The sequence below is a fragment of the Panulirus ornatus genome, chromosome 18 (assembly GCF_036320965.1).
Source record: "Panulirus ornatus isolate Po-2019 chromosome 18, ASM3632096v1, whole genome shotgun sequence".
In the NCBI taxonomy this organism is placed as follows: domain Eukaryota; kingdom Metazoa; phylum Arthropoda; class Malacostraca; order Decapoda; family Palinuridae; genus Panulirus; species Panulirus ornatus.
The window spans coordinates 29,367,874-29,439,962 of NC_092241.1; positions in this window are offsets into that span (position 1 = coordinate 29,367,874).

Sequence of the window (72,089 nt, forward strand, 5' to 3'; positions counted from 1 at the left end):
TTTGGTGCATTGCATATGACAGCTAGAGAATGAGAGTGTGAACAAATGTGGCCTTTATTCAACTGGTCCTGGTGCTACCTCACTAACGCGGGAAATGGCGATATATATATATATATATATATATATATATATATATATATATATATATATATATATATATATATATATATATATATGTGTGTGTGTGTGTGTGTGTGTGTGTGTGTGTGTGTGTATTGCATCGCCCATGTTCGAATCCGAGCGCACCCGTGTGTGAATTTATAGTCAGAATGCCAACCACAAAACTAAGGGAGCATGTATTTGTATTGCGGTAGTATGGAATTATACTGTCAACACGTCTTCAAAGTAATTTATGATTAAGCACATCTGGAAAGACTATAGATCAAAAACAATGACAGTACAGATGAATTTGAAAATGAATGATTCAGTATCATTTCATCAGAATTGATCAGATTGCATAAGTCGCTCTGCACGATTACTCAAGCTTTCACTTAAATCCTGACACTGATAACTGGCTTATCTGGGGATAACTAAACAACTTATGACGTTGGCAAATAAACAGTTGTTCAATAAGCACAAAATGGGCCGGTTTATCAGTCAGTCTACCACTTCTCTCTGTCTTTGTTACAATACCTCGGGTCGTTCCATCACTGCGTTCAGTAGGAGGGTCTGACCTGAGCCTTGCTGCTCCTTCGAGATGAGAACAGCACTATGAATGGTAAAGACATGGTGATGGCAGATGAGAGATAAGACAGATTGGTTATGACGAACATATATCAACTGGAGAGTAGTACTAAGTGCAATGGGAAAGACAAACACTCTTTCCCAATCGAGCATTCCCTGGGTTATTTGTATCATCACTTGTATAACAGGAGAGTAAAGAATGTGTTTCTCTAGTTCTTAAGTCGGTCAATCGATCAGTATACAGTCCAACAACAATCCGGGGATTCAGCGGCGAGTTGTTCAACACGCATTTCAAGAATTCGCTTATCTCCCAGTCTGTCTGTGAGCCAAATATTGATTCCACATATCTTGCTGTGAGTATACCGCGTTGAATCATGGATTTGCTAGTGTCATAACTTCCCTCCACTGCTGAAGATGAGTTATGACGTGCTCAGCGTGATTACACTCCGATCCTTACGTGGCAAGACCTCGACGCGTATGTACAAAGCAGTTAGCCTCAGCGATTTCCAACCAAGGAAGCAAAATGTTACGTATCGCATGTTGGAAAGGATCACAATTTTGCGCGTGATCAAGATATTCCTAGTCCTAGCTTCGTCTCTTCGATGTATATCAACTGACTTATATTTCTCTCTTGTGTCTCCCCTGATGATGTGATTATTACACGAAAGTGCACTTGGGAACTTTTCGTGTTTCATTTTCCCCGTGGATTCATAGGAATATATATATATATATATATATATATATATATATATATATATATATATATATATATATATATATATATATATATATATATATGAACTTACAGCTATATTAACATAAGGTCAGCCTTGAACCACACGATCATTAATACACAGCTTGGATTTCGGCCGCACAGATCATGCCTTATAGACTTCCTTGAACTTTATCATCGACTACCTCACCGCCGGCAGGCCGCCCTAGAGCAAAGGGCCCGCACCTCCTGAGTGGTAGGGAGGCTTAATCTCAACCAACAGACATCTATCTACCACCCATGACAAAACCAGAACAGTAGATGTATTTCTTGACATATAAAAACATTCGACTCATTACTTCACGATAAGTTGATGCTTAACGTCAGGGCATTAGGGATTACTGGTAGCATAAGGAACTGGTTGGGTAACAGGAAGCAAAGAGTCGTAATGAACGATGAATCATGACCATGGTCACCCTTGACTTGTGGGGTTCCCCAGGAGTTCCCCCTGAGACCTACTACACTTTCCATTATCTGTATTATTGACACTGATGTAAGGCTGGATATCCTAGTACCTAGATTTGCAGATGACATAAAGACAGGCAGTAACATAACTGAATAAGATAGGCTAAAATCACGAAGAGGATATAGATAGAATAGCTAAATGGCCTTGAAAATGGCAAATGCCTTTTAATGTTAACATGTGTCATCTGTTAAAAGTAGGAAACCTCAATAACCACAAATATTTTTGAAGACATCGGCTACATAATAGAAGACACCCCTTGAGTGAGGGATCTATGTGTTATTGTTTCTATCGACTTTAAATTCTCCCAGCAGTGTAAGGAATTAGCCAAAATATCAAATATGATGTTAGGATTTATTAACAGATTTTTTACATACAAAAGCATGTAGTATTGCCACTACACTTAGCCTTGTTAAACCCATGCTTGACCCCTACTAAGTAAGGATATTCTTGTAACAAAAGCAGTGCAGCAATGAACAGCTGGTTCCATCCATACGTAACAAACCATATGAGGACAAAGTGGGAGATTTAGATTTGTCCTTTCTAACCAAGAGGCGGCTTCGAGGCATGTTACTAGAATGTTTTGAAATACTTAGAGGATTCAGTATTGTCGATATAGTAAACATCTTCACGTTCGCACCAATGTTACCAAAGAAAGATTGGATTAAAACTTAAAAGAGGTCGCTGATTAAATCCGGATTGCACGAACTACTTCTTTACCAGTGACATTATCGACGCATGGAGTAAGTTCCCAGAATATTATATTGAGAGTAACACAATGAATGTATTCAGAATCAGGCTTAATCATCACCTGCCATCCTCCGGTATTGAATGATTTTTTTCAGCTAATCTTTTTAATGTAATGGTATATCATTCTATCTTCCCAACCATTAATCTCGCCTTGACCATGCTGCGGTAACACATCAAGATTGATTAATCCCTGTGGGTGCGGCCTTCTGTAAGAGAACAAGAAGAAAATCTGCATAATCCTTCCTCACCAGAAATGATATAGATTGAAGTCGCGAGGCTGGAACTCACAAAGTTTAGCTTTGTAATTGCCTTTATCTGAAAATAATTGAGGGGGTGCATGTCTTCGATGAGGAGATGCTTGGCATTCCCATTCAGTCTAGTTTCTGACTCTCCAAAAAAAATTTCCCTTTAAAATATTAGATCTGCGAGGTATTCTTTATACCTGTATTCTATATGGCATGATGACGGAGGGAGCGCAGGGTGAGGAAAGAGCCATTGCTATGCTATCCTTTTCTTTAACTGATGTTAAGGGGATCATAACTTTTCCAGCAGTGTTCAAGCCGAACCATGAGTTCTTTGTGGTCTGCGTATCTTTGTAACTATATGTAACTTTTACCATGGGATAACTACTAATAAGAAAAGTAATACTGGCACCTATGCAACACCACAGTGCTTAGGAAATAGATTTTTACAAAAGAATACAAAGAATTTCAAACTGGAACAGACCACTGAGTCCCACACAGGCTCTTTGTGGTAGTGGAAGCTATCAGATATTCACAAGTTTGTGTGGTAGAAGTAAAAATGTATTCACATAATTGGGAGAGAAAAACCTGCAAATTCTCATCATGAGAGAGGAGGCGCAACTAAAGTTAGTTGTGTATTCTAGATAAATATTGATCAAGTCTGTTCTTCATCGTATCTATAATACTGCTTTGAGCCACTCTGAATGATAAATCATTGCATGTGTTGATGATTCTGTTAAAGAAAAATACTTCACCCATTCTAGGTAGTGTTTTAAAACGAGTCTGTTGCATTCATTACTACAATTGGAATCAGACGAACAGTTGTAGACATGAAGCAATAGTTTGCTCAGGTAGGAATATAGGAGGAGATATTGAATTAATAAAAGTTGTTGACGTTTTTGGTTCTGAACCAAAAAAAAGATTTGCCATTAGAAGAAAAAGATCATTTCAGCAAGCATTCTGCTTACGAAGGTGCTGTAGACTGAAGAAAAAAAACATGGCTTTGCACTTGTACGAAGCAGAAATGAAAGCGGATTAGGTCGCATGTAGAGGGTAGGGACTCATGGCTCGATACTCACGAGGCATTACCACTAGAGATACAACAATCATCTTAAGGACAGTCAATCGTGAAGCAGCGCAGGGATGACCGTTAATATCTGCATTATTAAAATCCGGCATTTTTTTCGCGACTGTCATGACTACAAACATTACAGGAAAAAATGGCAACCTCAAAAGTAATTTGTTGATGTTCAGTTGAACCAAACTTTTCTCCAACTTCAACATTACTAACGAGATCCTCGTGTGTTGCTAGAACTAAATGTGCCATGTTCTCGTCGCGGGTAGGTTTCTCAATTAATTTGATTAGGGCGTTATCAAGTAGATTTAGGTAGAATTCAAACCCAGATGTACGGGAAAAGGATTCTACCCATTCAGATGCTGTAATGTTAGCATCTCCTACTGTGATAGAATCCTTTTCATTATATATTTCTGCTAACTGATCTTATAATGTTTCGTTTACCTCTAATGTCCTTGCGGGGAGCCGAGAAACTAGTCTTACTGTTAATTTCTTGCGAAGTTCATCTTTGATCTCCACGAAAGTCGACTTTCTCAGCAGCTACAACAGTTTTCACCAAGGGATATAGATGGGTTCTAACAAAGAGCAAGACACCGCCGCCTACTTTGCCCTATCTCTATTAAACTAAGTGTATCCTGGAGCTGAGTATTCGGCGAGGATATCTCTATAATAGATATCTAACCAAGATTCGGAAATGGTAATCATATAATGATTCCTTCTAATCCTGTTGTCTCTGACTCTGGGTTTTATTGCGTGTACTCCGAGTGTTTACAATAACAAATATTCGAAATCAATATGAGGCGCACTTTGAAGGGAACTTATCAAGGGGATTGGATCTCCTTCACAGAGGCTGTTTTGTGATCAAAACGTACGTGTAGATTCATTAAGGAGCCCATGAAATTGCGCAGCTCCCATTTCATTCAAATGTAGTCCTTCATAGACTTATTAGACTGCAAGAAGAAATGCTGCCATCAGTTCATGAACTCAAGTCCTTCCTGCAAACAGACGTTCACTATATTTTTAAGGCTGAACGCCTTACTGAGGAAGGCGTTCTCAAGGGTGATCCTAGGAAGAACTCCTGAAATCATAATGTTACTACTCTTATTTCGGAAATGTCGAAATAGCCAGCAATATTTCTCCAACAGCTTCCTCCGATCTCTCCCTCAGTACATCTTCAGTACCTACATGACAAATAACAAGTGCATTACCGTTAGTGACACCACAAAACTCATCTACTTTTCCGTGGAAAGGAGAAGACTGATTATTTTAAGGTGTTCAGTGTCCACATTGCTGCTTCCTGACGTTGATGGCTCACTCCCTGGTCCTCTCAGCGAGCTGGATTCGACGATGAACCTGAAGGACATCTACCCTGTGTGTTAGAACAATTATTTTATCAGTAGCTGCAGCCAGCTTTTCCTTCTCTTCAAGGGTCCGTCTGTCCATGCAAAACTTGCGAATTAAAGGCATCTCAAGATTATTGCAAAACCGAACGCCAAACTTCCAACTGCTCATAGAACGCTGTTGACCTACTGGCAAGCTGAAATAGTAAAGAAGATAAATTATGTTACCGACTATAATGCTTAATTTTTTCTTTTACTTAAAACTAGATACTGACAGTTTTTCCAGAAATAACATTTCCTCCTTAGTACAAGAATCAAATACTTTATATCATCATTAATTCCAAATTTTTCTAACCACTTTGTATCTTCCAGTTCTTCATATGAGTTTTTTTTAACACTTTCATCAACTGCCTCGTTCTTGACAAAGTAATTACATTGCTAACTGATAGCCACTCAGTCACACATAATCAGGGGATATCAGCTGGTCAGTGTTCAAAAAACAAGTTCTTCAATAACTTTTTTTGAACTGATGAATCATTTTTTTTTTCCTTCTGGGCGAATGAAATGCGCTGGTGTTCATCCTCGTCTTCATCATATTTTCTAATCGATGAGATTACCTGTTAGCTGACCGTGATGAGTAACAATGTACAGTGATAAGATGTGGAATTTTGTGATCACTTCAGAGTATCAACACGTCTAACGATATCCACACACTGTTGCCAGAGCTTCGTTTTTGAGTTAGTTCTGCGGATGTACAGCAACGCCTCCCCAGTCTTACTGTAGTAAATTTTATACATCAGAAACATGAAATATTTCTTCTTGGAGAACCTTAAAATCCGACAGTCTTGATTCCATGTTCCCCTGTATGAGATTTATGATGCCAGTGTTCCTGGCTGTAGCTTATCGTGGTTGAATATCTGCAGAGTGATCCAGTGCTAAAAGTCACGGTTGGTATCATCACTTTTCTATGAGATTCGTCTCTCAAGTATAAGCAATGAAGATGGAACATCAGTAAATACGTAGTTGTTGACGTTTCTAATTCTAGTCGTCAATATACGGAGATTCTTCCATTTCATGTTTTTAACACTTGGTTTCTACTTTGACTAAGGTCTTCCAGCATGTTGACGTTTCTAGTTACCAGCATCCAGAAATACTCGCATATTATTTTTCTAGTATTTTACTTGCTTTATCTCCACTGATGAAGGAGGTCTTCTCTCGTGAGCAATATTCATTCACCATTACAAATCTGCTTTCGTCTTCGCATCATTATCTTTAGTACTCGCTGACAGCACTTTCTTGGCCTCACATATTAGTTTTTCATCCTTTCGTCTTCAAGGTACAAAACCAGCCAATGCACTTTATATCCCACTTCTGTTCTCAAGTTTTCTTCAGCTGTCGACTTTCTCTACTTGGTTGACTTGTTTGTTAATGGGATTTAAGATTGTTTCAATGGAGGTAGGAACGGTAAACTTAGACTGCGAAGTTAAAGTGATATTCATTTTGTAATCAGTTCTGTAACTGTTGAGGGTGAGTGAGAAGTGAACGTCATTTGCTAAATACTAACTTGGGTTTCTGAGAGAAAGATAGCGTCCATCAACACAGGTCAAAAACTGTTTTAATTACGATATGGTACAGCAAACACGAGTCGCTCCTTTGCAGACCTAGCTAAGACCTCGTCCTTAGGTGGATGAGTGTGTGTGTGTGTGTGTGTGTGTCGGAGGATGTGGGGAGGGGGGTATAATCTAGGAGAAGATTAAGGCATCATAAAAAGAACCAAGTCAGTTATTGAGGGTCAGTCACCGAACAACATACTCCTGTCATATTTGAGCTTTACTGACCTTTTTTTTTTTTTTAATCGTGTCATATCTAGAAACCACATTCTTAAGACTGGTTAGGTTAATGGATGAACAGGATGTAGACAGAAGAAGTAAAAACAGCGCACCGAAAAGGTTAGGACGGAGGATAAAATACACACACACACACACACAAACACACACACACACACACATATATATATATATATATATATATATATATATATATATATATATATATATATATATGTATGTATATATGCACATAAGATTGAATACGACAGCATACTTACAGTTATTATTCTTTTTTCTTATCTCTGATTTTCTCATTGTTATTCTACCATTAGGTGGGTGCTCAAATACCAGTTATCCAAAGCTTTCCATTTCGTTTTAATCAAGCTTTTGCCTTCACAGAGGCATCATTAGGAATCTACAAAAAAGAGAAAGAATTGCGTTACAAGACTTGGATATGAGATGCAAAACGCAATCAAAATATAAGAAACACTCGGAAAAAACACGATACTTTGCACATAAAAGTAAGGGAAAACACTAAAAGCGAAACAAATTAACAATATCATTAACAGTAGTATGAGTTACAATCTAAATACAAAATATGGAAATAGAAATATAGAAAAACTTATATTTGAGAAAACACACAAGAACAATATTTAACCTGGTAATAGTATAGAAAGTCCATCACTAAAAACACAAAGATGGGCCATGCGTGACCGTTATTGTCCAGATGTGGAGTTGAAGTCAGGTTAGACTCGTTTGATTCTCTCTAACCTTCGTAACCCAGGACAGGGTTGGGCAGCGCCGTGTTCCTCCTGTCCAGAAATGGCGGACTTGGTAGCTTGTGGTGGGCCAATGACGTGTCCCATCTGTACTAAAACAGCATTAGGTCTACGTCCTATCGGCGGGCCATCAACTACCTGTATGGCGGTGGTCATGTTTATCTGGATGTTGATGACAGGTGTTTTCTCTCTATTGTGAATGGCTTCTAATATATGTAGTCTCCTCTGATCACTGCAAATAGTAATGATTTTGGTGTTATTCACTGTACAATCTCCCTCGTTAGTCTCGTTCCATGCTTTTGTTCATGATGTTTGATTCCACCTTTTTGTAAGTGGAGCTAAAGGCGTCAGCTCAGGGGGCTGACAGTCCCTAATATTGCATCGGTACTCATCACATTGGTTCGAATCAAATTTCCAGAGCGACCTACCATAATGTATTTCATTACGAGCGAGCAACAATCCAAAAACATGTTCGCTCGTAATGAATATCAAGATGGTACTTCTAATAGTGTCTGAGGGCCACAGATCTAGAGTAGCAATGGCTGAGTTTGAGAAATCCTAACTAGAACACTCAACACTCAATCAGTATTTTCGGTCTAAGTAACACACTCTACCTAACTAGTACACTCAACCTAGCCAGCTCACTTAATCTAACTTGCACACTCAACTTAATTAGTACACTCAGCCTAACCAGAACACTCATCCTAATCAGCACACTTAACCTAACAAGTAACAAGTACTTCAACCTAATGAGCACACTGAACCTAACCAGTGTACTCAGCCTAAGTAGTCCATTCATCCTAGCCAGTACACTAAATCTAACCAACACGCAATAACCTGATCAGTATACTAAACCTAGCCGGCACACTCAATCTCACCAGCACGCTCCACGTAATCAGTACACTCAACCTAACTCGCCCGCTCAGCCCAACCTGTCTCCCTTGATGTATAATGACAAGTCTCTCAGGAATTAAACCTCCACTCTCTAGCCCACTCGCCTGAGGACCTCACTGCCTAAATGCCTGCATCATCATGATACCTGACTACTTTCCCTGTATCCCATTATCGTTTTGCTGTAAAAGTCTCTTTTTTTTCATGTTGGAGGCTCCAGTCACGGACAAGAGTCCACATCAAGGCAGGGCCGCCTTAATTGAAATATAGAGAGAATTCAAAATGGGAAAAGAGAAGAGAAGGAAAAGAAATTACGAGAATTTGGAAGTGAAAAATATGTCTTTCAAAAATGTGCCAGGTCATTGTTACTGGGAAAGACCTAAGAAGGTAGAGAATCCGAAAGCTTCAAGGTGTAGGGCAAGAAGCAGTTATGAAGACGGTCCACGCTTGAGTTGCCGATGGCCACACAGTAATCATGTGACGCAGCAGCTTGTCGGGCATTGCGTGGTCTAGCCAAATCCTCTTTTACCTAACTTCAGTCGCCTCGTCATCTCCAGCTGAAGCAGTTCACCACCTCCTCGAACGGAAGCGAACGGTGTGTCCTGAAACCCTTCATTCTGAAACAACTCACTATCATTCCCACCCCAGCATTAAACACCTCCAAGCTTTGCAGTGACAGTGGATTCCGTCTTGATGTTCAGATATAACACTTTTTCGTCCGCGGTCGAGTTCTTTCAAGATGAAATTCAATATGTGTTTTCCCACCACGCACAAATCCTTATACCTGTGTCATCAAAGTGATATTAAGTTATAAGTGCTTCATTCAGCCCAGTAAATGAATTTGTACTAAAGATAACAGCGCATTAGATAAAAGTTTTATCAAAGTTTAAAAAAAAAAACATTACGTCAAATGAGAGTACGGGTGGAGAACGAGAACATAGAAATGGTCAGAAAGTGTTTAGTGTTCTAACGTAGCGACCCACAAGGTGGATTGATTGTTACGTCAGCAATGGAAGTGGAGCCATGCCTGGAAAGCAGCCAACCAGGAGGAAGAGTTTGGAGACAGCCAGAAAAATGAGCTACCTGTGGTGTGTATAAGGTCAAGTCCAGGTCAATGAAGCCAATTTGGTCTGCAACGTTAAAGCATTTAAGCAGTTCCTGCCCATCTCTGGGTTTTCATCCACCACCTATACTCTTCTTTGTCATAGAGAACTCAAAAGCTTGAGAGGTAGCGGAGGACAGGGGATGATCTGGCATGAACGCTGCGGGAAACGTAGGATTGCGAGCTGCATACTCCGCAGGAGGCTCCTACTGGGTTGCCTGGAGAAACAAGTTCTCCCTAGGTCCCGCCCGTGGCAGCTAAGTGACAAGAGTTCCCTCATCGACGGTGCCAGGATATACCTGTAGAAGGCGTGTGAGGATGTATAGAATATAGTGAAGAATTTATGTGGTGAAATGAGTGATGTAGTATGACCTTGATAATCAATAACGAGATCTGATAATTATGAGGTGGTGCAAAGTGACAGATTAAAACGGAAACTGATATATCTGTGCGAAAATAGTGAATGCACCTCACAGACCATCACCCTTGGTTCCATTAGCGGTGTTCATTTATTGTTCTGATCTTACTGACAGATTGAAAAGCTTGGAGTCGACTGGCAAGAAACTAGCCAGCTTTGATGTGATGGCATCATTCACTCATGTTTCTGTAGACGGTGTGATGGAGGCTGTTGGAGGGGATATAGAAAACGTTAATGATGTTGACCTACCAGTACATTTCATAAGACATTTTATAAGAGTGATTTCTCCTCATGTGATTTTCGGAGTATTTATCTTTAATGGCAAAGAATATAGGCAACATAGGGGGGGCTAGCTATGAGCAGTTCCTTGAGCGCCGTGATGGCCCGTCTCTCCATCGAAATAGTGGAAACAGATAGATATATGAGGAGAACTGGTCAGGAACAGATGTAAGGAAGCTAATAACCAGCTCAGTGTGGTGTATCGTATACACTGTAATGGCTGTCCATCTTACTTTGGCGAGTTGAGTCGTGCGGCAGAAAAACGTTTAGCAGAACACAGGAATGATTCAAGAACTCACAGAACATCAAACTCCTTGCTGCTGTATGTGGGTAAATATGAACATTCACCAAATTGGTAAGGATTGGAGGTGTTACACAGAGGATGGAATAAGATCTACGTGGAGAACCATGGAGGCTTCTTACATAAGCATAAGTAAGGTTACTAAGCGTAGAGAAAGACTTGTATGTTTGGCAGATGTAGCTAGCGGATTGGTGGCTTCGGCAGCAAAGGAAGCAAAGCCAAGACTGGAAAACAGCCATCCAGGAGGAAGAGTTTGGAGACAGCCAGAAAGATGACCTGCCTATGGTGTATATAACATTGAATCGAGGTCACCTGAAATCTGCTCTCGAAGACCCTGTGGGTTGCGACGGTAGAGCATCAAACCTATGTTTGTATGTATGTATATATATATATATATATATATATATATATATATATATATATATATATATAGATAGATAGATAGATACATACATACATGCATACATACATATAGCAGGAACTGTGAACTGTCATCGTTTCACTGGTTCTCTTTTCTTTTCGTGGCATGATCATCGCATCTGTTAGCTTTTCTTGCACTGCAGATCCAGCAGGGTGCGCAACAGATATGATAGTAAGAAAGTAATGGCATCCACGCAAGTCAGCCCCTACCACCTCAGACCCAGTCATGTGATCTTCATGCATTCAAATTCTTCTGAAGTGATGGAAGGAAGAGAAGAGAGGAGTATTCTTCTAAAGTGATGGAGGGAAGAGAAGAGAGGAGAGGATCGATCGCAGACAACAAAATCAAGTTGAGGCAAACGGTAGCACGCCAGCGGCAGATGGTGAGGCCTGTGGCAGAGCAGAACTAATCGGTAGCAGAAAATGACAGGTTAACAACAAACAGAAGAGGGGGTCGCTGATAGCCATTGGGCTGGTTCAGAACACCTGAATGCCACGAGCGTCATGTTGACTACTTTTTTATGGACCCATAACCTTAATTCCCAATTCTCCACGCAGTCCTCTGTTATCAGCAGCTTCCTCCCGCATACAGAAGATAATTTTTCTCACTTTCCCCTCCTCTCGCATCCACTTCTCCGACTCGTATCACGCTTCCCCCATCCCTAGCAACCTTAAAGGTAAACTTTATCCTTCCCAAAATAGTTGCACTTTATATATATATATATATATATATATATATATATATATATATATATATATATATATATTATCCCTGAGGATAGGGGAGAAAGAATACTTCCCACGTATTCCCTGCGTGTCGTAGAAGGCGACTAAAAGGGGAGGGAGCGGGTGACTGGAAATCCTCCCCTTTCTTGTTTTTTTTTTTTTATTTTCTAAAAGAAGGAACAGAGAAGGGCGTCAGGTGAGGATATTCCCTCTAAGGCCCAGTTCTCTGTTCTTAACGCTACCTCGCTAACGCGGGAAATGGCAAATAGTATGAAAAAAAAAAAAAAAAATATATATATATATATATATATATATATATATATATATATATATATATATATGCTTCGCTTGTAGTAATATATCACATCCATTAGACGAGGCATGAAGTAGGGTGAGGGAGGAGGAGGAGGAGGTTGACTGGCTATTACTGTTAAAGGGACGTAAACGTGATGTCTGCATAGCTGTCTGAGCCAAGTACACATGGGAGGAGCTAGAGAGGAAGGACGGAGTGAAGAAGGGTGAGACGGAGTGTTTAAAAGGAGGAAGGACTGAGGAGTGTACGCAGGGAAGATATACTGGAAAGTGTTTGAGGAAGGAGTAGCAAGCGATGAGGCAGGTAGGAATTGGACTCACTCACTCTTGGAGGATGGAACAGTATTTGAAAACTGAATGAAGATATCAGAGTTGAGGAGGTAAAAATGAATGAAGAAGATATCAGAGTTAAGGAGGTAAAAATGAATGAAGAGGATATCAGAGTTGAGGAGGTAAAGATGAATGAAGAAGATGGCACAGTTGAGGAGGTAAAAATGAATGAAGAAGATATCAGAGTTGAGGAGGTAAAGATGAAGAAAATGGCACAGTTGAGGAGGTAAAAATGAATGAAGAAGATATCAGAATTGAGGAGGTAAAGATGAATGTAGAAGAAAGCACATTGAGGAGGTAAAGATGAATGAAGAAGATAACAGAGTTGAGGAGGTAAAGATGAATGAAGAAGGTAGCACAGTTGAGGAGGTAAAGATAAATGTTCCAGAGGGAAGTGATAACCCAAGTATTGGTTGAGCGGTTGGTTCGAAGTTTGACTTAAGAGAGAGGCAGGTGTCTGCTGCTGACGAGAATATCCAAATATTTTTAAAGAAAGATTGGGCTAGAACGTTGGTGAAAAGAATGACCAGAAATATGAAGTTACTGCGCAGGATACTGAAGAAGAGTGGAGGTGGAGTGTATTTGGTGAAGAGGTTATTCACGGTATTGTTGGTGGTAAATATGTTGGCGGAGGAAGAGTCCAGAATGGATCATATATATTTTTTCTTGCTTTAAATGATGATGTAGGAGGCAGCGACCACCATGGTAATGCGATTGGTTTGAGAAAATGGGTGTTGGTAGAGATAGTGTCAGGGGCAATAGTGGAACAAAGTGACTACGGCGTTGAGGAGCGAATGGCCGAAAATGTGAGAGAGAGAGAGAGAGAGAGAGAGAGAGAGAGAGAGAGAGAGAGAGAGAGAGAGAGAGAACAGTAACGATAAGGTGAGTGTTGGAGGAGGCAGTACTTGGAGTGTATGTGACCAACGCATAAGGTGAAGATGAGGCTGAGGTTGTGGCGCCGACAGTAGTTAATGTAGAGGATGTCAGTGGTGGTGAGGAATGGTAGAGTGGGAGGACACGGGCATACAGTATGATAATCGTGAGTTGCACTTGTTACCATCACCAGCACGCTCCTCACCATACTACTCCTCCTCCAACTGTTACCATCATCAGCACACTCTTCCCTACACTGCCCCTCCTATTACTGTTACCTCCGGTGTCCACTCTCAATCTCTGCTGACCTGCTAGTTCCCACCACTACCATCCACAAGCACCCGGTCATCTTGTCACACTTACGTACAGTCTACTAGTAAAATAACTTAAGTATTACATAGTATATCGTTTTCTCATGATTTTACGACTGAAATGACATCATATGCATCATATTACTCCTCTAGAATATACACTATGCAAATACTACCACAAATATCACAAACAGACTTCATCAAATACGCTTTGCCATTAGTATCACCATCAGTCACGTAGCATTCATAAGGTATACATTCATCTTCCCTGTAGAAATGCCGTCTACGAAAGCATAAGTGCACAGATACACGTATACTAATCATACGCATCACCCATACGCACGTTTAAGATTTTAAACGATTGTATGGTTCATGGTGAGATGCTTGAGGATTGGCGGAATGTATTAATAGTATTACTGTATTAAGGCAAGGTGATAAAGATATAAGTATATAAACTACAGAGGTATGAATTCAAGTATACCTGGTGATTTGTATGGGGGAGTAGAAATTGAGAGCGTGAAGGCATGTGCTTAACATCAGATTGGAGAGGAACTTTGCGGTTTCAGAAATGGTAGAGGATGTGTAGATCAGGTTTTAGCTTTGAATAATGTGTGTAAAAAGGATTAGAGAAAAAGAGGGATTTGTCTGTGGCATTTATGGATGTGTAAAAAGTATATGACTGGTTTCATAGAGATTCTTGTAGAGTGTCATCAAGATGTATGGTGCGGTTAGAAAGTTTTTAGAAGCGATCAGAAGTTTTTATCAAGGATGTAATGCATGTGTGCGAGTGAGACGCGAGGAGAGTGACTGGTTGCGAGTGAATTTCTTCTGCGGCACGGGTGTGTGATATCTTCGTGGCTATTTTATTTGTATATGATTAGGTTGACGAGGGAGGTAAATGGGAGTCTTGGACAGATGGGCGAGTATGCTGTCTTTAGGGGAAGAAGGGGCTTGAGAAGTGAGTCAGTTGTTGGAAATGACACAACATTGGTAGCAGATTTGCGTGAGAAACAGCAAAAGTTGATGACTAAGTTTGGAAGTGTGTGAAAAAGGAAGTTGAGAGTAAACTTGAAGAGGTTTGATAGGGTTGAGCGTCAGGTTAGTTGGGGTGTAAGTTTGATTGAAGAGACATTGGAAGAAGCGATGTGTTTTGCATTCCTAGTAATGGACATGGCGGCGAATGGAACCATGGAAGTTGAAGTGAGTCATAAGGTGGGCGAGGGGGCGAAGGTTATGGGAGCACTGAATAATGTGAGGAAAGAGCGGTCGTTGTCTGGGTGGGGGAAAATGAGACTGTTTGAAGTAAGTAGATCCTAGCGCTACCTTGTTAACGGGGAAACGGCATTTTCATAGAGTTTGATCAGCCTCTTATGGCCGTGCAAAGTGCTAATATATCATCACTTTACCATTATTTCATAATATGTATGAAAATGTATAGACATCCTAGTAGTACATTCAGATACGCGTACACAGCTTATGTTGTAGAATAGTCATGTACGTAGATCATACATATAGGTATCGAACTATCTGCAAAAATGTTGAATTTTTTGCAAGAATACCCTTTTTGAAAATTGTATATCTCCTTTACTTGGGCACAATCCTTGTGAATATGTGACATACCTGCTTATAAAAGGATTTTCAGTACACATACTTGGATATATATTACCTATGCAGGTTCACTTGTATATGTATGCATTAGATATGCATTTAACGAGTAATCGACTGGATCCATTACAAAGTTTTATAAACATCTGTGCATTTTGTAAAATCACACAAAATATACCTAAGGCACGGATGTGCTCTTGTATATTCAGTCACCCGTATCATATGAGTTCCCATCCTCCTTTCTGACTTTTGAAAGCATTCATGATTGGAGGTGATGGCCATAGTTCAGAAAAAAATATTACCCAGGGAAGGTGCAGTTGATCCCTCCCATGTGAATGGGAATGGAGTCAAGATGATATAGAACTTTTCTTTTATGTTAGATATTATACAAAATTATACACATCAGTTCACAAGTACAAGCTCTTATCCCTTTGACAAAAACTTACTCTATAAAGCTGGGCTGACAACACTGACGAGGCTCTCATCTGTGTCCGTACCCGCTTATTGTTGAAGGTTGTGGCGCTCATCGCATGACTGCCCGTGCCTCCGACCTCACTCCCTCCTGCGGCCGCTCCCTCTTTAAATGATCTGGCAAATCTACCGATACTCCGGCTACTCACTTCGCCAGCAACGTGACCACTTCCAGAACCAACCATGTAGTCCCTCCTCAACCTCACACTCTGGCAACATCCTTCCCAAGAATTTATTCACTCTACATTCGCAAAAAGTTCTGCCTTCTCTCTTCACCTATAACGTACGACCCTCGTTACACTAAAGAGTCTGTCATACCTTCCGTCAGTCCTCTAGCCACTCCTTCCTCCAGCAATCTGCTGTGTTACTCACACTGTAGATACTGCTTCCCTCAACACAGGCCGTGATGTACAATAAAAGTCTGAATGCCTCTTCACGAACAGTACGAATACTCCCTCTTCCAACAGTGGTGTTCAATCCTTTGACCAACGTAGTACACAAATGTCCTCTAACCCACTTTGCTCTTTCAGCAGTCTGACCACTTTCTTCACTATCACCCTGGCTGTATCCTTCACCACCACACAACCCACATACAGCACTCCGCCCAATTCCCCTAATAATCTGGCCACTTTTTTTCATTAGCAATATAGTTACTGTCTCCGCCTGATCCGAACTACTCCGTCATCTTCAGCAATGTGGTCACTTTTTCCTCTGACGCTCCGGCCACTCCCTTCGCTAATTATCTCGATAATTTCTTTACCCATTTATCTCTCTACTTCCTCCCCCGGCACCATGGTTTACTCTCTTCTCCATAACTCTGATAACTCTATCCGCCGGTAGTTTGGAAATTTTCTTCTCCGCCAGCAATGTGACCCTTGCCTTCTCTACCACCCCAACATTCTGCCAAAAGTTCCGCTTGTTAGCTTCTCTATCACCCTGATCACTCCCTCCTTAGGCACCGGACATTATAACATTTCACCATCTCCTTCCACCAGTATTCAGTTAAACTCTGCCCTCTTTGAGAGCGTGTATTTCCTCCTAAATGACCACTTCCTTTTATTATAACACTTTCCAACATTTTTTTCCGTAGAAAAGTTTTCAGTACCTCTTCTCTTTCGTCTCTGTTTGCTAACGTTTCCTCATTTTGCCTCTCTCCTCCCTCTACTGTGTACTTAACCAGGAAACATAACCTCAGGTTTAGATTCTCTTGAATGATAATGCAGATGTGTAGTCCTTCTGAGTGTCATTTCTTGGCCAAAGAATACTTGAATTCATCCAGATGGAGAAAAACAGGTTTGCTTGAAAGAGGTGTTACGAAAGGAAGGGGCGAGATGCAGTGATAGAGGATTGAGCAGATGTGGGGAGGGAGGAAATTTGTCCTTTAACATATATGAAAAGCTTCTGATAATGAAGGACGACATGGAGAATCGGCAATTGTTATTATGACAAGTACACTGAGAAGTAGTTAACATGGCTCTTGTGGAAACGCGCGGTCTGAATCTTCTGTTATACGTTTCTGATCCTTTTCTTGTTTGATCTGTTGTCTGCTGATGATCTCTTTTTTGCTGTGCGACCGACGCTACTGTCCGTCTGCTTATGTTGTCTTTGAATTTGTATCTTTCGTTTTTTTTATATCAGGTCAGCAATATCCTGCGTGAGGAAGAGAAGGCTGACTCGAAAAAGTATTAAAGGATGGCCTGTGTGTTTACCGTTTTTCTGCTTCATTATGATAAGCCCTGTGTACAGTCCTGGACATTTTGTGTTGGAGAGGGCCACAGGTATAGTGATATGAAGGAAGAGGAAAAATGGCCAAAGCTGTGACAGTCCTTGTGACCTCTGTTTTATATGCAGTTATTTTCTTAATGCATCATATGTTACTTGTGATTGTTGGTAATCATCATTACAAGTGAAACTGTTATGACGTTCGACATATGAAGTAGTTTAAAACGTTGGTGTTACTTAGTGTTACAAAATGTTATTATAGAAAGTTAAGTTCAAGACAGTTACAGAATGGTAATAACTGAAATGTTTTCTGGTTTTTAACATTCATGACATCGCGTGTGCTGGTTAGGTTAAGTGTGTTGGGTAGGTTAAGTATGCTGGTTAGGGTAAGTGTGTTAGGTAGGTTAAGTGTTCTGGTTAGGTTGAGTGTGTTGGGTAGGTTAAGTATGCTGGTTAGGTAAAGTGTGTTGGGCAGGTTAATTTTGCTGGTTAGGTTAAGTGTGTTGGGTAGGTTAAGTATGCTTGTTAGGTTGAGTGTGTTGGGCAGGTTAAGTGTGCTAGTTAGGTTGAGTGTGTTGGGTAGGTTAAGTATGCTTGTTAGGTTGAGTGTGTTGGGCAGGTTAAGTGTGCTAGTTAGGTTGAGTGTGTTGGGTAGGTTAAGTGTGCTGGTTAGTTTGAGTGTGATGGGTAGGTTAAGTGAGCTGGGTAGGTTGAGTGTGTTGGGTAGGTAAAGTGTGCTGGTTAGGTAAAGTGTGTTGGGCAGGTTAATTGTGCTAGTTAGGGCGAGTCTACTGATTAGGCTCAGTGTGCTGGTCTAATTAAGCGAGTTGGTTTAAGTTGACGGTGCTGTTAAGTGTATTGGATGGATTGAGTGTGCTAGTTAGGATGAGCGTGCTGATTACGTTGAGTGCGCTGGCTAGGTTGAGCGAGTTGATCATAGATGACGGCGCGGTTATGTCTGCTGGATGGGTTGAGTGTGCTGGTTATGTTGAGCCAGTTGGACAAGGTTTTGAGTGCTGGATATGTCAAGTGTGCTGGTTAGGTTGAGTGAGCTGAACGTATGTTGCTTAGGATGAGAAAGCTGGTTACGTTCTCTAAATCAGGTATTGAATACAGTGATTCATATGTCAATTTTGTGAACTTGTAGATAAAGAAAAGAGAATGATATTTGTATTTCTCTTTTGACACAAAGTCTTCAAGAGTGGATACAAAAACGTTGCTTCAAAAACGTTCAACATCGCTGCATTTATAGGTAAGATTTCTCGTTGTCAAGTGTGTGTGAGTATCTCTTGGTTACTTATAAGTACCGCCCGATCGATCGGAGAATCGGGAGGACACGGTTATGAGGTACATGACCATGAGGAAGCGTGTGGACGTGTACGTACAGGCCAGGAGGTGGAGAGGTTCCACCATGCACATCCATCACGTGGATGGTCATTTAGCTCCACCCAGGCCAGCCCAGCCCGCCCGCCCGCTCGCCCGCCCTGATAAGCTCGACTCAGGTGCTCTCAGGTGATGAGCGAAGCGTATCTGACAACAGCGGCGGCGGAGGCGCTGTGAAGAGCGAGGGAAGGAGCGACGGGAGGCGATGTGTTAGAGGGAACGATGCGTCGTGTTGATAAAATGTTGACGGGAGGAAACGAGAATGGTCGTAATGGTGCTGAATACAGATGTGCCAGGGATGATAATAGGCTATTAATGGATGCCTATATAGGTTAATATTTGCTTAGAATCTTTATGAATGAATGATCATTAATGAAGATGATGATACTCATGACCTTAGTAATCATGAAAGATCATTTGCGATCGTGCGTTAAGAATCACTTGTTGATCCTGGTGAGTGATGCGATGGTTAAAGATAGGGTAATTGAGGAGGGTTGACTGTTCATGGTAATTAAGATGGTGATGAGGGGATCAAGTGATGATGATGAAAACTTTCAAGGTCATGATGATTATAGTGAGGCAGTTATGATACTGGTGAGGAGAGCATCAATTAGTGTTGAGTAATGATGGTAATCGGATTAATGGTGATAATGATTCTAATTAAGATCAAAACTGAAGGATGGGAATGATAACGGACTGCAGCGATAATTCTTGATTCAGATGGGAATGATTTTAAAGATGGCATCATCATCATCATCATCATCGTTATTCATGAAAGTGATTTTGATGGCAGTACCGTTAAGTATAATGAGATGCAGCCGATAATGATGACGCCCGATGAAGCACATCCGGAGAGCGAAAGTCAAAATAGGTTTTTCCTTTCTGACGAAGGCGTCACTCACACGTCGACGAGGAACGGGATTACAGCTCATGAGAAAGGGGAAAGTTTACCTTTAAAAGTAGAAAGAAAAAAAGGACTTGTCATAATTGCCTCGAAAGGCGCGAGAAATGCGGAGATTTCTAAAGCTTAGCGACAGAGGGAAAAAGACAAATGTCAAAACGTCCTACCCTAGAGTTGCCGACGGCTCTGCAACAGTCATGCGACCCTGTGACTCACGAAGTACTTCAACACTTGCCCTGCCGAATGGCAGATGCACTCGATCAATCACCTCTTCGTAGCTGACACTGAAATCACATTTACAGAAAAAAAAGCAAGAGAGCCAATATCCTAGCTTGAGAAAAGTAGTGAAACCAAAGTTACAGTAGGAGAGTTCATGAATCATACTGCTTTAGATTCACATGGATGTGAAATTACCCCTAAATCTGAGGGCAGTAATACATGCAAAGTCGAACGAGTCCCTTGGATAATCGGAGGAAGAAAAGAATCATCAGAATCTAAACAAGATCCCCAGTATCTCGAGGGACGATTCAACTGTTTGCACGATATGGATTCCTAAGAGATCAGACGTTGTGAAGATATCGAGTAAGCTTTGTGCACTTGCGTAATGGTGGAACCGAATTGTCGACAAAGGAAACTGAAAATTGGCGAGGAGTTTTAGGCGAAATATTATGTTTTAAAGGAGTTTATCTCGACTATGTTATATGTATCTCGTAATCCAAATCTACAACTGAGGAGGTAACTGATACGATGAGAGAAAACAATAGACAAAGAAAATGAGAAAAATTGAGAGAGGTTGATGTGTGTAGTATCGGTTTTTCAACGTATGTAAGAATGAGACTTTGTGATGAAGATAAAAGGTCGTTTATAAGCAGGCGGAACGGATAAGGGACAAGACACAATGAGGAAGAATACGTTCGTTGATAAAGAAAGGAAGAGGTATTCATTCATCAGTCATTACGGAAATGAACCAACCAGAGAGGAAACGAAATAAGAAAATAGAGTGAGGGACCTTCGAAACCAGAGCCTTTATGACGAATGATGTGAAAAACTTTCTGGATATCAAGAAACACGACATAAGATTTCTCTATACCTCTGAATCTCTAAATTACTAACCAAAAGTTAGTAATACAGAAAAAAGTTGATGCTGATGGAACCCGAGATTCGAAAATCAGACTGGCAAATAGAGAGAGGACTGTAATGTTCAGGATACTGAAAGAACCGAAAGAAGAAAGATTAGGAAACACTCTGGAGTTGGTAGAAGTCAAAACAATAAGATGATAGTTAGAAGGATTACAACGGCCACTGTTCTTCGAGATCATGGTGGCAGAGTTTTGATTCTTAGACAAAATCAACACGAGCGATAACTGACACAAGTTTATAGAGGTATACTTCCTCAAAACATGAAGGAGGGATGCGTCCGGTCATTAAGCTTTGTTTATGTTGAAGGAATTACAGGTTTCTGAAGAAGGCGTAAAAATATGAAGAGTAATGTTAGTCAGAAAGTGAAACCATGACGGAATCGTTCAAAGCGGAATTAGACTTCAGAACGAGACAGTCAGTAAGGAAGGATTTATCAGCAGAAGAAATAACCATAGAGTCGTCGCTACGGAAAATATATATTAGCTTTGATTTGTTAAAGTTGGCCTAACAACAGAAAACCCTCCCTTAAGAGTGTGCTTAACCTTACATATAGAAAGTGAGTGACGTTTTCGAACAGTGAGTGAAACAGAAAGTGTTCTGAACCCTCTTGTGTTAGGTTTTTTCCAGTCAGCCTCAAAAATGGAGTACTGAATGAAGCGAAAGTCTGAGAGGAGCAGGACACATTATTAAACGTCAGGCGGAGATAGAAAGATAGGCCCTTGAAAAGTCTGCAGAACTTTCCAAGGAAAAATTAGAGGAAAAACGTTGGCAAGCTGAGCCAGTCAGCAACACCATGAATAGTATTTAAGGGAAGGAGGAGGAGGAGGAGGAGGAGAAGTCGGCGGTGGAGGAGGAGCTGCGGTAAATAAAGAGGTGTCGACCTACAAGCGCGGTGTCAGATGAATCAGCTGGAGGCAAATTTGCGTAGCCGTTGCGCGAAGGATTAGAGGTGATAACACATCTTAAGCGTCGGGAGAGTGGTTGTGATGGTCTGCAGCTTGAGAGGTGTGGTTGATAATGAGCTCTAGATAGCAGGAATGGAAGACATGATGGTCTCATCCACCTTCACCATCTATGGAGAAGGATTTCAATCCTGAAGGTTGATATTGTAGTCCCGCTGTTAGAGGATTTCATCGTAAGGATGAAAAGATGTCACAACCTCTTGATATGAATTCGAAAACTAAGAATGATATAAACTGTTTAATCTTAGAATGAAAAGGAATAAGAGAGGTGGAAATATGGAACCAAAGACGTCAAAGTCTGGAGATATAACACCCATAGGACGTTTAGTGGGCGGGCATGTTGGGTTTCAGAAAGCACAAAGGCCTACCTTGAAATGAAAACCTAGATTTTGTTCATAAACAGAGTTAGGCCAAGAACGTGTTGATAAATAATCATAGATGGATCCCCGAGAAAGACTAGCCAGTTGGCGTTCAAGAAGTGAAAGATTGCTAGATACTTTAAATGCTGGTGAAATAAAAGGTAAAGTTATTAGGTCTTAGGAAAGAGCTTAGATCTTGGTATAAGTCAACTGTGTATGATTAGTATTTGTGATTGCTATTTGTGTGTTATGGGGAGAAAATCTTATACTCTTGTTTCCCGTCTCTTGACCCTGCATATGAACTGCCTTTTTACTCCTGTCTGTATACACACACACACACACACACACACACACACACACACACACACACAGCCTAATCCAAGCATCCATGGATCAATCAGACCCGTAAGGGTTGAGGATTACCTGGGTTTGGTTGTGGGCCGGCTTCCGCAACTGAGATTGATCCCAGGTGGACTGACAAAAAGGATTTGACACCGTACCACATAAGAGGTTGGTAGAGAAATTGGATCTCCAGGCAGGAATAACGGGGAAAGTCACTTTACAGGTGATATTAGTGAAAGGGATCAAAGCACCCACGTCAGAGGAGCTTTTTCGAAATGGGCTGGGGTCACCGGTGGCGTGCCTCGGGGTTTAGTGCTTGGGCCATTCCTTTTTCTTGATTTGTGTAAATGATGTGGAGAATAGGTTGGTATCCTCCCTGAATATGTTTGCTGATGATACAAGACTATGAGGGAAGTAAAGAGCGAGGAGAAACGTATCGGCTTGCAGGAGGCTTTAAACAAAGTCCAAAGCTGGTGGGATACATAAAGACATGCGAAGTAATGTGGGTGAAACATAGAGAAAGGCTTCAGTACAAATACTATCTAGCAGGGAACAATAAGCTGCAGGAATTGGTGTGTAAAAGAAACTTGGGAGTCGACAATGTACCAAACCTGTCGCCAGAGAGACACTCCAGAACAGTAAAGGTACCTAACGTGTCCTCAGAGCTTCACTTCAGAACAGTAAAGAATACAAACATGAAGATTGCATTCAGGCACGAGGATAAAGACGTATTCAGCGAGTTGTTCACGTCCTACAGGCACGAGGATAAAGACGTATTCAGCGAGCTGTTCACGTCCTGCAACACGCATTTTAATTAGGTCATTACACTTAAAGAGGCGAAAAGACCTGATACAGAAGGTCCAGAGGAGAGCAACAAAGACGGTTTCTGGATAAAGAGAACTGGCTGCAGCGAAGTGGTTAGAGGCCGGTAACTTCTCCAGCATGGAAGAAAAACGAGTGAGTGAGACGTATTCACAACCTTTTAAGTTTTTATTTCGGTTGGATGACGTCAACAGCAAACAATTCTTCGAGAGATGCAGAGACAGAATAAACAGTGGCCATTACATGAAACTAAATGAGAAACTTATGCGACAAGGTTTAAAGAAGCTTCCAACTGTTATGGTGCAAGAACAATGAATGATTGGATTAAACTGAGTTAGAAAATTATTAAACCCGACAGTTTGTAGTTGTTCAAAAAAAGTTTTATCATGGTCGGAAATGTGCAAAAGAAGAGCTTGCCCTACATATGTAAAATTTCCTCCACGAATCATGACCATGTAGGTAATTACATTTCTCCCATGAACCTCCACTCTTTCATCTTAACCAACCTTCCCTCCTTCTCTCTCTCTCTCTCTCTCTCTCTCTCTCTCTCTCTCTCTCTCTCTCTCTCTCTCTCTCTCCGCTCCAGTGAATAAAAACTAACTTGTTCAACGGGTTCGTCTCTAACTAACCATTAATACAGCAACAACAACGGAGGAAGAGAAAAAAAAAAAAAGAATGTCTGGGCAGCAATACGAATCATGGAAAGGTCGTTCAGGTCAGGTTTAGCTCAATATGGGTCGGGGTCACACGTAAGGAGCCCCCGCTAGAGCGGGTTCGTTTACTGCCTCATTAATAATACCAAAAGACTCATTAATAACCAGCTTGTTTGAGCTTATGTTTCTGCTTTACTTGTAGATGCGCTCCTCTGTGTTAGCTACGTGCATTTTCATGATGGATTCCAAAGGTATATTTGGTCGTCCATCAGGTGTTGATATGGTCTTCAGTCTTTGCTTATTTTGATCAATATCTTGTTGTTTAATTTGAGCATCTATGTGAATACCTGCTAGACGTATCCTCCTAACCTTCATTTCAACAGCATTCCTAACAACGTTGACGGATATCGCCTACATATCTTTTTTTTAATATAGTTTGTTAGGGAATTTAATTTTGCTTAAAAGATTAGACCAACTTGTTCATGGCTCATGAATTTAAGAAACTGTTGAGAATATAGTATCGTCCAAATTTATGTTATTCGGTGCCGATAGCTTTTCACGAACGTCATGACAGTCCATTTGATGTCTCATTTATATATACTTACTAAATAGATATGACGTATTCCCTGCGTGGTAACTGAGGTAAATAGGTACAAACGTAAGAAATCTTCCATTAAGCCAAAATCGTTGAAGAAAATGACATACCCTATAAAAGCACAAGTCATGTATGAGCATTGCCTCCGCCTCCTGGCATCCCCAGTTGAAGGGGAACATTACATAAACAAATTCATGGGTCTAGAAAATCTTCCACTTTATAATCGTGTGGACTAAGGGTCTTACCTGAACCCAGCTGACCTGACCCAGTTCTTAGTGAGAGGATACTGGAAGACTTGGAATTGAAATTTGTAAGAAAATCTTTAGCTTACATCAGTTCACTACACTCCTTGTAATCTAATATATGATTGATAAATGTAAAATCATGCAAACGCTTTAATACCTGATAAGTTTCAACTTTCCCCGGCAAGTTTTTGTCCACTGGGGAAGGGTTGGGGTAAAGGCCTTAAGCCAATTTCTTTCATGTTTACTAAACTGTATTTACCTCTCATGCGCTTACTTCTTAAAGGCCCAAATCCCATTGGTATGTTTTCCCTTGCAACATTCGTCCTCTTCTTCAGCCATTTAGACACGTTCATAGTTCTGCCATGTCTCCACCTTCCCAGCTGTCTATAGAGATGTCTTTTTGGTTTCACAAATGCATCATTGTGTCCACTGTTGCCCACGCTTTCCCTTGCTGTGCACGGTGATTCAGTATCTCCAGCAGACTGTAAAAGATGGTTTTATATCCCTCGCGCATCTCTCACTAATACTCTTGGTAATAAGAACATGTTAAGAGATGAATATTGCCCGCAGTACAAGACCATTTCGGTGTCTAGTGACTTATGAAATGCTTTCATTTGCATCATGCCTTCAAGTTTGTCCTGATTGTAGAGGATTTATGCTTCCTCGAGGCGTAGGACATGATTACCAGTCGACAAGACGTTTCATATATCCACCAGTCTGATAAAAGAACACAATATCACTCTCTACACTAATAAGAATAATGTAAAATGTTTTTGCCTTTGCGTTCTAAGCCTTTCATTTGATCACAAACATTTCGACATTACTCTTTTAAACGACAACAGCATTTTCCCCAATGTCTTTCTGGTCACAGCCACGTTTTATAGAGTGCGTGAGAGATTTTTTAGCCACTGTGATAGTCCACATACATGTTCGTCCTTTATCAGGGACTCCTGCTTCCTCTGTACCCGTCACCAAACTCCTTAAGACCCGCCCTACAGCCAGGAACGGTACTGCATATACGGTACGTTCTGTGATGCGCAGCGATAACGTTATTTCATCTTTTCTGTTTATATTATGTTAGCTGAGACGGCATGGGTAAACTGGAGCCCTAATCAATGCCATTTCATTAACGTTATAAATCTATATGTAAACTCTAGCCTAAGCCAAACCCTCAATTCATCGATCAACCCTTAAGGGAGGATGAACAGCTGGGTTGACTGTGGATCGATTGCCGCGATCAGGATTTCATCTTTTATATTATGTGAGCTGAGACGGCATGGGTAAACTGGAGCCCTAATCAAGGCCATTTCATTAACGATATAAATCTATATGTAAACTCTAGCCTAAGCCAAACCCTCAGTTCATCGATCAACCCTTAAGGGAGGATGAACAGCTGGGTTGACTGCGGACCGTTTGCCGCGATCGGGATTCATACCTATTTGCTCGACCCCTGGCGGCCCATGAATGCATCACGGTCATGTCAATATAGTTCTTACGTACTAGTCTCATATACAACCTAATGATGTTGTTACTGATGATGGATATCTTCAACGATAAATTGCCTGATTTCATTCATCATCAATATTCCTGAAGTGAAGGTTTCCTTCCAATTTCATTTTCCTCTGTTGGAACTTCTGGCTTACGAAACGAACCAAAAGTAATAAAACATTAGTCTGAGTACCAGGCCATACCGGGCAAATGGATCACGACCGACTATAAGTAACTGTATCCTCTCCTTTCTATATTATAAGTAACTATGTTCTTTCTAAAGTATAAGTAACTGTATGTTCTCCTTTTTAAATTAACACCACAGGACACTCAGAAAAAGTCTATTCATTACATTTTCTCGACATGGTAACATGAGTTTAAGCAAACTTTGGAGACAGCATCTTTCTACTTCATAATATAATTTCTTTTTTTTTCACAGTGCTGTCCTAACGTTGCTGATAAATGTCCTTGAATATGTTTCATTATTTTACAAGACTAAAGATTACTGAGTCATTCATTCCTATGAGTCTACGGAGAAAAGGAAACACGATAAGGTTCCCAAGTGCACTTTCGTGTAATAATTACATCATCAGGGGAGACACAAGAGAGAAATATAAGTCAGTTGATATACATCGAAGAGACGAAGCTAGGACGCCATATGTTTACTAAATGGCGTCCTAGCTTCGTCTCTTTGATGTATATCAACTGACTTATATTTCTCTCTTGTGTCTCCCCTGATGATGTAATTATTACACGAAAGTGCACTTAGGAACCTTATCGTGTTTCATTTTCCCCGTGGACTCATAGGAATATCTTGATCACGCGCAAAATCGTGATCCTTCCCAATATATATATATATATATATGGTTGTTTAATTTGTTTATGGATGGGGTTGTAAGGGAGGTAAATGCAAGAGTCCTGGAAAGAGGGGCAAGTATGAAGTCTGTTGGGGATGAGAGAGCTTGGGAAGTGAGTCAGTTGTTCGCTGATGATATAGCGCTGGTGGCTGATTCATGTGAGAAACTGCAGAAGCTGGTGACTGAGTTTGGTAAAGTGTGTGGAAGAAGAAAGTTGAGAGTAAATGTGAATAAGAGCAAGGTTATTAGGTACAGTAGGGGTGAGGGTCAAGTCAATTGGGAGGTGAGTTTGAATGGAGAAAAACTGGAGGAAGTGAAGTGTTTTAGATATCTGGGAGTGGATCTGTCAGCGGATGGAACCATGGAAGCGGAAGTGGATCATAGGGTGGGGGAGGGGGCGAAAATTTTGGGAGCCTTGAAAAATGTGTGGAAGTCGAGAACATTATCTCGGAAAGCAAAAATGGGTATGTTTGAGGGAATAGTGGTTCCAACAATGTTGTATGGTTGCGAGGCGTGGGCTATGGATAGAGATGTGCGCAGGAGGATGGATGTGCTGGAAATGAGATGTTTGAGGACAATGTGTGGTGTGAGGTGGTTTGATCGAGTAAGTAACGTAAGGGTAAGAGAGATGTGTGGAAATAAAAAGAGCGTGGTTGAGAGAGCAGAAGAGGGTGTTTTGAAATGGTTTGGGCACATGGAGAGAATGAGTGAGGAGAGATTGACCAAGAGGATATATGTGTCGGAGGTGGAGGGAACGAGGAGAAGAGGGAGACCAAATTGGAGGTGGAAAGATGGAGTGAAAAAGATTTTGTGTGATCGGGGCCTGAACATGCAGGAGGGTGAAAGGAGGGCAAGAAATAGAGTGAATTGGAGTCATGTGGTATACAGGGGTTGACGTGCTGTCAGTGGATTGAAGCAAGGCATGTGAAGCGTCTGGGGTAAACCATGGAAAGCTGTGTAGGTATGTATATTTGCGTGTGTGGACGTGTGTATGTACATGTGTATGGGGGGGGGGGGGGTTGGGCCATTTCTTTCGTCTGTTTCCTTGCGCTACCTCGCAGACGCGGGAGACAGCGACAAAGTATAAAAAAAAAAAAAAAAAAAAAAAAAAAAAAAAAATATATATATATATATATATATATATATATATATATATATATATATATATATATATATATATATATATATATCGAGGACCGGCCAATGGCCTGGCCCTGGTTGTGATCTGGTTGTTTCTATTACACCACGAATATACCGACTTCCCAAGTTTAAATGTAAACATACCAGATCAGATGGTTCAGCCGTGAAAGTCTTTCGACATGGGAACAACATGAGTTAGAAATTGTTAGAATGTGAATGGACTCAAACGTATGTACCATATATGCTGTGAATAGGAAGGATCTTCTTGCTTAGAATTGGTTATCAGTGTGAGAATAAAGCAGTATAGAATAATGGAAACAGGTTCTTGATAAATAGAATAAATCTAACGTTTGAATGTGACATAAGAGTAACGGGGTAGGAAGAATAGTCCCACATAGTCATGTAATCGTCCCTAACCTCTTAACATTCTGTGGGACTGGGACTGAAAATCCCACTTCTGCCCGAATAGACAGAACCCCCTCCCCCTCCTCCCTTCTCCCCCTGTAGATAGATATGGAAATTACTGATAACAGATAGATGGAAAATGAGGTACTTTTAAGTGAAATGGATGAATTGCATGTAGGGGATTCAAAAGGATTCTTTAGCTTGTCCAAATCTAGTGCCACTCAGTGTTCTGAAAGCATCTATTGTTGTTTTTTGGTGTCGGAAAGCAAATCCTTATCATCAAACTTACTCTGAAGATTTTGTCCCGTTAGATTATAGTGTAGGTTTTATCTTTGAATTAACTCTTAGAGTCTCTCTCTCTCTCTCTCTCTCTCTCTCTCTCTCTCTCTCTCTCTCTCTCTCTCTCTCTCTCTCTCTCTCTCTCTTCCCCCAGCACACGACAGAACAAGTCCGCCATAATTCAGGTGTGGGAGAAGCCACTTGCCAGACCATAATGGCACCTCGGGTCACGCAGGAGGTGGCGGTCCATAAGGATATTACTCAGCTTTTATATTCATGAGGGCGGGGTCGGGCTGCCTACTCCGGTTACAGCATGTAGCTGTTGCTCTGTGTGTGTGTGTGTGTGTGTGTGTGTGTGTGTGTGTGTGAGCCAGTCCGGTTGGTGAGAATTCTCTTTGCGTGGTGTTCCCTGTGAGGCAGGAACATAACCAGGTATCCAGCGTGGGTAAGCATTAAGCAACGTGTTCTTGCCAGTGTGACGGGAGCTGTGTAACCATGACCACATGATCCACCTCGGAAGGCTGTCTGTACGGAAGTGTCCTGATGACTGTGTGTGGTTACTACACATGTGCATCCTAGCAAGTGTCCTGGTGACTGTGTGTGGTTACTACACATGTGCATCCTAGCAAGTGTCCTGGTGACTGTGTGTGGTTACATGTGCATCCCAGCAAGTGTCCTGATGACTGTGTGTGGTTACTACACATGTGCATCCTAGCAAGTGTCCTGGTGACTGTGTGTGGTTACATGTGCATCCCAGCAAGTGTCCTGATGACTGTGTGTGGTTACTACACATGTGCATCCTAGCAAGTGTCCTGGTGACTGTGTGTGGTTACATGTGCATCCCAGCAAGTGTCCTGATGACTGTGTGTGGTTACTACACATGTGCATCCTAGCAAGTGTCCTGGTGACTGTGTGTGGTTACATGTGCATCCCAGCAAGTGTCCTGATGACTGTGTGTGGTTACTACACATGTGCATCCTAGCAAGTGTCCTGGTGACTGTGTGTGGTTACATGTGCATCCCAGCAAGTGTCCTGATGACTGTGTGTGGTTACTACACATGTGCATCCTAGCAAGTGTCCTGATGACTGTGTGTGGTTACTACACATGTGCATCCAGTGACTGTGTGTGGTTACTACACATGTGCATCCCAGCAAGTGTCCTGATGACTGTGTGTGGTTACTACACATGTGCATCCCAGCAAGTGTCCTGATGACTGTGTGTGGTTACTACACATGTGCATCCCAGCAAGTGTCCTGGTGACTGTGTGTGGTTACTACACATGTGCATCCCAGCAAGTGTCCTGATGACTGTGTGTGGTTACTACACATGCGCATCCAAGCAAGTGTCCTGATGACTGTGTGTGGTTACTACACATGCGCATCCAAGCAAGTGTCCTGATGACTGTGTGTGGTTACTACACATGTGCATCCAAGCAAGTGTCCTGATGACTGTGTGTGGTTACATGCGCATCCCAGCAAGTGTCCTGATGACTGTGTGTGGTTACTACACATGTGCATCCTAGCAAGGGTCCTGATGACTGTGTGTGGTTACTACACATGCGCATCCAAGCAAGTGTCCTGATGACTGTGTGTGGTTACATGCGCATCCCAGCAAGTGTCCTGGTGACTGTGTGTGGTTACTACACATGTGCATCCTAGCAAGGGTCCTGATGACTGTGTGTGGTTACTACACATGCGCATCCAAGCAAGTGTCCTGATGACTGTGTGTGGTTACTACACATGTGCATCCAAGCAAGGGTCCTGATGACTGTGTGTGGTTACTACACATGTGCATCCCAGCAAGTGTCCTGATGACTGTGTGTGGTTACTACACATGTGCATCCCAGCAAGGGTCCTGATGACTGTGTGTGGTTACTACACATGCGCATCCAAGCAAGTGTCCTGATGACTGTGTGTGGTTACTACACATGTGCATCCAAGCAAGGGTCCTGATGACTGTGTGTGGTTACTACACATGCGCATCCAAGCAAGGGTCCTGATGACTGTGTGTGGTTACTACACATGTGCATCCTAGCAAGTGTCCTGGTGACTGTGTGTGGTTACTACACATGCGCATCCAAGCAAGTGTCCTGATGACTGTGTGTGGTTACTACACATGTGCATCCTAGCAAGTGTCCTGGTGACTGTGTGTGGTTACTACACATGTGCATCCTAGCAAGTGTCCTGGTGACTGTGTGGTTACTCCACATGCCTATCCCAGCCGCCAACAGCCCTCCCCTCCTGTATTGGTGACTTCTGGGATCTCTTGAAATGCCAAATGATCGACCAAAGGTGTATTAACCCCACTTCGTAATGGTGATAGCAATTTTGATCATCTCGCCTTCAAGGTAAATGTACAAAGAATTTGTATAGATTGATTGACAGATGCATTTTAGAAAGCAGACCAGTAATAATGAAACTCATTTTCTCTGAAACATTGAAAGAAGAGTAAATATTTTCAATGTATATGATGTACGACAAGTATTAGCGTACACCATGATAGATAAAACCAGATTGATGGAGGGGGAAAATTTCACCATCACCCTAAAGATTTCTTCAGCATCTTGATTTATCTTAACGCTGCTCCTTTGCCAGCTCGGCTTGTGACCTGTTTTAATGGGGGACCTCCCTCGACGCCACAGACATTGTTGCTCAGTCATCATCAAAGATGAAGAATATGACGATATTAAATGGCAAGCCTCCTTTCGTCAGAACTGTGTGTGTGTGTGTGTGTGTGTGTGTGTGTGTGTGTGTTCAGTCCTCCAACGTACAGTATGTTGAAAAATCTTGCAGTACATTGTATGAAGACCACTGGCTCTCGTCTGTCATCAGTAGGTGCACACATAGTTCACCAGCCCAGCCAATAGATAGACTTAGCCATACTTCCGTAGTTGGCCTTTGTGTGTGTGTGTGTGTGTGTGTGCTACGGAAGGGAGTTTTACATTCGTGTTACCCCGTCACTTAACCTCGTATGTATATACACCATGTATGTACGCGCACACATCTCAGCCTAAGCCAGGTAACCAACCATCGACCGGCCCCCGAGGGGAGCACGGTCAGCTGGGTTGGCCATAGACCAACTGGCCGCGCCCAGAACTCGAACCCAGGGTCGGTCACTTGTGTGAATCATGATCACCGACATTAACCACTACACCACGGTAGCATGTACGTGCGTGTGTGTGTGTGTGTGTGTGTGTGTGTGTGAGAGAGAGAGAGAGAGAGAGAGAGAGAGAGAGAGAGAGAGAGCTTCCTTACATCTGAGGCTCGACGTTGAACCTAACACCATCATTCCTAATTGCATGTCACACACACACACACACACACACACTCCTCCCAGCAGCCTGGCCGTGGACGCTCACGTCCCACTCTACCAGTACCCCTCACCGCCTGCCGGCGGGCCACGTCTCGCAGCCAAGTAGCCTACAAAAACAATCTGATTCCGACCCCCGCCAGTACCCGAAGCCAATTACTGGCAGACTCACTTGGTATTCATGTTAAGGCCCTGCCCGTCAGGAGGCAACTCTTGGCGGCGCTGTTGTGGTAAGGTTGCCCTTAAGAGCCAAAACGGTAGCGGTGTTCACTCGGGTCGTTCCATCACTCTTTGCCTCTCTGTATAAGGCATCCTCGGATCCGTTTCTCTGATTAGTATATAATGCCAGAAGAAGAGTTCAAGTCCTATCTCTGCACTTAAGGAGTGGTTGGTGCTTAATTTGATCTGTGACTCGTAGGGCAAAGAGCACAGAGTGCTAATCTTTCAGTAAAGTTTGCCCTGTTATGAACGCTATCACTCGTATGTTACAGTAAAGCATTTTTTTTTTTTTGTGAGGCTTGGGGCACTCTTACACGTAAGAGATATTGAGAGAGGAGAAAAAGTTTGGCTCTCACAAGTTTATCTCTTGAGGCTGTATGCTGTGGTGCACACCTTTCTCAAGTCTCTTTATAACGTTCACAATTAAGCTCATTTCCTTTTATCTCCCTCTCCCTTTACGACTCTCTCTCTCTCTCTCTCTCTCTCTCTCTCTCTCTCTCTCTCTCTCTCTCTCTCTCTCTCTCTCTCGTAGCAAGGAAGTGGGAGCGTGTGTACGTTCCGTCTTAAGAACTCAAGTGACGCTACTTATCTCTTCTTGGTTGAGGCAATGTTTACGCTACACTTCATGTGCTGTGTTAGCGTAGCTCAGCTTTGTGACTAAGCTGTGTCATCATGAGTAAAGTGATCACTATAGGTAGATCGTTCCTGATATGATGACGGACTGAGATGTAATTTCATCTTTGTTTTATACTCATCATACACGATCTTTCATTCTCCCTCCCACAGAAAACAAATATTTTATCTTTTATTTTTTTATCTTGATCGATTATGATTGATTCCATTTTTCACACCTGCTACTCAAGTTTTGCACTTCAATTTCTAGCTACTTTTTTTTTTCTAGCAATTTCTGGACAGCCTGTCTTCATTTCTTTCCCTGATTTCATGTGTTCCCCTGAAATCTTTTATCATTTTTTTTTCTTGATATGACGACGTTTGCTTATATTGTCTTGGTCATGATAGAAACGGAGGATCTAATGAATTTTTCTTGGTAATCTTTACTGCTGCCAACCTTATTATATTTTATCGCTAACATGCTGTAGCTAAGGTTAAGAATACATAGTGTGAACACAGATAAGATAAAACTTCCTACAGATAGGCTCTTCTGGTGTTGTGATTAGCGTTGCTCTGTATAAGACACACTTAGTACCATCTGGGCTCGAATCTAGGAATGGGAAATGAGCCCACAGCCAACCCAGCTGTCCATCCTCCCCTTAGGGCAGGTTGATATATGGGCACATAGCGTAGGCTAGGATATATAAGTATATATTGTGTATATGAGATGGCCATGATTAGGACGTCCAGTTCCCCCTACCATCTCAGGTATCATAAAAAAGAGTGGCATGGGCAACTGTTATGGTGTATCAGTTAGCGTGTATAACCGTAACGCATTCATTGGCCCCCTAAGCGTCGGGTGCATAGGTTCGAATCCTGATTGCGGTAGTCGATCCACAGTCAATCCTACCTTAACGTTCATATTCCTACCATAAGTCGGCTGTGTAAGAGCAGATTCAAGTAAATTTCTACTTTTTACGCTACATGATTGAAGAAGCTCTGGAGCAGTCAATGAGATGTGAGTGTTCATTCATGTGAGGGAACAGACAGTAGATTGTTGACCAGTGCGTATACAGCGTATTTGTGTTGACTGACACGAGAGATTTGTCTGTCCCAAGTAAAACAAACTACATCATTTGCAAGGAATTCTGTAATTATACTGGTGTCATTATTAAAGGCTGTTCTTCATCAACATTTACCTTCCTGATCACCCCACCCACAATCATGGAGAAATGACACACCACTACCCCACACACAACCATGGAGAAATGACACGCTACTACCCCACCCACAACCATGGAGAAATGACACGCCACTACCCCACCCACAGCCATGGAGAAATGACACGCCACTACCCCACCCACAACCATGGAGAAATGACACGCCACTACCCCACCCACAACCATGGAGAAATGACACGCCACTACCCCACCCACAACCATGGAGAAATGACACACACTACCCCACCCACAGCCATGGAGAAATGACACGCCACTACCCCACCCACAACCATGGAGAAATGACACGCCACTACCCCACCCACAACCATGGAGAAATGACACGCTACTACCCCACCACAACCATGGAGAAATGACACACCATTACCTGCAGACCAACCTTCACTTGGAACCATTCACTCTCCTCGTTTCCTACTCGTACACGTCTTGCACCCTTGATAGAATTAGAAATCACTGCTTCCAGCAGCTTTCCTACCACACTCTATCAACCCTATCATATGGTTTCTCTAGATCCATAATTGCCCCATACAAATCCCTCCATTCCTCTAAGTATTTCTCATAATCATACTTCAAACTAAACGCCAGATCTAAACATCCTCTACTACTTCTGAAACCAGTATTCCTCCCCAATTTCATGCTCTGTCCATGCCTTCACCCTCTCACTCACTAATAACCTACCATACAACTTACCACACACACACACACACACACACACACACACACACACACACACACACACACACACACACATGTATCTGTCTTTCTATTTATCTGTCTATCTATCTATCTATATATCTATCTATCAATCTATCTATCTGTCTGTCTATCTATCTATCTATATATATATATATATATTTTTTTTTTTTTTTATACTTTGTCGCTGTCTCCCGCGTTTGCGAGGTAGCGCAAGGAAACAGACGAAAGAAATGGCCCAACCCCCCCATACACATGTATATACATACGTCCACACACGCAAATATACATACCTACACATCTTTCCATGGTTTACCCCAGACGCTTCACATGCCTTGATTCAATCCACTGACAGCACGTCAACCCCGGTATACCACATCGCTCCAATTCACTCTATTCCTTGCCCTCCTTTCACCCTCCTGCATGTTCAGGCCCCGATCACACAAAATCTTTTTCACTCCATCTTTCCACCTCCAATTTGGTCTCCCTCTTCTCCTCGTTCCCTCCACCTCCGACACATATATCCTCTTGGTCAATCTTTCCTCACTCATTCTCTCCATGTGCCCAAACCACTTCAAAACACCCTCTTCTGCTCTCTCAACCACGCTCTTTTTATTTCCACACATCTCTCTTACCCTTACGTTACTCACTCGATCAAACCACCTCACACCACACATTGTCCTCAAACATCTCATTTCCAGCACATCCATCCTCCTGCGCACAACTCTATCCATAGCCCACGCCTCGCAACCACACAACATTGTTGGAACCACTATTCCTTCAAACATACCCATTTTTGCTTTCCGAGATAATGTTCTCGACTTCCACACATTCTTCAAGGCCCCCAGAATTTTCGCCCCCTCCCCCACCCTATGATCCACTTCCGCTTCCATGGTTCCATCCGCTGCCAGATCCACTCCCAGATATCTAAAACACTTCACTTCCTCCAGTTTTTCTCCATTCAAACTCACCTCCCAATTGACTTGACCCTCAACCCTACTGTACCTAATAACCTTGCTCTTATTCACATTTATTCTTAACTTTCTTCTTCCACACACTTTACCAAACTCAGTCACCAGCTTCTGCAGTTTCTCACATGAATCAGCCACCAGCGCTGTATCATCAGCGAACAACAACTGACTCACTTCCCAAGCTCTCTCATCCCCAACAGACTTCATACTTGCCCCTCTTTCCAAAACTCTTGCATTTACCTCCCTAACAACCCCATCCATAAACAAATTAAACAACCATGGAGACATCACACACCCCTGCCGCAAACCTACATTCACTGAGAACCAATCACTTTCCTCTCTTCCTACACGTACACATGCCTTACATCCTCGATAAAAACTTTTCACTGCTTCTAACAACTTTCCTCCCACACCATATATTCTTAATACCTTCCACAGAGCATCTCTATCAACTCTATCATATGCCTTCTCCAGATCCATAAATGCTACATACAAATCCATTTGCTTTTCTAAGTATTTCTCACATACATTCTTCAAAGCAAACACCTGATCCACACATCCTCTACCACTTCTGAAACCACACTGCTCTTCCCCAATCTGATGCTCTGTACATGCCTTCACCCTCTCAATCAATACCCTTCCATATAATTTTATATATATATTATCCCTAAGATAGGGGATAAAGAATTCTACTCACGTATTCCCTGCGTGTCGTAGAAGGCGATTAAAAGGGGAGGGGGAGGGGGGTGGGGGTTGGAAATTCTCCCCTTCAGTTTTTAATTTTGCAAAATGGCGAATGTAAATATATATATATATATATATATATATATATATATATATATATATATATATATATATATATATATATATATATATTTATTTATTTATTTATTTATTTATTTATCTTTATTTTGCTTTGTCGCTGTCTCCCGCGTTTGCGAGGTAGCGCAAGGAAACAGACGAAAGAAATGGCCCAACCCACCCCCATACACAATGTATATACATACACGTCCACACACGCAAATATACATACCTATACTTCTCAATGTACACATATATATACACACACAGACACATACATATATACCCATGTACACAATTCACACTGTCTGCCTTTATTCATTCCCATCGCCACCTCGCCACACATGGAATACCATCCCCCTTCCCCCTCATGTGTGCGGGGTACCGCTAGGAAAAGACAACAAAGGCCCCATTCGTTCACACTCAGTCTCCAGCTGTCATGCAATAATGCCCGAAACCACAGCTCCCTTTCCACATCCAGGCCCCACACAACTTTCCATGGTTCACCCCAGACGCTTCACATGCCCTGATTCAATCCACTGACAGCACGTCAACCCCGGTACACCGCATCGATCCAATTCACTCCATTCCTTGCCCTCCCCCCACCCTCCTGCATGTCCAGGCCCCGATCACACAAAATCTTTTTGTATATATGTATATATATATATATATATATATATATATATATATATATATATATATATATATATATATATATTTATATTTATTATACTATTCGCCATTTCCCGCATCAGCGAGGTAGCGTTAAGAACAGACGACTGAGCTTTTGAGGGAATATCCTCACTTGGCCCTCTTCTCTGTTCCTTTTTTTGGAAAATCAAAAACGAGAGGGGAGGATTTACAGCACCCCGCTCCCTCCACTTTTAGTCACCTTCTACGACACACGGTTAATACGTAGGAAGTATTCTTTCTCCCCTATCCCCAGGGATAATATATATATGATATATATATATATATATATATATATATATATATATATATATATATATATATATATATATATATATATATTCATTTATATATTATACTTTGTCGCCGTTTCCCACGTTAGTGAGGTAGCGCAAGGAAACAGACGAAAGAATGGCCCAACCCACCCACATACACATAAACGCCCACACACGCACATATACATACCGATACATTTCAACGTATACATACATATACATACACAGACATAAACATATATACACATGTCCATATTCACACATGCTGCCTTCATCTATTCCTGCCGCCACCCCGCCACACATGAAATGGCACCCCCTTCCCCCGCGTGCGCGCGAGGTAACACTAGGAAAAGACAACAAAGGCCATATTCGTTCACACTCAGTCTCTAACTGTCATGTGTAATGCACCGAAACCACACACACACACACACACACACACACACACACACACACACACACACACACACAAACATGTATATATATACATATATATATATATATATATATATACATATATATATATATATATATACAGAGAGAGAGAGAGAGCCTTGATTAGGGTCACAGTTGCTCGTGTAGCTGCTAACATAAAAAGAAACAGTCTCATGTAAGTCTTCATTGAAGAGAGCTGGGATTCATTTATCCTCCCAATCAGCGCGAGCTTGAAAATTAACTAGTATCACCAACTCATCTATTTCTCCGAAAATCCCACGACATAGAAAGATACATTATTCACTTCATGGAGCCTACACGGCTGCACCCAGAGAACATTGTTCACATCAATCTCCAAAGAGCATATCTCATCGCTGCCTGAGGTAGTAGGATTTTCCACAAGCCTAAGGCAGGCGGTCACACACGAACACATCACTAGGCCAACTCGTACATAACCTTTCCTACTTTACTTTCCAGTATCATTGGTCGAAGTCCCGAATCGAGAACTACTGTTGCGTACGTTCATTAACAAAGGATGCTATACTAAACGGTGTCGTGCGTGAGTAACACTTCTTCAAGAGGAGTAAATCTATCATCGATTACGTGTGCATCAACGTGCATAACTGTAGCCGTGAGTGAGGCGTATGCTTCCTGCCCCTCCCCTCGCTATCGTCCCCCCCCCCCCCCCCCACGCACACACACGCACCCACACACCCACAAACGTTCCTTCGTGTAACTTGAGTCACCGGCATAAACCCAGCGCTGCCCACGCTGTCGATACTTTTGCATCGTGGACCACAATAAGCGCGTTCAGATCCCCTTCCAATGGCTGGACTAATAGGAATTTGATTCCTTACCCTCTGTAAAATAACCAGTGGAGGTTCGATAAACAAATGATAGTCACTCGACATGGAATCTAAATCCGGGTCAGAAGGCGTCACTGTTTAATGAACGTCGTAAAGACATTTCACCATGGTGTTCTGAATGAGGCAACATCATCAGATAGTAATTACAGTTACAGATTTTTTCCCCCCTCTCACTCCGTTGTCTAAGCGCGTTATCCATGTAATGATGCAAGACACAGGGGGAAAAAAAATACCAGGTAAACAAGAGTCAGGTCTGGCTGCTCCCCCACAGCCATTAGATAACAGGGTGACTTTGAATCTGAATGCATGTTCGACATATCGTGTGGAGGCATTTATGTGACTTTTAACATATGTAGGTAATAGACCACAAGTCCCATAAATTACAATTACATGCTCAAACAGCTTCATGCCCTGATTCGCAAGCCAAAACGCAGTAATTGCCCGCAACGTAATGATAATGCGAATTTCATGAACTTCGAAACGCACTGAAGATAACAGAAACCTAATTCACTGTGTAAAGCTTGCTCAAGATGTCGGATAATAGAAAGACAGAAGTCTGAACCCAGCAAGTAGTAAAGATTAATGTACATGTTCCAGTAGAGTATTTTGTAATACATAGCATTAACGACGAACAAGTGGCTTAACACTCCTTCATAGAATTAAGCACAGGTTTGCAAAGTCTGGTATCAGAGAACAAGTGAAGGTTCCCAAATGACTGGGTAGTGAAAATCAAGTGAAGATCGCACGCACAGCTAGTCTGCGTCGTCTGAAACATCCTCAATATTCTGGAGGGATAACTCAATAGATACGATTCAATACCACTTAGTCAATAATTGAAGCATTTGAGAGTTTTGACGATAGATCACTCAACACCAATCACTATTTTAACGAAGATAGTTTGATAACATATATCTCTCTTCATGTGATAGCAGAGGAACTCATACCTACAAGCGTGTCTAGAATTTGTTATTATTAGTTCGCGTAGACAAAAGAAAGAAAGAACTACAGCTATTCGTAAACCCTCGGCGTCCATGTCCGTGTCGGTATGAGCATCCACGTGGACCTTGCTTAAGTCTGATGTTCGACACCAGATCTCAGCCTCAATTTGATATACAGACATGTAACTTCCTATGCCGATGCATATTGATGAGACCTTCACCATCCTGAAAAAAAAAAAAGAGAAGAGAAAATGGGTCACCCTGACCGACATATTACGCCTCAGAGGCGATTATTCTCTTTTTTTTGCCTTCGTGGCCAACTTCGACAGAGAGGGTCATGGCTTCCGACCCTACACATCATCGCTGTGCCTCCAACCTGAGTCCTGGACAAAACAGGATTATGCCACTGTATCTTGTGATCTTCGAATCAATATTTCATGCTAGCAAGATTGGAAGGCAGCACAAGCTTTGTTGATTTACAGTCGATATTAACGTTGACTGTTGACACGAAGGATATAAACGTTGACTGTTGACACGAAGGATATAAACGTTGACTGTTGACACGAAGGATATAAACGTTGACTGTTGACACGAAGGATATAAACGTTGACTGTTGACACGAAGGATATAAACGTTGACTGTTGACACGAAGGATATAAACGTTGACTGTTGACACGCAGGATATAAACGTTGACTGTTGACACAAAGACGTTTCGTAAGAATTTCAAATACCGAGGTTGAAAACTCTTGATTGCAGAGAGAAAATGAAAATGTAATTTCCCGAAACGTGGGCCAATAAAAGCGAAGATGTTCATCCAGATCAGTAAGAAATCCTTTGCGGATACATACATACACACACACACACACACACACACACACACACACACACACATATATATATATATATATATATATATATATATATATATATATATATATATATATATATATATATATGAACATAAGATATTCTTGCTTCTGACTGTCTAGGTGATAGATTACTCATCCAGCCAGTGAAAATCTAGCTGTTTAATCATGTTTACCCCCATCATCATTTTCTAGTTTATATAAGATAATCAAGTATTAGTAAACCTGTCATTATGAGACACACACCGCTGCCTCGGATTATGGTACATCATTTATACGATTATCACTCTCTCTCTCCCACTAAATAATGTCTAATGTATGGCTTAATCTGTTTGATGTACCGTATTGTCTTCTTGTACTGAAGGATATGTGGCTGTTTCGTCTTATCCAGCGATATATCAATATATTTACGTATGCAAATATGTCAAAAGTAGTAACATGTGTATTCACAAACATGTGAAGATTTATATTATGATCATCGAGTGAATAAGCATCAGTATCGTAATGAATAAAAAACTGAAAGTTCTATGATTAGTGAGTGAACCAGAAGTAGGCTGAGGAATATCAGTATATATAACTTTGTATTATATTTGATAACTGGATAAATATTTATGAATTCGGGCGCTTATCTATTTATCTATCTATCTATCTATCTATCTATATATATATATATATATATATATATATATATATATATATATATATATATATATATATATATTATATATATATATATAGATATATATATATATAGATATATATATATATAATATATATATATATAGTATATATATATATATATATTTATATATATATATATTTATTTTTTTTTTATTATACTTTGTCGCTGTCTCCCGCGTTTGCGAGGTAGCGCAAGGAAACAGACGAAAGAAATGGCCCAACCCCCCCCCCCATACACATGTATATACATACGTCCACACACGCAAATATACATACCTACACAGCTTTCATGGTTTACCCCAGACGCTTCACATGCCCTGCTTCAATCCCACTGACAGCACGTCAACCCCGGTATACCACATCGCTCCAATTCACTCTATTCCTTGCCCTCCTTTCACCCTCCTGCATGTTCAGGCCCCGATCACACAAAATCTTTTTCACTCCATCTTTCCACCTCCAATTTTGGTCTCCCTCTTCTCCTTGTTCCCATCCACCTCCGACACATATATCCTCTTGGTCAATCTTTCCTCACTCTCCTCTCCATGTGCCCAAACCACTTCAAAACACCCTCTTCTGCTCTCTCAACCACGCTCTTTCTATTTCCACACATCTCTCTTACCCTTACGTTACTCACTCGATCAAACCACCTCACACCACACACTGTCCTCAAACATCTCATTTCCAGCACATCCATCCTCCTGCGCACAACTCTATCCATAGCCCACGCCTCGCAACCATACAACATTGTTGGAACAACCATTTCCTTCAAACATACCCATTTTTGCTTTCCGAGATAATGTTCTCGACTTCCACACATTCTTCAAGGCCCCAGGATTTTCGCCCCTCCCCCACACTTAGTACCTCACTCTCCCTCCTGTGTCTTCTTCCTCCCTATCCTCTTCCGCCACACTTGATACTTCACTCTCCCTCCCTGTGTCTTCTTCCCTCCCTCTCCTCCTCCGCCACACTTAATACGTCACTCTCCATCCCTGTGTCTTCTTCCCTCCCTATCCTCTTCCGCCACACTTGATACCTCACTCTCCCTCCCTGTGTCTTCTTCCCTCCCTCTCCTCCTCCGCCACACTTAATACGTCACTCTCCATCCCTGTGTCTTCTTCCCTCCCTATCCTCTTCCGCCACACTTGATACCTCACTCTCCCTCCCTGTGTCTTCTTCCCTCCCTATCCTCCTCCGCCACACTTAATACCACACTCTCCCTCCCTGTGTCTTCTTCCCTCCCTCTCCTCCTCCGCCACACTTAATACCTCACTCTCCCTCCCTGTGTCTTCTTCCCTCCCCATACCCAGGCTGCAGTATTCTGCTCGTCTCGGATATCACTGTCTATCACTGCTTTCCTTTGTTCTCTCTTCATCATCCTCTCTCTTCCTGCAAGCTTGGATTTCTCTCGACGTGAGGTATGTTTCCTGGGAACATCATCACTTTTTTATTTTCTTCAACAAGAACTTTACTGTACACGTGGAATAAGCTCCCACAACATGCTGTTCCAGAGCAACACCCTTAATATCTTCAGAATTAGGCTTGATCATCATCACCTGCCACTCTTCAGCATTGCGTAATTTTCTTCATCAGTTCTCATTAGATAGTGATATATCATGCGACCTCCTCAACCAGCGATCTCATCCTGGCCATACCACGGTGACTATACCCAACATTGTATAACCCGAGTCGCCTGCTCTGAGGGAGTAAAAATGGAACAGTGTATTATCCTGCCACACCGGGAGTAGTGTATGTAATGGATGTCATGAGGCTGGGAGCTCAGAGTTTGTCCTCACTGTCGTATTCTCTGAAGAAAAAGTAAAGGGATGCATGTCGCTGATGGGATTCATAGCATATGCACGTTCGTTCTACCTTATGACTCTCCTGTTACAGTTTCCTTCAAGCATATTAGTCCTACAAAGGTTTTTTTTCTTCTTTTTTTACCTGTTTTCCGTCGGACGTGTTGGCGGTGGATGGGGAGAGAGCTTTTGCTTTACTACGCTTTTCTTTGACAGCTTTAAAGGGGACTGCATTTTTTTTTCTTTTAAGTAGTGTTAAGGCCAAACCACATCACTTGGGTCTGTGTGGTATATATGTAACACTCTCTCTCTCTCTCTCTCTCTCTCTCTCTCTCTCTCTCTCTCTCTCTCTCTCTCTCTCTCTCTCTCTCTCTCTCTCTCTCTCTCTCTCTCTCTCTCTCTCTCTCTCTCTCTCTCTCTCTCTCTCTCTCTCTCTCTCTCTCTCTCTCTCTCTCTCTCTCTCTCTCTCTCTCTCTCTCTCTCTCTCTCTCTCTCTCTCTCTCTCTCTCTCTCTCTCTCTCTCTCTCTCTCTCTCTCTCTCTCTCTCTCTCTCTCTCTCTCTCTCTCTCTCTCTCTCTCTCTCTCTCTCTCTCTCTCTCTCTCTCTCTCTCTCTCTCTCTCTCTCTCTCTCTCTCTCTCTCTCTCTCTCTCTCTCTCTCTCTCTCTCTCTCTCTCTCTCTCTCTCTCTCTCTCTCTCTCTCTCTCTCTCTCTCTCTCTCTCTCTCTCTCTCTCTCTCTCTCTCTCTCTCTCTCTCTCTCTCTCTCTCTCTCTCTCTCTCTCTCTCTCTCTCTCTCTCTCTCTCTCTCTCTCTCTCTCTCTCTCTCTCTCTCTCTCTCTCTCTATATATATATATATATATATATATATATATATATATATATATATATATATCTCTCTATCTATATAAAATGTAAATATCTATATATATATATATATATATATATATATATATATATATATATATATATATATATATATATATTTATTTTTTTTTATTATACTTTGTCGCTGTCTCCCGCGTTTGCGAGGTAGCGCAAGGAAACAGACGAAAGAAATGGCCCAACCCCCCCCCCATACACATGTATATACATACGTCCACACACGCAAATATACATACCTACACAGCTTTCCATGGTTTACCCCAGACGCTTCACATGCCCTGCTTCAATCCACTGACAGCACGTCAACCCCGGTATACCACATCGCTCCAATTCACTCTATTCCTTGCCCTCCTTTCACCCTCCTGCATGTTCAGGCCCCGATCACACAAAATCTTTTTCACTCCATCTTTCCACCTCCAATTTGGTCTTCCACTTCTCCTCGTTCCCTCCACCTCCTACACATATATCCTCTTGGTCAATCTTTCCTCACTCATTCTCTCCATGTGCCCAAACCATTTCAAAACACCCTCTTCTGCTCTCTCAACCACGCTGTTTTTATTTCCACACATCTCTCTTACCCTTACGTTACTTACTCGATCAAACCACCTCACACCACACACTGTCCTCAAACATCTCATTTCCAGCACATCCATCCTTCTGCGCACAACTCTATCCATAGCCCACGCCTCGCAACCATACAACATTGTTGGAACCACTATTCCTTCAAACATACCCATTTTTGCTTTCCGAGATAATGTTCTCGACTTCCACACATTCTTCAAGGCTCCCAGGATTTTCGCCCCCTCCCCCACCCTATGATCCACTTCCGCTTCCATGGTTCCATCCGCTGCCAGATCCACTCCCAGATATCTAAAACACTTCACTTCCTCCAGTTTTTCTCCATTCAAACTTACCTCCCAATTGACTTGACCCTCAACCCTACTGTACCTAATAACCTTGCTCTTATTCACATTTACTCTTAACTTTCTTCTTCCACACACTTTTCCAAACTCAGTCACCAGCTTCTGCAGTTTCTCACATGAATCAGCCACCAGCGCTGTATCATCAGCGAACAACAACTGACTCACTTCCCAAGCTCTCTCATCCCCAACAGACTTCATACTTGCCCCTCTTTCCAAAACTCTTGCATTTACCTCCCTAACAACTCCATCCATAAACAAATTAAACAACCATGGAGACATCACACACCCCTGCCGCAAACCTACATTCACTGAGAACCAATTACTTTCCTCTCTTCCTACACGTACACATGCCTTACATCCTCGATAAAAACTTTTCACTGCTTCTAACAACTTTCCTCCCACACCATATATTCTTAATACCTTCCACAGAGCATCTCTCTCTCTCTCTCTATATATATAGTGGTGAATAGTAAGTTCTTTTTGTCTTTATGGTTGTTGCGTCGTGGGCATGAAGAGTCTTGGACTAAGATGAAACGGTACTTGTGGTGTTGTAAAGATGGGTGTTGTCCAGAGCGTAGACGGCGGTAAAGTCTGACTCGTGTTTATCTTGGAAGTGTAGCTTCGGATGGGTGTATGGCTGGTGGAATGGAGTGTAAGACTGAGTTGGGAGGGCGGTTGTTTGCAACTTGTTGAGTCACTTCAGTTTCTATCTGCTTTGCCATGGATTTATTTGTGGGGGTTAGGGACATGTGTGAGTGGAGCATGCTGAAGAGCGAGCCAGGAGTAAGCTTTTTGTTTTTACTTGGTTCCTGGCGGTTAGTTATGGAAAGGTTTGGATGGGAGGGATCTGGTGCCACCACATACAACTGAGTGGCAAGCATGTCGAGATAGGATCGTATTGAGAGGATCTTCGTTTCCTTTTGGAGGTGTTGAGTGTTCGTGGTTGCTAGGAAACTAGTGAGTGTTGTGAGTGTGCTAGTCTGTGTAGTGTCGTCTGCATCGTAGCTTAAAGCGGACAGGATGGATTATTTGTAGAGGATGTCTCGGGAACTCTCCTCTGCATGTCCAAGCCTAGCGCACTCAAAGCATCTCTCGCTCCGACTTTCTCTCTCTCAAGGGACGATGTAGGAAATGAATATCTGAATGTGTCTCATAAAACTCGAGGGATGGAGACCATGTGTTCTATCAGAAAAGCCTGATATTATAACATCATCAGATACCTGGGTGTGAATTACGTAGAAAAAAAAGGTAGAAAGCATCACAGTTAGCGATCCCTATGTATAGTGTCTTCGTAAAAGACCGACTCCATAAAGTTGGGAGTGATGTTCTCATCTTAGTGCACGACAGTTTAAGAGCCAAAGGTGACTGTAAAATCAAATGTCGATGCATATAACTCACTGCTTATTGAACCAATAGATAAGACTCCCAACATAATTTCAGTCTATAAACCCCCTAAATTTTGTGAACCTAATCATAGAACTTTGTAAGATAAAATAAGATCCTTAGCGTTTGACAAAGACACTAATTATGGGAGATTTTAACAATCCTAACGTAAACTAGGATATCATGCCAGGCGACCAGGAGGGAAACAGGTTAATTGATTCCTTAGTAAACGGCTTTCTGAATCAAATGGTCCAAGACCCAACGAAAGGAGCTAAATCACTGGGTATCATAATGTCCACAAAGAGGGACCGTATTGATAATTAGGTGGTGACCACTCAAATCACCATAGCTTCAAGAATACAATACTTCCCCTTGAACGAATTAGCATTCCTAGAAATGCAAATAGGTGCTGTGAAAAAGGGGAGACAGGTTGAATGAAAAAAGAATGGTTTGCAAGGTATTTAATATACTGTTCTCAAGTTTTGTCATGACACTGAAAGATGCACAGAGCTAATAGAGAAGGTCCAGAGGAGGCCAACAGAGATGGTACAAGAAATAAGAAAGCTTAGAAGCTGGTAAAGATTAAAGGTCATGAACTTGCTCACATTGGAAAAGAAAAAGAGTGAGAGGTGACCTGACTACGACCTTTGAGTTTTGATACTAAATTGATGAAGTAGACATTGAAGAGTTCTTTGAAAAATGTACGGACTTAGCAGCCAAAGACCAAAACGTAAAATTGAAGAAGAAACTTGTCATCAAGGATGTTAAAGGGATACTTTTACGTAAGAGAAGTGGATGAAGGTATTAGACAAATGAGAACAATGAAAGAGATGGGGCACTGCGAACTGTAAATCTCCCTCCCCGAGTAGTACAATTAGGTAATCACACACGCACGAGAGGGTTACATCATCTCACAAGGGGATCTAAACATACATCCCACAGTTGGTCTTGACATATGACTGATGTAATTCCAATTGAGCAAATATAAGGCCATGAGGATGGGTTAAAGTGAATGAAGACCTCAATATGATTATCATCAGGCTGGAAATAAGTTTCTGGACTCTATGTGTGAGAAGGTCTTGGAAGTCATCAACCCTAGCCTGTAATCAGAGTCCCATATTGATTGAATACTTAAGGAGACGAACTGTCTTCTGGCAAATATTAGAATAGCTTTCAAGAGTATGGATGAAGAGATGTTTAGTAAGCTTTTCATAGGCCAAAATTAGGATATGCTTCTTAAATTAGGTTACCTAACCTAAAAGAAGCACAAAGTGCGAATAGGGAAGGTCCAGTGGAAGGCGTCAAAGATGGTACTGGAAATAAGAATGGCTAGAGGCTTGAATTTGCTTTCCATGGAAGAGAGATGAATGAAGGGTGACTTGATCACAAGCTGTTGTGTGATGTTAGACAAAGAGATGGGGCCCCACAAGTGTAAAACTCCTTCCCTGTGCAGCACAAATGGATAATTACACACACACACACACACACACACACACACACACACACACACTCATTCACACACACACACACACTCATCACACACACACACTCATTCACACACACACACACACACACACACACATACACACTCATTCACACACACACACACTCATTCACACACACACACACACACACACACACACAATGCAACAAACAAGCTAACACACATTTATGTGCTCTCACTCACCAGCACACACATGCACCACCAGTCCCCCATGTGATATTAGTCCCATTATTCATGTTTTAAACCTCGTCCACTCAGATTATCGATTGAGTCCATCTGGTCCTGAACAATGCCCACTCACACACCTCCCTGCAGCGGAACAAGTGAGTTTATAATTTACATATTGCCAAACTATTATCATTATAGTGTAAGTGGCTGTATGCAATTAGAATGTAGGAAAAAAACAAACAAACATATATTTGAGACCAGATTCGAGCAAATACTATCTAGGTGAGATATCTCTAATGTAATAATAGTTGATGCTTTTAAACCTTTAGATTCTGATTGGCTCAAGTTCATGATTTCTGAGCTGATACGTGTATGATGCCGGGTCAACAATCAGCATTCAGATGACCTTTTCAGATCCTCACTTAAATCTCTTGATGTTTTGAATGTCTGTAAAGAACACACTGGTTAGAGGTACAACAACCCCTGTTAGTTAGACCCAGTGAGATTGCTTGGTCACTCATGATATATCTCCTTCTGTGATCTATTTCACCCAGGGACGTCGTTTGAGAAGGTGCAGTTACCTGTATGGTGTTGGCTGGGTCAGGTGGCTGTAACAAGGCAATATGACTCTTCAAGAACTTGGCATTGGGTAGCTTTTATCACTCCTAGGTAGTGTTGGCCACATAAAGGGGCTGTTCAAGACGTAGGTGTCCCCTGTTTTTCGCGATTTTAAGCCACTTTGTCGCAAGTTACATCTTGGGTTGTCGTATAATTACTCTGTTAACAGCGCTACGTAAATCAAACCCTTTGGTAAGTGTTAGCCACATCCAGGTCAGTGTACAGCCATTTAGTCATACGATAGCAATCCCCACGTTAATGTAAAACTATGTAGTCAGTACGAGTATCATCCAGACAACAGCACAGATACTTTGGTCTAACTATGATGACATTAGGATACACACAACCATAGGATACGTACACCTCGTCATTGCTCTTCATCCCTACGTGACTATATACTGTCACCTAGTCGGTGTTGGCGACATCAAGGTGTCTTACCTCTCCCCCATAACCGTGTAACTCTCTCGTGATGGCCACGTACTTTGTACAGAGTTAGATCAAATGTGTCACTAAGGCGTTAAGTTGTTTCAGTGAATCAGAAATCTAACACATCAGTTGCCTGTTGAATTCGTCGAGGCAGAAGTCATGTTGGGCAGGACCTTGACCACTCTGCCTGTACGACCCTTCTTAATTTGAAGTCATAAAAGGTAGTAAACCAAGACAACCATAAAGTGATGTAACGGAGGCCCCTAAAACATTTTCATTGTACCAGTTTTCTGCTTTTGCAGTGAACGATCTAAGCAAGTCTCTTGTACTGCGGGTAGAGTTTAAAGGCATCAGATTGCACGAAGGATCTTGAGATATCAAGATAACTCAGTTTATGACTTGATAGACACGCTGGAGTAAACCGCAGAGCAGTTCATATATAACTATCAAACATTAAACGATCAATTAGGTTCACGAGTGGAAATATGTCTCAGAAATAATGTCTAGTGCATGGGAGACCGAAATCTGAAGATGGTGTATATCTGTATAACCTTTATTTAAAGAAACATATAAAGAAAGTGAAAATGAGAGTCACATTGCCCTACACTTCTACAGGAGGAATGGCGTCTGAAGGCAGGTCTGAACTATGAAGGGTGGACGAAATACTGCAGTTACTTTGCTGGAAAGTTAGAAGGGAGAGCATCTCCTTATGACATACGTTAGAAGGGAGAGCATCTCATTATGACATACGTTAGAAGAGAGAGCAGCTTATTATGACATACGGGATTCTGAATGACCTCACTTGTCAGATTAAGAATAGATTTCTCAAAGTTAGTGTTGATAGGTGTAGGGAACTTTAAATAGGTAGAGTAACAAGAATTGTAGGTAAATATTCATTTATCTAAACGGCGTAAACCACAACTAGAGTTCATTAAGTAAGAAAGCAGCGTGTTTATGGAACTTTAATGTTAATTTCTTAAACATGGTTAAAGCAGTACTTGTGTCTGAGAAACGAGACAATAAGAGTGTTCTTCACTTTTCCTAAGAGCAAATCAGTAATTACAAACAGATAATTACACACACACACAAACACAACACACACACACACACACACACACACACACACACACACACACACACACACACACACAAGATATTTCAGACGACACTGAGATTTTTAGAAAAGATATAAACAGAATACTAAAAGGTCTTGGCCCATACAAGGTTCATGGTCCAGTACATATAAACAGAATACTAAAAGGTCTTGGCCCATACAAGGTTCATAGTCCAGTTGAAATTTCACCATATGTGAGGTCTCTGTGCGTAGATGTGCTAGATAAATCTCTTGAAATACTTTTAAGATGTCGTCGGAGAGAGGCAAAGTGCCAAGAACATTGAAAAGTGCACTGAACTACAGACCGGTTTTAGTGAAGGGTGTAGTCATTAAGGTCCTGGAAAAAATTATTAGAAAGCAAGTAAATGACTTTTTATAGAGAGGAAATTACCTAAGTGAGAGACAGCACGGTTTTATGGAAAGGAGGTCATATGTAGAAATAAAACTTTTAGATTTCTATGAGAGAGTGAGCTCTATTATCCACGAAAGGAAAAGCTAGACTGATTGTTTGTATCTGGACAGCCAGGGCGCATTTGACACCATCCCGCATGAGAGGCTGATTAAGCAACTAGATCGCCAGAAAGGAACCAAAGAGAAAATATCCTTCAGTGGATAGAAGATTATGTCAGTGGAAGGAAACAAAGGACGAATATAAGAGGAAACTTCTCATGATGGGTGTGGATGACCAGCTAAGTACCGTAGAGATCAGTTATAGGACCTTTAATCTTCTTGATCTTTGGAGTTGACTTGTCTGAAGGTGTGGACTTTCTCCCTGATTATGTTTACTTATGACGCAAAGGTCTTGAGGGAAGTTACAATCGAGCAGGATTACATCATCTGAAATGGGGACCTAAACAGACTCCAAAGTTAGTCTGATACATGGTTCATGAAATTCATCCTGAGTACATGTACAGTGACAAGGAGAGGACGAAGTGATAGGAGGCTTTAGTGTGGTTATCATCCAGTAGGAAATGAGCTTCAGGATTCTCTGTGTGCGAGGGAGGACTTGGGAGTCAACATCATCAATAAGCTGTCACCAAAGTCCCAAATTAGGAGAACAGTTTGGGAGAGAAAATATTTTCTGGCAAAATATCAGAGTAGCGTTCATGTATATGGATAAGAGAATATTCCACAAGCTGTTCATATTTAACGTAAGGCTAAAACGAGACTATTTTTCTCAGGTTTGATCACCAAAACTTGATTTCTGAAGGTGTAAACAATGCTGGTGCTCCCTAACATTTCCTTTCACATAATATTGAGTCTGATTTCTTAAGCCCAAAACTAAGTAGAAGCGTAATTCGTTACAATGTTCAAACTTGTGGTTCCAGGTATCCGAAAAGTTCCAAAGGGAGGTCTCGTACCAAGCAGTCAAAATGATGTCGATGTGGTGCTCTTTTCGCACGCATCGCACGAAGAGAAGACTGGAATACTTCAGAAGGTAAAAGCAGCCACTAAGTACTAAGTACGTGCTTGGCAAAGTCTGAAAACAAATGAAAAAAAAAAAGAATCTATTTAGGTTGGATGGTTACTTGGGCTGTGGACAGGATCATTAAGCAACATCCACTCACCGAAATTCGTTAACTTCTTCAGGTATTAAAGATGACGCTGAGACCAATTGCAAGCTCATAATACACGTTACCCTTGCCATTTGGTGATTTTATAATATGATTACACTACGTTTCACTAATGCAGTAAAGGATTAAGAAAGAGAAATAGATTGTAAAACGTACATTTTTCTAGAAAATTGTGTCGGGTAACACTGCGTCAATGATATATGTTTTGAAAACCTGTTTTCCACTAAAACTTAATTATCAAGCGGCAGCTTCTAGCTCCCTCGTGTTCCTCTGTCTCATGTGTGCACAGAAACACACAGAGGCAATCAGTCACAGAAGTACTGAGACGTGAGCAAAGAGGAGCCGAGCAATGCGATTGTGCGACCATGTACTCGCACTGAAATCCGATTTAAAGCAATCGCTAGACGTTCATCAAAGTTTGAGCGAATTTGCAAGACAAATCATCATTATGGTATTTAAAGATAAGCTGTCAATTTATGGAGTTTTATCTTCTTGCTGTTAATAATGAAACTAGGAAACGATAATCTTGGAATTTAGAATTTTCTTAACTGATAAATGATGCAGATTCATGTCTTTAAGTTACTAAAAAATAACTCTGAAGTTTATGAAGCAGACATGAAAGATCCACCATCACAGAGCTACGTACGCCAATGTTGAGTCAATGTCGGATCACCATTAATAAATAATTGAATTTAACATTTCCAAGTTTAAGCAAGTTATGTCATAAATTAAGAGAAAAAAGAATTAGTTACCTTTCATATATGTCCAGTATCATTTTTAGCGTACTAACCTGTGGCAACTTTTTTATTACAAGAAGAATGCTAATTCACTTGGATGTACAGCTATTGTAAAAAAATATAATGTCTCACTCATAACATTCTTTGTCAAAACCGTAAACCATTTCAACGTCTCTGATGTTAATTAAACCAGTGTGAGTAAAGATGGTCTGTCACCTGTGACCTGATCCTCATAGAAGCTGTTAACGTGATAATGTAAACCAATGTTTATAATGACAGTGTGTTCTCCTTGAAATTTACATTCAAGGGTCGTAAACCATATTTGAAGATTACCGGTCAAGAAAAAGAATGCAGTAATAACAGGATGAATAAGAATCAGAGGGAGGAGGAGGAGACGAAGAAGAAGAAGAAGAAGAAGAAGAAGAAGAAGAAGAAGAAGAATTGGAGGAGGGAGATGAAGAATTAAGGAGTCATTTTTCTCTTTAGTATGGGGAAACAAACAGTCATTATTTTGCATTACAGAAAGAGAAGAACCAAGTAAAGAGAGGCCACGAAGTCTGTTGCTTCATTACGTCTTAATATCGCGTTTTCTTTTATAAGGTTTCGACGTTGCTGCCGTGTCCTCTGATTTTCCGCACCTGACTCGCACCTACTGAGACGCCGTCGTGAACATTAGCTTTTGTGCTGCCAACCTTTGTCTCTACCACAAGGGGAGGGGAGGGGCCCTTATCCTGGGAGTCTCTCCAAAATGAGTTGAGAATTAAGCAAGAAGAACGCCCACCAGATGAGGGGAAGAATGTTCTTTGGTTCAGAAACTAAAGATTTTTCAGTTTTCTTTGAAGGGTGTGTTGTCTGTGTACATTGTTTAGAATTCTTCACAGTTTTTCTCTATTTGCTAAGACTCCATGGCTTTTAGATGATGTAGGTATATGTACATGTGTGTGTCTGTGTGTGTTGTGTGTGTGTGTGTGTGTGTGTGTGTGTGTGTGTGTGTGTGATTTTACTACTTGCGTTTACCATCTGTGTATTGCCGGGAGAGGGTTTTACACTGTAGTTGTCCTATCTCTTAACATTGTATTCATTTGCCATGTCTTTGCTCCAATGTATGTAAGCATGCACACATATATATACACACACCTTAGCCTTTGCTTCTATTTTGCACCTGTTATTATTTATATGAATTCTTCTAGTTCAGTTTTGGATAGCTCTCATGTCGCCTGAGAGAGAGAGAGAGAGAAGGAACAGTGTCAACTTCAGTTTTCTGTCCCCTCGTGTGTAAGCCCTCATCATCAACCCAGTTATTATTACACTCGCTTGCACAGTCATTATCGAATAAACTCCAAATTCCATCTTGTCATCGGTGATTATTCTTAGATTGAGAGTGAGTACTTATGAGTACTTACGAGGAGACTTTGCCGAAAGGCAGGGTGAGCGCGTCAAGCAGGAGAATACAGAAATACATTGGAATCGTGTGAGTTAAGTGTTGTCAAGTGTTTTGTGTCAGATGGAGATTTTGTAAGAAGGAGAGTTACCAAAGTGACTCATAGGAACCACCATCAAGTACTAGAGCTCTTAACATCTGTTTGTCTTAGGTTTGTAATCATACAAAGTAATCTGAAACATTTGTTCAAGAGAGAGAGGCTAGGTCACTAGCCCCATACTCTTGGCGTTTATTGCGAAAGAGAGTTCAAGTCTTTTCTTTTAAGGTTTCTTTCAACCTGTCTTCCTCTCTCATTCCCTTTCCCTCCTAGATTCGTCTACCCTCATTCGCTTTCTCTTTTCCTCTCTCTCACAGTCTGTGTTTATTGCCTTCTCTGATCATTTGATCATTCTCCATTATCTCTCTCTCTCTCTCTCTCTCATATATATATATATATATATATATATATATATATATATATATATATATATAAGTAAGTAAGCTGGAGCAGGTTTTCTCCAATGCGCACAGAATAAATGCGACAGCATATTTACAATTGTTAATCGTCTTTCTTATATTCTCTAACTTTGTCAATATCATTCTACCATTATGTGGTGCTCAAACACCAGTTACACAATAAAATGCAGACCTTTGGACGACTGGTGTTTGGGTACCCACCTAATGGTAGAATGACACTGAGAAAATAAGAGAACATAAGAAACAAGATTGATAATAACTCTAATTATGGTATTGCATTCAATTATGTGTATATATATATATATATATATATATATATATATATATATATATATATATATATATGTATATATATATATATGTATATATATCACTGTTCATTCAACAATAGGTCAGATGGATAGATGTTGGTTAGGTACATAAAAGTATATCTGTCGATGTGTGTACGAGAGAGAGAGAGAGAGAGAGAGAGAGAGAGAGAGAGAGAGAGAGAGAGAGAGAGAGAGAAGAGAGCATGGCTAAACACGTTCTGCCTTCAGGATGAGAGGGCCCCCTGACTGAGACTCAATGGCTGAGTTCAGAAAGGCTGAGGACGGACGTATTCAAGGATTGTTTTGCTGAACTCACTCTCATCTGGCGTTGGGCTCACCAAGACTGGCTTACGGTCTTTGTGCTCTCTTAGTGTACAGATCTTAGGCCTGAACTGCTTGTAGAGATACACTAATTTCTATGTCTGATATAGAAATCTATACTAGAAGGTTTTAGATGCTTAGAAACTTATATAACTATGCCAGTAGCGTTGCACGTCCACGCACGATTTAACAGTGGTCTAAGGAACTGAATTCCCCTCTGAAGAATTGCAAAATTGCAATTCTTGTTGCCTAGGGACACTAGAATTCTAGATATGCTCAAGATGTACGTCATTGCAATAAGATGTAATCAATGATCTAAATACCTATAGGCCCATATCGTGATCAAGTTGTCATTCATCCTGCAATATGGTGCAACACAGGTCTGGTGTAGGTTGGCAGAAGTAACATCTAACTCCAGTCACTACGATTGAGTTATGAAGCAATACTGTTCTTACCATTGTCCACATAATCGGCTCTGTCTTCACAATCAGGTCTTTTCCTTTTACTGTAGGTGTCCGCTTTATTCTCTCAAGTTACGCGGCTCATTTGAGCTCTTGTGGTTGAGGAATCCCGTTGGAATTCAGGTACCACTCACACTGGGGTGTAGTTAATGAGTGTAAAGGTATCGGATAAGAAGAGCGACCCTTAATTGTTTGGTTGTCTTTACAATCTGTCATATCGTCTGTCTCAGGTTGGATCATCTTTGATGAATCTTCCGGTACTAATACAGTCAGATGCTGTTTTACGGCTTCCACACAAGAATGATTGTGACGTAGGGAAACATATGGTACAACCTCATAAATATTAAATATTTGCTCCTGAAAAAAAAAATGTAGAATATGAACTAGAAATGTCTCTGGCATAACATGAACTTCTAAGAATGAATGAATTCTTTCAAGTTGATGTTAAGGTTGTACCGGCTGGTAGTAAAACACGGTCTGTATTCGATTCACGAGACGCATAGCAACATTACAGATGTTGTAATGTTAAAGATTATCGAAGTTCATTTTTGTTACAAATTCATTTGAGATATTCTACCAGTGTAGAGAAAGTGAGTAATTTCCAAAGCTGATCAATGGTCAATTGAAGTAGGATAACCTAACCACTTGTTTATATCATCTGCTAATTCACCGAGTTGACCTAATTCCTCAGTTTGTTGATGAGTCATTGTAGCTAGTGATTCTAGATTCCGTGAGTGTGTTCTTAGTTATGATTCTGCAGCCTTCTGATATTGTCATCACGTTTACGGGCGTCCTGTTGTGTCTGTAAATCCAATAGTACTTTATAAATCGAGAATGAACATCCCTCCTCCGCTAATCTCCACCTCAAATCAAACACTCTACTTATCCTACTTATCATAGATAGATGATAGATCTGTGCGCTGAGCACAATTGTTTGATCTTGCTTGTGGATGGTCTGATGATGACATGTTATGTAAAATTTCGTTTGCCTGGGCCAATCCTTCGCACTGAAGTCTCGTTCCCATCACAACCTGAATTAACGAGATATCCAAAGGGTTTTCAGCCAGATCTCCAAATCTGTCGGGTGTTTGGGGATGAAAGGCAACAACCACTGCTACTCCTGGTAGCGATAGGATGTAGGGGAAAACCATCTTGGACCTTTTGGGTGGTATGCCGGTGTATGGTTCTCCTCCTTCAGACTCACATCAGTCTGTTTCTCTATGCTGCTAAACGATCCTAACCTTATATCAACTCTTAGATTCTTCCTTTCATCCAACTCCCCCAAATTCAAAGACCAGTTTCTGCAGTTTCTCACTCGAGTAAGCTGCCAGAGCCATACCATTTGTAAACAGCCACCAACTTACTTCCCTGGAGATAGCACACACACACACACACACACACACACACACACACACACACACACACACACACACACACCTTTCTCTCTCACCAAAAAACTTAACATCCTCATTCGCCCACATCCCATCGTCCGCATGCCACACAATTCACTAACACAGCAGTGCTTCACTGAGGGCTTTCCATTCCTCACTCACTCTCCTAGTTTCATTTATTCTCCCCTTATTGCAGTGCAATGTCTCTGGATGTTGTAGAGATACAGAGAACGATCTTGTACTCTGTAGATTGAATGTTGCTCGCAGTACAAAACCATGATTATATGATGTCACCTGTACCATTCAGAGCAATGAAAGATGTAACACTGATTTAATTGCAACTAAGCCAGTGATGTTGATTGGAAGTTAAAGCGGGTATAAGACAAGTGGAGGTACTGTCAATATTGTAATGATAGGTATGATTCTTACTGGCAGGTGCATGAACTGGGTCTTCAATTCGGAGAAAAAAGAATCCCTCAGCTTGTGCATTTGACAACTATTGCTAGAGTATCACAGAATGACCTATGAATTACAGCAGACTAGCAAACTCTAACATAGACGTCAGATGGAATGAAGATCAAATCAACTAAATCAAAAGGAATGGTTATAATTAGAGGGGAATAAAGATGGAGTTAAATGACTGGCCATCTTGAATTGAAGACGACTGATCATTATAAACATTTGATGGTATTAGTGAGCTGTAACCGAAGTATGAAGGGGGGAAAAAAGATCAAAGAATATCTATTTACTCTAAGAATCAAAGATTGTTATATCCAGTAATGAAGAAGGATAGTGCCCCTGCGAAACTCTGGAGGCTGGTCTTTGCCTCGAGACCAGTGCTTACATAAGACCCAGAAGTGCGGTCACCAACTAAAAAGTTGCCGAGTAAGATACGGGGTAGCTGCAATAAAATCCCTGTGACAAATGAAACAAGTAGCTGGGACGAACAGGTTTAGGAAAAATGCTATAAAAACGGAGTTACATGTGGAACCTATTTGAGAATGGAAAGAGCCAGATGAGGCTGTGAAGCCGTGCTGAGAGACTAAACGATTCGAGATACACGACGAGATTTTATGGCTGGAAACCTCAGGGTAGACAACCTTCTGGAGGACAAGTCTGATGCAGAACGACAGAAGAAAAAGGGGAAGAAGAGTTAAAGTAAGAGGAAGAAAATGCTGTGAAGTAGAGGCAGAGGAACGATACAGGGACCGCCAAGCATGTAGGTTCTTTCATGAGGAACTAAACAGGGACCGACAGATTTGTAGGTTCCTCCATGAGGAACTAAAGAGGGACCGACATCCTCAGAGAAAAACGTGAGCTAAATAGGGACAGTAAAGAGTGGAGGCTCATCATAAGGAACTAAACAGGGACCGACAGATGTGTAGGTTTCTTCATGAGGAACTAAACAGAGACCAGCTAGCCTATTGCACGTTCGTGAAGAATGATACAAGGGACTGTCTATTATGGAGGGCATTTGTGACGAACGGAGACTAACATGCGACAACGTATGTCTGGTGTCGAGTTTAAAGAAGAGAATACTTGTATTCCTGGGAATATAGTGCAAATCAAGTGAGTATCAATTTGTAATTTTTTTCACATTTCCATCTTCATATTGTGTAGTGAAATTGATGAATTACCAGTAGAGGGACTAATTACTTGACACTAACACGTATAAGCTCAGCATATAAATTATAAGTGATTGGTTCACAAAAAAATATCACATCACAGACTATTGTGTAACAATTAGGGTACGAGGCCAATTACCGCTTTCACGCTCCATGAATTGCGGGAAAAAGCCGCAGGTAAACACTACGCGAAATGCGGCCGTGTTGGCCCAGTTTCAAAAAAGAACACGATAGTGAACCTCACCAAAGTTTCGTCCTCACTCACCCTCAGGTACTGGTGAACCCGGTGACTCGAGCTACTGAAACAGTTTCAGAGTATCAAAAACCTTTGGACGTGGTCTTCACTAAATGGCCAGCATTGGTAGCTGCACCAGTTTGTTGTGGTAGTGTGGCCTTGATGAAGGAGGCGGTGACTACAGCAGAGGCACAGATGGCAGGCAGCCACGATACTAGCAGTGGTGGGAGCTACACTGAGGGTGGTGGTGGTGGCTACTGTATAAGTTGTGGTGCCTTGAACAATGGGGTGGATGATCAGACGAGCTCAGCCGTAGCAGGAGGCGGCTGGCGCTCACCATACAGAGTGGTTGTAGCTTCACCGTGGGTGAAGGAACTGGGGTTGATCATAGTAGAGATTAAAGCCACAACGTGAGAAAAAGGAGGCGATGCTAATCTAGTCTTGTAGGCTACACCAATAGTGGCCACACCAGTGGTGGTAATAGCCACATCAGCGTTGATTAGGATCGTATCATTAATCCTGCTATACACGCGAGGTGTAAATAGCTATACCAGTGAAGATGATAGCAATATGGAAGGTGTTCGTGCTTCCCCAGTGGCGAAGAACATCAAATTGATGACAGAGGCCACGTTAATGTTACTGCTGGTCGTCGTAACACCTCCATATCCTTACCAGAACTCCCATGACACAACGCTGCACTGAGTTAGCATACTCACCACAGTAGTGAAATCGTCACTACCAATACGTCACACCAGAGCACAGACACGCTGTTGATCAAGGAAGTGTAACCAGATCACAGACACAATTAGGGAGCCACTATAACCGTACTACCAACATATCGACATGACAGACATCAGCACTGCTCCTCCACCACTCATCAGACCGTGGCTGCACTACCACCCAACACCCGCCATCACGCAAGCATCGCCATGCATACGGTGTACAAAGGCACAGCATGCAGTTAAAGCACATCTATCCATCACAGATGGTAATCTCTCCTCATATAGAGCTGTCAGTAAGCACGCAGTGGGATCCGTGCATGCAGACAACACATATCTTAATGAATAACGTTGAAAGAAAGGTCGTAAATGCCACGCTTCATCTTGGCACTTGGCAATAGAAAATGTCAAGAACAACATAGTTTGATTATGTTCAACATATCTTTGGAAGAAAATTCCACCAAACGCCAAGTCCAGGGACTCTTCCCCTCCACGTTACTTTATAACCAGTTTATATATATATATATATATATATATATATATATATATATATATATATATATATATATATATATATATATATATATATATTCGTAGCACCTTCCATAAGGCTTCACTATCAATCTTAACACACGCTCTTTCCAAATCTATAAATGCCTCAAACAGTGCCTTCCCTTCTGTTCACAGATGCCTCATACAAATCCCTCTTTTTCTCAAGTATTTATCACAGAAATTCCTCAAAGCAAACAACTGGTCCACACATCCTCTAGAATTCCTGAGGCTACATTTTTTCCCCCTCTCCTGCAAGATATTTCATACATGCCACACCATCCTCTCGGACAACACTCTCCCCTGCAACTTACCAGTGTGCTTAACAGACTTATCACTCTGAAATACATTCTCTTATCTGCTATACACTTACATAATGACATACACTGAGGGCGATATGCATCGTTGATGATGAACGGTGAGGGTATATATATGCAGCAGGGGTCTCTCATGATCACCAGAGGATCATTGAAGTGATAAAATGATTGGAACAGGACGGCCCAGTCTACCATAATGCAAGGCTTGGGTCACTCACATGGGGACCATCTCCAGCAGTAGGTACATACCGAACTTGAAATAGTTGATGATTCTTTTTCTTCCCGCGGACAATTACCTGCATACTTTGATTTCTTTCCTATCATTTACTGTCATTTTGAAATTAAGACTCTTGTCCATTGGGATATGTGATTCGTTGCACAGACATTACATAAGAGCTGCTCGCACAGAAAAAGGGCCTCAACATAATATTTCGAGAGTACTTTCCTTTTAACGTCGAACACCACAAGCTATAAAAGTCAGAAACGAAATCGATTAACAGAGCTCTGGACTACGAGAGTCTGAGCGGTTTTTATGACGTTTTGATGATCTCATTATAATCCAGTTTTTCCTCCGTCCTAATCTCGAGACAGGTGATAAAGAACATCATTATCGTTCCTTTATGAGGGATTTATTGCGCAAATAGTAGCATCTATCATCCAGCAGAGCGTGTAGAGTACATGGTGACAACCCTGAAGGAAAAATTTTAAGTTACCCCCGTTACATACCCTTGCTAAGCGAGAGGCTGCACATGAAGACATATAAAACTAGTATAGTAACGGCCAGTTGAACTTGGGAGTTTGCTGACCCTGAACACTGAACCTAGTGACAGAACAAATGCACACGAGTTGTGATGATGGTAATGTGATCCTAAAAAGACCTTCCAGGTACGAGGCGAATGAGCTGTCTTCCAGGAGTAGAAGACGAGAATAAGCGACAACAGGAATGCTTGAAATTACAACGTTGTACCCCAGTGTTGCGGACAGTAAGCTGTGCCAGCGAAGGTCATGGTCGTCTTGTGTACTGAATCAGTGACACGAATACAAATCAGTTGGTACATATGAAGAACGAGGCTAGATCCTCCAGATGCAGACATTGGGAGGTGATATGTTCTGAAATCAGTCCGGACATTGCCACATTGACGCAATTGATAATCATCATCGTTGGATCATTATTCACAGAATCGACTTGTATATATATATATATATATATATATATATATATATATATATATATATATATATATATATATATATATTCTATACTTTATCACCGTTTCCCACGTTAGCAAAGTAGTGCCATTGACAGACCAAGAAAGTCTCCATCCGCATACATCCATTCTCATGCTGTCATATGTAATGCATTGAAATCACAGCTCCCCATCCACATCCTACAGATCTTTCCATGCTTTACCCTAGACGCTTACTATGCCCTATTTCAGTCAGTTGATAGCACGTCGACCCCTGTATAACCAGTATGCCCTCCTGCATGTTCGGGCCCCGATCGCTCAAAATCGTTTTCGCTCCATCTTTCCATCTCCAGTTTGGTCTCCCTGTTTTCCTTGTCCCCTCCACTTCCGACACTTAAATCCTTTTTATCAACCTCTCCTCGCTCATTCTCTCCACATGTCCAAACCATTTCACCTCCTTTTCATCTCAACCACACTCCTCTTATTACCACACCTCTCTCTCTTGATCAGACCACGTTACATAGGCATACTCTTTCGCACACCCTCCTCTATAGCCATGCCTAGCATCCATACAACATTGCTGGGACTACTCTACCTTCAGACATACCCACTTCGCCCTCCCATATAACGACCTCTTTGCCCCTTCACTCCCACTTCCATGGTTCCATTCGTTGCCATGTCCATTCTCAGGTATCTAAAACACTTCCCTTCCAGATTCTCTCCATTCAAACTCGCATCTAATTTAACCTGTCCCTCTACCCTGCTAACCCTAATTACCTTGCTTTTATTCGCATTTGCTCTCACCTTCCTTCACACGCTCCCCGAAACAAAGACACCAACTTCTACAGCTACTCACTCGAATCTGCCACCAGTGCTGTGTCATCAGCATACAATAACTGACTTCCCAGCCCAGTTCAGATTAAATACTGAGGTAACGCATTCGATTCTTGTCCAACAGGAGCAATATACTGCTACTGCTTTATTCTTACATTCAGAATTATCAAGTGCACTATTCCTGCATATGCGAGGCTTCAGCCACGCAACTGACTGGAATAACTCTCAAAAAATTGTATCATGTCATTCATTTGTAGGTAGAAGTATCATAGAATCTCGCATTATCGAACACACCTTTCATAATGATCTTAACATTAGTCTTAGCATGTATTGATTAGATCTTTCCTTAAGCAAAGAAATTGATAGAATGTACAGCTTCGAGTCATAATGTTAGAGCTAGTATGAGGCGCTCACTGTGTGTTTTGCTTGATGATCACTAATTGCGTTACGTAATGATTTAATCTTGGTTTGTCTGGGACTGATTTCAGCCACATCAAGTATTCATTTCAATGTGTCTCTACTTGACACATGCATGTCTCTTATCTCTCCAAGCAGTACGCTGAATAGCCTCTGAACTTCTTGATTGGGATGTTATGATTTTTGTTCGAATTACGTATTTTCAGTATCTTCTATAGTATTCTGGAAGGCATTTTTCCTACGTTGGTGGCTTCAGTCACTCGGGCAAAAGTGTACATCAAGGCCGAGCCTTGACTGAAATATAGAGAGGTTTATAATAGGGGAAAAGAAGAGACAAGGGAAAGTATATTTACGAATTTTGGTGGATGTGGGAGTCCTGTTTAGATGTCGAAATTTCTTTTCTTCTAAACAGTTACTTCATTTATAGAAAGGAAGAATTCATTCTTGTAAAGAGTACTGCTCTCACATCTAGCGTAGCTCTAGCTTTGCACCCTTACTTGACCAAGTTTAAGTCCCTACCTCTTACAAGTCTTCACGACGTACTGTTCCCCAAAAAGCAGGGCTGACGTACAGAGCTCATAGCAGGAAAGTCTACGGTTACGAAGATTGAGTCGTGAGAGTTACATGTCAAGTGTTTATGTGTGGACTGAATGCCAAACAGACCCTTTGTGGGAGAAAATGAAAGAAAAGACCGCTACCTGGGTCAAAGGATTACAACTTGACAGTCACTAGGGCCATAGGGATGCAACGTGACAGCTTTCTGTGCCAGAGGAGTGCAACTTGACAGTTGCTAAAGTGCTAGCTCACTGCGCAGCCGTCATTAAGCCTCCCGATGATATCCAGGCGAATGGTACTGGTCGATGGCAGCCCACCACTTACTTCCTACCCAGAGAGAGAGAGAGAGAGAGAGAGAGAGAGAGAGAGAGAGAGAGAGTATAAAAGTACAAGAAAACTCCAAAGGGAAGTACAGATTAAAGAATGCAAGAAAGATATGGAGAGAAACAAGTTCAAACAGTTTGGGAAGTATATTAAGCCTAGAGGCCACCACACTTGCACCTGGAAACAACGTCTGGCCTCCCCGCAGAGGCGAGAGTCACTGTTCAAACACGATCAAGGTTATCTGAGGCTGGCAGATGGCTCCAGCACCACCTAGTGGGATGACCGACCTTAAGTGCTACATAAAGGCTGGATTTGGACCCCCGATTTCAGTCTTAGTTTTTATTATTTTTTGAATGGGTAACATGTGAGGTTCCCGCAATGCCTTTACGACTTTGATATGATTTCCATTCGATGAATTTGAAGTCATATGTTTCGGTGAACTGTAGAACGAAACAACTCTTCGCACTTTCAAACTATTTTATTCATACTTAAAGGAAGGATATATAATTTTGAGAGTGTAAAGGTACCAGATGACATCTTTATGAAGAAGAGCTGACCAATTGTTCACCAACTTTTGTTTATTCGTTAGATTTCTTTTTCTTTTACGCCTGCCCCTCTCTGTCATGGTGATGCATCCCGTATCATTTGGGTGGACAGACACACACATTCCAGCCAGTGATATTGGTTATGTCATGAAAATACTCTTATGATCTACTCTTCACCGAAATCTCCTCCGCTTATGTACCGGAGACATCATCCTCTTTCCTATATATATATATATATATATATATATATATATATATATATATATATATATATATATATATATTCTATTGATGTCCACATCCATTCTCTTCGCATGTCCAAATTCCTTAACTATTTACTCTCTTCCGACTTTATCAATTGTCTGTATTTCATTCCATCACTCCTCCTCTCCCCTCTCATGCTCTCTCTCTCCGTCCTCAGTCACGCTGGTGACCCGCGTTGCTCTCATTAAGGTTCCATTAGAGTCTCGTTTGGATGCCTATTCACAGCAAACACACACGAGATTTTATCTTACCTACTGAGGTGAGATGAAAAGGGCACCCAGCTCGGAGTCTTTCAAGGACAGGGAAGTAGCTTCAAGTTCACCCTGTTTGGCGACGAAGAACCTGCTGAAAGACTATTTCTTCACAGATTCCCAATTAGTGATGGGAGATGCAGGAAAGGCCAACTACTATGCTTGTTTTATTATCATTATTATTATCATTATTATTATTATTATTATCATTATTATTATTATTATTATTATTATTATTATCATTATTATTATCATTATTATTATTATTATTATTATTATTATTATCATTATCATTATCATTATTATTATTATTATTATTATCATTATTATTATTATTGTTACAAGTAAGATACACCAGGTCTTGATGGTGAAATAAGTTGTTAATTGAGGGAAGGAATGTGTGGACACACTAAGAGGAGGATGACAGATCAGAATGCTGATAGCAAAGGCTGAAGTAAGTAGAGAGGTGGCAGTTGGATAATGGTTGGAATATACCTTACTTACTTACCAACCAACACAGTTAACCCCTTCAGCTGTGATTATCTCCCCCTATTCACAAGTCTCTTCTTATTCTCATCTTTCGGGAGGTTTTTGGTTCAACACACGTGTCTAAACATAATAACAATCTTTGCATCTCGTCCATGACAATGTTGAAATAATACTTGTGTCTTCTATCGTGCCTGCTGTTGCAAATCTTGTGTGAACCACCCACTCCCCTGGATTCCCTTTGGGATGTTCATGTCTTAAAATCAACCAGTGGTCACTCAAGACCAGAAAAAAAGTTCTGGAACTAAGATCTAAATTCACGTTGCACTTAAGACTTATTTTCGGGGACTCACGACTAATCAGGCTTATTCTGACGTTTTCATTAGGTCGAACAAAGGTGAATTTTAAATCAGTTTTTCAAACTGTAAACCAAAAATTTATGGTTACAAAGCACATATGATTATTAAAGATATCTACACTAGTGCAATATCGAGCAGAGGAGAAAGATTCATGAACCTCCTTACCTTCAACAAAGGATTATAAACTCGGAAATATTTCACTCATTGTCCACCCCATTTAGAGGCATCGGTTATACTCATTTCAGGCCATTATTGATTCACGTTTAGCCTAATTAGCGACTGCTTACAACCCTGGCACGACGGAGTGTAACCGAGAACAGCAGTGGAGTGCTTCCTCACGCACACAACTCATCTGCTTCTCAACCTCACCCTGGCCTACCTACCTCAGGCAGGGTGGATTTCTAGGGAAGTTTTCATAGAGCAGAAGCCTGAGCATCGGCCAGAATAGGTTCTGTCAAAAGTAAGGCGATCTTCTCTTGTTAATTCAAAGGTGTTCTTCTGTATCCAGTTGAATTTCGATTGAAGTCTAATGATTTCTTTCGAAGCCTTTAATGATTTTATTTTTGGTTTTACGTAACACCAATTTATAATATACTTCAGTGTTTAGCAGTCATGTGACTCCCAGCGTAACAGTTACGGCACGCAGTCCATTACTCATTTTTATGGTAATATCTGTTACCCGGCAACTGAGACAGAGAAAAGTTTTTGTATGTAAACGAGTGAATTGGGAGATTATTCTTCCATCAGAGGGTAATGCATATAGACACGCATCTTTAGTGCTCTCTCTCTCTCTCTCTCTCTCTCTCTCTCTCTCTCTCTCTCTCTCTCTCTCTCTCTCTCTCTCTCTCTCTCTAGCACAGAAGTGGATGTCAAGCTTCACTCCCTGATCCTAGATAACTGTCTTCCTCTTATTTTTTTCTCTCTCTCTCTTTCTCTCCCTTACCCACCTGTGGGCTACTGGCTGTCTGGCTTTCACTCCAAAAGTATACAGTCTGTCCATCTCACACATAACACCTGACAAAGCGTAAATCGCACGATTCCTTCGTTGTTACCCAAGATAATCCTGCATGAGTGCAATGCCGTTTGAAAGATATTCCCCAAAAGCTCTCTCTCTCTCTCTCTCTCTCTCTCTCTCTCTCTCTCTCTCTCTCTCTCTCTCTCTCTCTCTCTCTGGGAGAAAGCTAGATACAATAAGCAAACTAGGAAAGAGTATAAAGTTAGTACTGGAAAATGGAGCACTAAGATCACTAAAAGATGTTGTAGGTATACTAGTAACGACAACAAAAATTATGAGGAGTGGGATGGGACCATTATACTCTTAGTAAACGAAGATGGGGAACCTATTGTTCATGATAAAAGCATAGCAACAATTTCTCTTTTCTCAGTTCTATTTTTACATTAGGAAGCAGCTACACTAGGAAGCAGTTACACTAGGAGGCAGCTACACTAGGAGGTAGCTGCACTAGGAAGCAGCTAAACTAGGAAGCAGTTACACTAGGAGGCAGCTACACTAGGAGGTAGCTACACTAGGAAGTAGCTACACTAGGAAGCAGTTACACTAGGAGGTAGCTACACTAGGAAGCAGTTACAATAGGAGGCAGCTACACTAGGAGGTAGCTTCACTAGGAAGCAGTTACACTAGGAGGCAGCTACACTAGGAGGTAGCTACACTAGGAAGCAGCTACACTAGGAAGCAGCTACACCAGATAGCAGCTACACAAATCTTGAGACAGTAAAAGATAGACACATACAATACCCGAATTTACCGTCACTGTTATAGAATTGCTATCGAAGATAGGTAAAGATGAATTCCAGGTCTTGACTGTGTCCATCCACGAGTAATTAAAAACATCAGACATGAAGTTGCCAGAAAACCGCTGACTTGTCATTTCAGTCAGTTCCTCCAGGATAGAATAGTACCTTAGAACTGGAGAATGGCAGACGTTGTTTCTAAATTCAAAAAGAAGTCGTGAAATGGATTGCAATTACCGTCCTACTTGCCTCATATCAATCATATGCAAACCTCGGGGGTCTGTTATTAGGGTTAAGTCGTAGCTTACCCTGCACAACACAGTTTGATCAGATACTGCCGTATCTAACCAGTTTTCCTGCACAACTGGATGACACTCTCTCCCTAATCTCTGCTTGCACTTTCTTCGGCAACCACCTCCACCATCATCACCACCACCTCCACCACCATCACCACCACCATCACCACCACCACCACTCTAGTTGTAGTAAATTCCACCACGATACACTTCCTTGACAGTCCGCCCTTCATCTTTTATCGTCTTAAAGTCTCATTATCCCGTCTACCTGCACTTCGCCCTTGTCCATTAAACTGTATTTTCATTTGCCAAAGACAAAACTCATCATCAACATTGGGTTTAGATAGGCAGCTTCGTGTAATCACTGAGTCAAAGAGAAAATTAGTGCATAACGAAAGATACTAAGCAACAGAAATGGAGCATGGAAGAAGGAATAAAAAACTCGGTAAGGTGAGCAATAAATGGGGAAAAATAAAAGTGCTTAAGGAGAAAATACTGGACGCCGATGAAGAAACAATGATATCCCATAGAAAAACACAGACAGTGAATGAAGAGAGACTTTAAAAGAAGATCAAGATCCTCATTTTTCTTGAGAGAGAGAGAGAGAGAGAGAGAGAGAGAGAGAGAGAGAGAGAGAGAGAGAGACCACATCACAGGTGTGGTGACGTTAATTAACAGTAGACGCGGCGTTGTTGCACCATCAGTGACACATAACACACCAGCTAATCTAGCCTCAAGAACCAGTTGACTTAGCCTCCACTCAGGCCTACACTGACCTGTCTGGACCCGCCTATATTCATCTAAACCGCTGAAGGTGACAAGAAACTATTCAGACCCTCGAACGTATTCAGATCCTTTTTTATTTACCCTAAATCTACTTAATCAAACTCGACTCCATCTAGACTAACTTCAGGTTAACTAGACCTCTTCTCCATACCAAATCCTTTGATACGTCTTACCTAAACTGCATTGAGAACTTTCAACATGACAAACTATTGCATCATGCCTCCGCTACTTGTGATCGAGTTTTATATACCACTGAACAGCGCTCAGTACAGGTTCCAAGGGAAAATTACCATCTCGGCAAGGGTTTATATAGCCCTCCAACGGCTTTTTAGACCACGAACATACATTAATGTCAAGTAAGGAGCTCGAGAGCTGTCGATCATCCTGTGCTGGTGAAGTTTACCTGTAATACGAGAGACGGGAGTCGAGTTGCAGTCTTGCTGAGTAACCCGAGCGGCTCCCAGACACTAACGAGTGATTGACTGAGTGATACGTTCAAGAGTGATGGGACACATGTTGTGTGAGTATCGAGTTTGCTGACTGATGGGCTCGAGAGATCCTGATTTACGTCTGGGGGTCTTGAGCAGTATCGAAATGGGTCTTAAGTTAAGGTCATGTTTGTGGTTTGATCGAAGGCGGTAGTAGATGTAGGGTTGTTACCCGAGACTTTCACTGGCGCTCACAGATACGAGTCTCGATTCCTTATTGCTTTACTTTCATGGTAGTGAATACTTTCTTTCCCATCGTACGTGTCAAGATCTTCTGACCTCCTGCTTTTGACTTGACTCATTCTAAGCTTCGTTTGTCATGAACGCTCGCCAGAGGAACGTTAGACCACGCCTCTTCCCTCATGCCTTGTCATAGTAAATTTTCCCTACAAGTCTCATTTCTCGTAATTGTTCTATTCATTAATCTTGCTGGTAACGCAATGCATTTGCATAGTAATAGTACACGGTGTGATAAAACAGACAGCGGTATAACGAAGAAGTTGATGGTTTTATAACGTTGAATTCTCTCTCTTTGTGACAGCGCACGATAAAACAGTGCAGTGAATAACCTCTTCGACAGCTGAAACCAACGGCATATACTGGAGGCGTCACACTTAAGACAAATGGTCTTCATTAGCAGTTAATTCTTCCTTTAAGCTCATGCTTAGAAATTGTGTTGCTACTCTCTCTCTCTCTCTCTCTCTCTCTCTCTCTCTCTCTCTCTCTCTCTCTCTCTCTCTCTCTCTCTCTCTCTCGTTAACAACGGTTGGTCTTCCTTCTCTCTCTCCTTATCTCCTATCTGCTTCGTTCTCCCCATCACCTTTTTTTCGGTAAACATCCCTATCATCTTTTTTTTTTTCTATCTACTAATTTCATTGTTATCATTTCTATGATTTTACAGTCCCTGTACTCACCTATACTTCCCTCTTTCTTTCCCTCGCAACCCTCCTCACTTAAGTGTCTCCTATCTCGTCCCTTCTTTCTTCTTTGTTATCATGCTATTTCTATACATACACCCATTTTTCCTCAAGCCAATCTCCCTCTTGGTCATATTGACGTCATTCTTTCCCATGTTTCCCCTGTATCCTGGATGTATGATCTGGTCTTTCCTCACCATCCAGAACAGCAACACCGGAACTTACCTTACGGCTCTGAGGGAAATCTGATGCCACGTAGACACTAGTGACCCGTGAGGGAGAAATTACCAGAAGACGGACGTGCGTTGCCGATGACCTGATGGACCCCTTCAAGTCGTCCCACCCAGTCGTTCCTCACACCTGTCTCTTTCCCAGGCAGTCATCATCCTCAGGCGCTAATCTCTCCCAGCAAGCGGTCCCCCATAGTCAACTGTCCCTCACACTGATAAGTCTTTCCCGTCGATCCTTCCTTCCATGCCGGTTACTATCAGGGAAATATAAACTCCTGTTCCGTGTAGTAAATCGTCCCTCCCCTTCCATCATTGGCATAACTCAGGTGTCCGTCCAAGACGGTTCTTCCAGTCATTTGTCCCTACCAGACAATCCTCCAGTCTAGTTAATCACTTCTACATGTTACAAGTTTTCCCCAATTAATCACTTCATGTTACGGGTCTTCTCCAAAGTTCATTTTCCTTTGGTCGTTCGTGCAGTCACACGTGATCATTCCTTTTGCCCACTCAGTTGTCTCTAGAATACGCCCAATCAGTACACTCTGCACTCTCTGGTCATACACATCACTTCAGCTGGAGTGACAATATATATTCATAATGATCGTCACTGTCATTAAGCATCACCAACATCACCATCATCTTCGTAATTAGGATTTTTATGCCTTTGTTCAGGGAACTCTGCTGAGATTTTTTTTATCTTGGACTGAGTCTTGGATGTGGTGATCAAGGGGTGTGAGACGCTGTCAGGAACAGGTGCTGAGAGATTGACATAGATTAGCTCAACAAAGCCTCGCTGACACAGACTACAGATAGCTCACTTTGTCAACCTGCCTGTGAAGAAACGTTATCGGCACATGCAGTCTAATTTTTGCATGATGGTAAGCGTTGGCCGTGAGGTGTTGGTGTGGGAATCCTCTTTTGATATATCTACGTATTATCAACATGTATACTATACAAGATTTATTCAAGTGGTGTGACTGTTAAGTAGGATAAGATAATTGCTTATTTTTTTCATTTTTTTTTTTACATGTAGACACAATTGTTTGAATATATCTGCAAAGAGTGTTTAGCTTTTTCCAGACTTGAATGATTCTTCCATCTCTGTAATGTCACCCAGACAGCATCACCGCCCACACTCTCACACAAGACCATTGTGGTCCCGCCCATCGTCTGCATCAGCTCCACCAGACAGCCACGCCCACTTCTCAATTCATCATGACCTCAGCTGAGGCATCCACTCCTGTTTTTATCATGACCTCAGTCACCCGCAAGCTGAGGCTTACGTTATCAACCGAACATTGCATGTTGATGCCCACGTACACCCACTTAATACTATGCACTCAAATCGACAGTATCTAGACATGCTTGTATACCTCAAGACTCTCCCACAGTGTAAGTAAAATTATTATTATCATTATTATTATTATTATTATTATTATTATTATTATTATTATTATTATTATTATTATTATCATTATTATCATTATTGTTATTATTATTGTTTTTATTATTATCATTATATATATATATATATATATATATATATATATATATATATATATATATATATATATATATATATATATAT